The sequence below is a fragment of the Callorhinus ursinus genome, unplaced genomic scaffold, assembly GCF_003265705.2.
Source record: "Callorhinus ursinus isolate GAN/ISIS: 27379988/994484 unplaced genomic scaffold, GSC_fseal_2.0 scaffold11, whole genome shotgun sequence".
NCBI lineage: Eukaryota > Metazoa > Chordata > Mammalia > Carnivora > Otariidae > Callorhinus > Callorhinus ursinus.
In genome coordinates, this window is record NW_027397073.1 from 43,043,854 (window position 1) to 43,108,565 (window position 64,712).

General features: G+C 36.3%; 1 pseudogene; it reads left to right on the forward strand.

Annotated features, from left to right (window-relative positions):
* The first annotated feature begins 40,181 nt into the window (after positions 1-40,181).
* Positions 40,182-40,640, forward strand: LOC112835227 (small ribosomal subunit protein eS25 pseudogene; annotated as a pseudogene).
* The last annotated feature ends 24,072 nt before the right edge of the window (positions 40,641-64,712 follow it).

Below are 64,712 nucleotides of genomic sequence, written 5' to 3' on the forward strand. Positions count from 1 at the left end.
GCTGATAACAGTGAACTTTACAGAACGCTACTTTACAAGAGACACACTTTAAATATAACACAGAAAGACTGCAGTAGAAGAGTGGAAGAAAACATACCATACAGTACTTCACAACAATGACAGAAAGTTGATTTAGCTGGCTTAGATATACTAATATTGGACAAAGTAGGCCTTCAAAGCAAAAAAACATTGTTAGAGATTAAAACTAAGAAAGATATTATAAAATGATTAAAAGTCAGTTCAACAAGAAGATATCAGAATCTTCGATCTATATTCTCCCAATAACATAGCTTCAAAATATGAAAGCACACACTGACAGAACTAAAGAAGAAATGGATAGAGGTGCCTGGGTGGCTCAGGTCATGATCTCAGAGTCCTGAGATCCAGCCCTGCATCTGGCTCTTCACTGAATAGGGAGCATGCTTGAGATTCTCTCTCTCCCTCTCCCTCTCCCTATGCCCCTACCTCTGTCTGCATTCTCTCTCTTTCTCTCTCAAAAATAATTAGTTAATTAATTTTTTAAAAAAGAAAAAAAATTAGAAATGTTAAAAATGCAAACTCAATACATTTTTTAAAGCATGTAATATAAAAAATAATCAACAAAACCAAACGTTTGTGTGTTTTTTTGAAAACCCTACAAGGCTAATTAAGAAGAGAGAAAATACAAATTACCAATAGCAAGAGTGATCAAAGAAAAATCATTACAAGTCCTGGAGATACTACAAATTATGCTGTAAATAATTTTATGCCAACAAAGAGCAATTTGGATGAAGTGGATAAATTGTTTTGAAATTATTTTATTTTTAAAGCCTTTCCCTTAAAGAAAATCCTACACCCGGAGGACGTATTTTGTGAATTCTTCCAAATATTTAATAAAGAATAACAATGATTTTACACAAGCATTTCCAGGGAGTAAAAAGACAGAAAACACTTCCCAACTACTTTAATGAGGGAAACACAATTTTACACCAAACTCTGGAAAGGGTATTAGAAGTAAAAGAAGATATAGATTAATTTTTCTATAAATATAGATGCAAAAATCCTAACCAAAGTATCAGCAAATGGAACAATATATTTTTAAAAATATCATGATTAAGTGAAGTTTATTTTAGGAAAATAAGAGTAAGAAAACATTTTAAAATTAAATATTGTAATATATCACATCAACAGAATAAAAAAGAGTAAAATATACTACAAATCTGTATATGCAGAAAATTCATTTAATTGAATTTAACACCCCCTTCATGATCAAAACTCTAAGCAAAATAGAAATCAAGAAACATACTTTCATCTGATAAGTAGCTACCAAAAATCCTACAAGAACATCATATTTAATAGTGAAATATTGAATCCTTCATGAGACTGGAATTGAGTTAACTTAAGGATACCACATAAATTCAACAATCTACTGAAAGTACTTGCTAGTGAAATAAAATAAGAAAAAATAATCATTAAAAGAGATTTGAACTGGAAGGGAAGAAAGAGAACCTTTATTATTTGCATAATATATGATTATATACCTAGAAAATCCAAAAGAATACACAGGTACTCAAGTAGAATTAATAACCGATAATACAAGGTCACTGAACTTTGAATCCATAAAAAAATTGTGTTTCTATAAACCAGCAATAAAGAAATTAAAAATGGCATTTTAAAAACTGATATTATTACAATAACATCAAAAATATCAAATACTGAAGTATAAATAAAATGAAAGACTTCTACACAAAAAACTACAAAATATTATTTATTTATTTATTTATTTATTTATTTTTTGATATAGGTTCCAGCACGGAGCTCAACATAGGGCTTGAACTCATGACCCTGAGCTCAAGACCTGAGCTGAGATCAAGAGTCAGACACTTAGCCAACTGAACAACCTAGGTGTCCCAAATTACAAGACATTACTAAGTGAAATTAAAGACCTAAATATCTAGCGAGCTGGCCACACTGACAGATTGAAATACTCAATTTTTAGAAATAAAAGTACTCTCCAAAATGCTCTATAGATTCATGCAATCTCAATCAAAATCCCAGAAAGTTTTGCTTTTGTTTTTTTTAAATTTATATGGAAATGCAGAGGGTCAGGAATATCCAAGGAAAATGTTTGAAAAAGATAAAAACCAAAAGATATATGATACCAAATAGAATACCAATTAATAAAATGTGGCAATGGCGCAAAGAGAGATAAATGGAAAATTGGAAGAGATGGGTCAAAAAACACAAATACACATACATAAATGATTGCTTTATGACACAGATGGTATTGCGGTACAGTGGGGGAAAGACAGGTATTTCAATAAATGAGTCAGTTGGATATGCATATTGTTTAAGTGCCTTGACTTTTTCTTAACATTGTATCAGTTCCAGATGGATTACAGATTATAACGTGAAAAGTCAAATGTTAAAGTTTTTAGAAGGAAATACAGAAAAACAGTTCATAACATTAGTATGAACAAAGATTTCTTAAATAAGACAAAAAGATAAATGTCATTTAACAAAGATGTTAAAAGGTACTATATTAAGATTCAGAACTTGTGAAGACACCATTAATGGAGAAATAAGACAAACTATACGGTGGAAGATGTTTCTAACTGATACACTAAATGGAGGACTTCCATCCAAAACATGTAACAACTCCTAAAAGCATTAAGAAAAGGACAGTAAAGGGTTTCTGGGTGGCTCAGTCCTTAAGCGTCTGCCTTCGGCTCGGGTCATGATCCCAGGGTCCTGGGATCGAGCCCCGCGTTGGGCTTCCTCTCCACAGGAGGCCTCCTCCTCCCACTCCCCCTGCTTGCATTCCCTCTCTCTCTGTGTCTCTCTCTGTCAAATAAATAAATACAATCTTTAAAAAGAGAAAAGGAAAAGGGCAGTAAACTGGATAGGAAAAAAATGGACAAAAGAATTGAAAAGAATCTTTATAAAAGAGGATATAAATAACCAATAAGTATGTTAAAATTGCTTAACTTATTAGTCTACAGGGAATACAAATTAAAACCACAGTATGTCACCAGTTCTCCCCCACCAGAGTAGCTAAGATTAAACAAACCAAAAGGTACTCTCCAGTATTAGCAAGAATGCAGAACACCCAGAACTCTCATACACGGCATGTGGGAGTGAAAATTGATGCAATGACTTTGGAAAACTGTGCGGTGATATCCACTAAACTTATGCGCAACTTTGATTTACCAATTTCACTTCTAGAAAATATCCAAGAGACATGTATACATTCATTCTCCAGAAAAGATAAGTACGATAATATTCATAACTTGAAATAGCCCCAAATGCTCATGAGCACTAGAAGGCACAAAGACACTGTGGAACATTCACAGTGGAATACTATACGGTAATGAAGAGGGCATGAACTGCATTATGTAAAAGAATACATATTGTTTGACTCCTTTCTTACATAAGTCAAAAATGGGAGAATTAACCCTTGGTGTTTACTTTGCTAAGCCAGTTCACTTGTTAGATTCTGATTGCAGGGGTGGGCATGTTTACCTTATAAAATTCATTTTTGGATGTATGCACTTTTCTGTTATGTATGTTATACATTATTAAAAAGTTCAAAAAATCGATGACAGCACATACGTAGGCTAATATTGCATGAAGAGGACGTGCATAATTACAGTGATTATACTCTGTCCAGTATTTGTGTGTAAGACACTCATAGAACTTTATCTATTTATATAATTGAATTACACAAAAGGCAAGGGAGTTGAAATTGTTACCCCCAAGGTTTCCAGGGAGACAATTAAGGACTACAGAGCTTAAGAACTTTGTCAAAGAGCTGTAACTCAGAGTACATGATCTCCCTACCATGTAATTCTCCCTCCTAAAAGTTATGAAATTCTAGAGCTAATCCAGGGGGCAATAAGGTATAAAAACGTTAATTCGATATTGTCACAGAGTGGGTACTCCGGAAGATCAAAACCTGTGAAAGAAACGGGAGGAAGCACTGGACAGAGGAGAAAGATAAACTTCAATGCAAACCCAATAAAGCCTCAGCCAACCCGGCAGGGAGGCCATCACTGTGTTCCTCGCCCATCCGTCCCTCGCTCTCCCATCATTATCCCTCACTGATAGATGTGAATACCTCTCAGTTCCCAGATGCAGGCTGCCCTGAGAAGGATGTGATGTTGGGGGCTTGCTGTGCAAGAAGCGACTCTGTAGCTGAAGCCCCTCCCAAAGCACAGACAGCTGGAGTCCACCTGCTGACCACTCTCTCCACACTGGGGAGCAAGCCCTTCCATGAAGGAAGAACTAGGCAGCTCATCTCCAGGCCTACCAAAAGTGTTCCAATGACCTGTTCTCTTCACCCTTACAACCATGCATGTGCTCAGTTCAAGGTCTTTGCCAGGAACACTCTTCCTTCAGTGACTCATCTGGGTCTTACCTTCTTTAAGTATTCCTTCAACTATCACCACTCAATGAGGCCCAACCTGAACATTATATGCGAAATTGCAACCAACTCCCATCCCCTGCTCCACAACCTCTCTACCTTTTTCTGCTTGCTTCATTCCTTGGCATGTATGTGCATATATGCACATATACCATCTCTTAGCATATTCCATCATTTACTTATGTTTTACTTTATACTGCTTATTATTGGCACCTCTTCCTCCTAAAACACAAGCTCCACAAAGACAGGAAGCTTTGCTTTGTTTACTGATGGGTTCCTAGAGTAGTACTCAACACATAGTAGGTCTTAATAAATGTTTGTCAAATTAAATTGAGTAAAAGTGTATCCTTACCCCTGAACATGCATCCACTAGTAAAACATGATTAAAATCAACATCAAAAGAAAAGGAAATTACAGCTTCCAGTGTGAGGACTGAGGAGGACGCCTGCCTGTTAGAAAGAGGAGGTGAAGTGTTAAATAATTGTATCATTAATTAGATTAATTAATTAATTTTCCCTAAGAGATTCTTTACCCTGCGTGTCACTGACTAGGAAAGTAGGAAGGACATAAAGGACTGTCACAGCAGCAGGCATAATGTACAAGCCTCTAAAAATCTCTTCCTGGACATTTTTCTTTTCAGTTTAAGATAGAGCAATTCCTATCTACAGTCAGAGTTAAGTAAGAGATAATAAAAACACAGAAATATTGGCATTGTAGGAAAAGGTTAAAAATACAATTATCTGTTCTAAGGAAAATATAATAGAGTAAGTTTATTATATATCAGTTATAGTATTAAGTCCTTTTCCTAAATTATCTCATTTAATATTCACATTTCTATGAACTAGGTACTATCATTATCCCATTGCTATTTAATTTATATTATCCTAACATTATAATGTAAAATTATTATTTTCACAGGTTAGAAAATCAAAGAGTAGAAAGATTAATCAAGGTCACAGAATTAGTCCCCAGTGAGCCAGAATTTGAACCCAGGCACTCTGACTGCAGAGTCCATAACCACCCTGCTTTGATTCCCCAAGCCTCTCCATGGTCCACACCACTTCCAACTGGACTTCACATGAATGCAAATCAACTTCTCTTACGATAAACCAGTAACATATTGGAGTGTATCTGGTTAGCATGCAGTGTTGCCCTGACTAATACAGAGGGAAGTTAGCATTTTGAATATTTCTATATTGTGATTTGCCCACACAGGAATGAACCCTGCCTGATGCTCTGTCCTTCCAAACCCTTCCCAGACCTCCCTCAAAGGTGAAGCTAACTAGAACCATTGACGTCCAACTTCTTAATTACTGTGGATTTCATTCGCATATATATTTTCTCTTTACATACCATTATAGTTGGGGGTTATGTGGCTCTAAATGAAGAATTCTCAGTGCAGGATTGTCCCAGATATAACTCAGCTTAGTGAGATTCCTTACTATGATGTAGATTTTTCTCATTCTCAATGTCAAAGGAAAGCAAACCAGTAGACAATTGTAGCTTTTTCTCACCTCTCTCTCTTCCTGTGAGATCTAACTCTTTCCTTCAAGGTCTAGCTGATAAATTCTCTTATTTAATATTAAAAATCAGTATCTTTCTTTTGCTCTATTCCTCTTCTGATCAAGATTCCCCATGCTCACTTTCACATGTATCCAATTAGCCTGCACTTAGTCTCAGGGTCACAACTACTGTAACACGGCCTGGGAAATGTCACCTTTGGCTGGGCACCCATGGGCCCAGCCATCACTCAGGGTGATGAGTGTTCTTCTTTTAGAAGTTCTTCTTTTAGAAGAACACCCTGAGTGATGGCTGGGCCCATGGGTGCCCAGCCAACAATGTTCTCTGATATGAAGTAGAAAGGGGAGAAGCAGTTTTGGAGTCAACCCCCAGTCTCCATCATCCTTGCATTTACCTTTTGGAAAATGTTTGTTCGTATAAAAAGATGAGCATTCCTTCCTCCCCTCACCTTCTCCACCACCATTGACTGAGAATTCTCTTGTGGAGCAGTAGATGGTCTAGTTTATTTTGCTTAGTTTTATTTTTCCTAAGGCTGTTGAGCTCCCATGATTTGAAACATTGTTGAGAGGGTGGGGAGGGATGGTTGGAATAAGCTTGACTAGAGAAGATGAAGAATTTGGAAGATGGGGGAGAAAAAGAAAAGAGAATGAGACAGCTATCCTAGGTAGAGGAAAGCTAGAGAAACAGAAATGGTTAAAGGCCTATTGTCTCGTTTCATTTGTTTTTGAAACTGTACTGTGCAAGCTGCTATATGATTGTTTTCTTCATCTTCCCCTGAAAATAAAAGTAAAATATCCATAGTCCTTTTGGATTTTTTTTTCAACTGGAAAAGGTTGTTTTTATTTATTTTTTTAATTTAAATTCAATTAATTAATATATAGTGTATTATTAGTTTCAGAGGTAGAGTTCAGTGATTCATCAGTCTTACATAATACCCAGTGAGTCCTTTTGGATTTTTAAATATTCCTTTGTGTTTAGGGAGAATTTTACAAATGCGAAATTGACTTTAGGGAAGGTGTGGAGCAAAAGAGTTAAGTCAGACTAGCTATGTAGGAATAATATGCAAACATATTTAGGTAAAAAAAAAAATCTCTTATACAGGCCTTTTGAGGATTTTTACACCATTTTCTTAAACTATAATTAACCAAAGGACAGGTACTGTTCTGTTTTATGTACATTATTATAATATACTTATATTCCAGAGACCCTATGGGGCTGATTTTATTTTATCCTATTTTATGGATGAGAAAACTAAAACTTCAAGATGAAGTAATTAGCCCAATATTTCACAGCCACTAAGTAGCAAAGCAAGAATTTTAACCTGGAAGCTGTATAATGCCTGTAACTTTCTCTTCCTACATTTTCCACATATGCAAGTCAACAACCTAATTAACTGACATCATTTTGATGGGCTTTATTTCCATTCACACTAAATTAATGAAAAGCTGATATATATGTCCATATATTGCTGATACATTTCAGCAAAAATTGTTAAGCAGCTTCTGTGTGCCAGGGACAATGCTAAGGTCAGGGTAAAGATAAAGAAGACATTGTCTAAGACCTTGAGAAGCTCACAATTTTGCAGAAATAAACTGAATCATATTTTGCATTTTGTCATTTGCTATAACATGTTATTTTTCAAAAAGTCCACTTGGAAATGTAAATAATGATAGTAATAACTGATCACAAAACACAAAGTGAAATGCAATATAAAACATCACTTGACCTGACCATTTTTATAATTCTTAGATAGGTTTCCAACATAATATGTCAGGTATGAGACTGTGACTAGCAAAGTTAATTTTGTTCTATTACCTCTAAAAGATGATGGCCTTAACAAATATACATACTTCCGAGTACATACATATTGCCTTCATCAATAATCTTCTGGAAACTATTCAATCAGCAGTTAACTCATCTATGAACTAAACTATGAAAGTGATACATTAGCTGGAATGCTAAGTAGCCCTGACTAGTATGAGCTCACATGTCACATAGACGAAAATTCAAAATGTCCCAAAGTCCCGGAGAAAGGATAAGCGAGAAGTACTTAGCTGGCTCTATTAGACTGTCTTTTTTGATTAGCTATGTCAAAGTACTTCAGGCAGGTTTAATCATATGCTTCTCTTTGACTCTACTTCTCCTAGCTTGCAGCGCTTCACCTGGACGTAATATCCCCTCTCAAATCACTTTGACAGAGTCACTTTTGTAATGTTTTCCAAATACATCGCTACTGATATCAGTGGTAGCTATTATCCTTACTAAAAAAGAAAACATTGTCTGTAGCACAAGCAATAATGCCCACAGTTAGTCTCCTTGCAGTTTAGCAATGTTTGTTCTTTGTTCTCAATTCTGATTCATCTTAAGGATTTCATTTGGTGCTGTTTGTTGAAAGTGAACTTTGAAAATAATACAACTTCTATTCAAGAAGGTTTCTTCCCTGTTTAATCCAACATTTCCTGGAATGTCAGTTTTTTCTTCACCAAGATCATCCAGTAGTTTTCAAATTATGTGTAATGGAATTCATTTTTTTTTCCTTCAAAAACAATTCTTCAAAAGCACCCACAAACCATATATGAAAAGATGAACTGTTTGTTCAAGAAGTTAAACTGTTTATTGTTTGTTGGAGGATTCAATCACTGTAACCATAGGATTCTATACAGCAGTTTGATAATCACTTTTGTAGATATTTCTTGTGTAATTTGTGAAAAGTATCACACTATATTTGTATATAGTGTGACTTCCCCTTTAGATGCCAATACTCTTCAATTTATGGATCTTTTACAACTTTGTAAACTTGGGATAGGTGGAGTCAGATGGAACTAGACTCAAACTCTGATTCCACTGCATGCTTATTGTGTGACCTTGAGCAGTTTATTTATTTTTTTTTAAGATTTTATTTATTTATTCATGAGAGACGGGGAGAAAGAGAGAGAGAGAGAGAAGCAGAGGGAGAAGCAGGCTCCCAAGGAGCAGGGAGCCCGATGCGGGACTCGATCCCAGGACCCTGGGATCATGACCTGAGCTGAAGGCAGACACTTAACCATCTGAGCCACCCAGGCGCCCAACCTTGAGCAGTTTATGCAAACTCTGTGTTTTTTACCACTTTTTTACCACTATTGTGGAATGAACAACCTTTCTGATATATGGCAGTTTTGAGGAGTAATGAGGTCAACCTCAGCAGATCTCTGACACTCACCAAAGCTATCTGGAAAGACCTTGTTTCCACTACACTATTGTGTATACACAACACATACTAAAGGATCGTTCAGACCACAAAATGTAAAGAAAAAAAAATGTAGCTGCACTAGTGTCTTCGCTAATCTATTGGTTCTCAGAAATTGGTTGAAAGCCACTGGCTTTCTTTAAAGCACATTTCCATTGAAAGTTACAATTTTTGCCACAACTTAACTGCCTCTTCAACTTTCACAAAAGCTTTATCTCACTTGACAAGAAATGTCTGAACTTTGTTGGCGGGAGTTGGTACAACCACTATGGAAAAAAGTATGAAGGTTCCTCAAAATATTAAAAATAGAACATACCATATGATCTAGCAATCCTACTTCTGAATATATATCCAAAAGAAATGAAAACAGGATATCAAAGAGATATCTGGACTCCCATGTTTATGCAGCATTATTCACAATAACCAAGATATAAAAACAACATAAGTTTCCATCAATAGGTGAATAAATAAAGATGTGGATAAAGAATGGATATAATGGAATATTAATCAGCCATGACAAAGAAGGAAGTCTTGCTATTTGCAACAATATGGATGAAACTTGACAGCATTATGCTGAGTGAAATAAAGTCAGACCAAGAAAGACAAATATTGTGTAATATGTGGAATCTAAAAATTTCAACTCATAGAAACAGAGTAGAATGGCAGTTACCAGGGGGCAAGGCAGGAGGTAGGTAGGTGGAGGAAATGGAGAAATGTTGGTCAAAGAGCATAAATTTCAGTTGGAAGATGAATAAGTTCTGGGGATCTAATTCACGCACTGTGATTAGAGTAAACAATATTGTATTATACACTTGAAAGTTGCCAAGAGAGTAGACCATAAATGTTCTCCCACTGATAATTATGTGACATGATGGAGGTGTGCATTCATGCTTCACAGATAATCATATTGCATTACATAAGTGTATCAAATGAACATGTTGTACACCTTAAACTTACACAATGTTATATGTCAGTTATATCTAAATGAAACTGGGGGGAAAAGACCCAATGGGAAAGTTTAAAAAGAAATATTTGAATTGTTTGAACCATTTATTTTTTTTAAAGATTTTATTTATTTATTTGAGAGAGCAAGAATGAGAGAGAGAGAGAGAGAGCACATGAGAGGGGGGAGGGTCAGAGGGAGAAGCAGACTCCCTGCTGAGCAGGAAGCCTGATGTGGGACTCGATCCCGGGACTCCAGGATCATGACCTGAGCCGAAGGCAGTCGCTTAACCAACTGAGCCACCCAGGTGCTTGAACCATTTAATGAAACAGTTTCAAAGTAACTTTCAATTCATACAAAGGAATTGGTATATTTTTATGTCACATATATATTTTCCTCTCTAGCCTTTAAATATAATACAATTTCTATATTATAACAGCACATATTTTATTGTAGGTTCTACTTTTCTCTATGCTTTTATCATCTATCTACTGTGGCTTTTCCTGTAATCATGGCAATTTGTAAGTATCCTATAGTAGTTTGGGTATGTCTGTGATGAAGGTATTTATGTCATACCTGCCATTTTTGAAGTCAAGTACACACTGGTTTAATAATTTTATAAAATAGATGCCAAATCTTTGTCTAATCTCAGTTGAGTTCACATGTTAAAATGCTTAAATGACAACATAACTTTCAAAGAAAGAAGATAAAATATAGACGAATATGCAATGTCTTTCTTTTGTTGTTGTTTTCTAAACCGTTTTTATTGCAGCATATCTCTTGGAGAGTATTTCATCCTAATGTTTTCAGAAATATCATACTCTTGTTTTGTTTTATTTCTAATAAGTTTATATTTAGAACAGTTTTAGGCTCACAGCAAAAATGAGTGGATGGTGGAATTCCCATACAACCCCTGTCTCCCCTCATATTCCCACGACTTCCCCCACTATCAACACCCCTCACCAGAGTGGTAAATTTGTCATAGCCAATGAGCCCACACTGACATGCAGTTAGCACTCATATCACTCTATAGTTTACATTAGGGGTCACTCTTGCTATTGGACATCCTATGGGTTTTGAAAAATGTATAATGACATGTATCCACCATTGTAGTATTATACATAATGGTTTCCCTCATTTAAAAATACTCTGTCTATTCATCTTTCTTCATCTCCCAGCCCTTGGCAACCACTGGTCTTTGTACAGTCTCTATAACTTTCCTTTTTCCAGAATGCCATATATTTGAACCACACAGCAAATAGCCTTTTCAGATTGGCTTCTTTCACTTAGTAGTATGCATTTAAGGTTCATCCATGTCTTCCATGGCTTGATAGCTCTTTTTCTTCTTTCTTTCTTTTTATTTTTTTAATTTTTTTTTTTTAGTGCGGAAAGCTATTCCATTGGCAGTGATATTCCATCCACAGTTTATGTATCCATTCACCTACTGAATGACATTTTGGTTGCTACCAAGTTTGGGTAATTATGAATAAAACTGTTATGAGCATCTGTGTGCAGGTTTTTGTTTGGATATAAGTTTTCAATTTATTTGGGTAAAAAGAAAGAAGAGTGATTGTTGGATTAGATTGGATTGTAAAAAAAAGTTCAGTTTTGTTAAAAAAAAAAAACTTGCCAAACTGTTTTTCAAAGTAGTTGCACCATTTTGCTTTCTAACCGACAATAAAGAAGAGTAACTGTTCCTCCACATCTTTGCCAGCATTTGATGTTGCCAGTGTTTTGGCTTTCCATCATTCTTATGTGTGTAGCAGTATCTCATTATTTCAATTTGCAATTCTCTAATGGCAATGTGATACTGAACATCTTTTCATATTATTATTTATTATTATTTCATCTGTTTCATATTATTTGTCATATCTATATCTTTTATGAAGTGTCCAGGTCTTAGGACCATTTTTTAATGTTTGTTTTTTTTATTGTTTAGTTGTTTCCTTATTGTTGAATTTTAAGACTTCTTAAAGAGTTTTTGTGTATATTGGATAAGAGTTCTTTATCAGATCTGTTTTTTGCAAAGAGTTTCACCTTGCCTGTGGGTTTTCTGCTAATTCTCCTAACGTTGTCCTTCACAGAGCAGAAGTTTTTAATTTTAATGATGTCTAACTTATCAGTTATTTCTTTTATGCTCCCTGCCTTTGGTGTTGTATCTAAAAAGGCATCACTAAACCCAAGGTTGTCTAGATTTTCTCCTATGCTTTCCTCCAGGAATTTTGGGTTTGTCTTTTACATTTAGGTCTATGATCCATCTTGAGTTAACTTTTGTCAAACATGTAAGGACTCTACCTAGATTTAGTAGTAGTAGTGGTAGTGGTAGTGGTAGTAGTATTTTGCATATGGACGTCCAATTATTCCAACACCATTTATTGAAATGACAACTGTCCCACCATTGTATTGTCTTGACCCTTTATCAAAGATCAGTTGGCTATTCTTATGTAGGTCTATTTCTGGGCTATTTTGTTCCATTGATCTATTCTTTTGCTAATACAACAATGTCTTGATTATAATGTCTTTATAGTAAGTCTTGAAGTTGGGTAATGTCAATCCTCTGACTTTGTTCTTCTTGCCCAATATGGAGTTGACTATTCTGGGTCTTTTGCCTCTCCATATAAACTTAAGAATCATTTTTGTCAACATTCATAAATTAACTTGCTGAAATTTTGATTGAGATTACACTAAATCTACAAATCAAGTTGGGAGGAACTAACATCTTGACAACTTTTGAGTCTACCTATCCATGTAAAGAAATATCTCTCCATTTATTTGGTTCTTTGATTTCTTTTATCATAATTGTGTGGTTTTCCTCATGTAGATCTTACACATATTTTGTTAGATTTGGTTTTGTTTCTATAGACTAAAATAATCTCAACTTCTTAAATTTGTAAGGAACAAGATGGGGATAGTCAGGAAGTCCAGATCAAGGCTATAGAATCCCCCAAAGAACATATGTATACCCCAACCATAATGAAGGTGTACTAGATGGGGCACAGAATATAATACCAAAATGATAAGTTTAAATTCTAACAATATCTTTTATTAGCCACATGACCTTGCCTAAACTACTCAATAAATCAGAGTCTCAATAATATGGGAATAGCACTGCACCTTATATTTGATGTATGATACTTTATATTTTTTAAAGAAATGCATTTTTTCCATAAACATCACATATTTTTTTTATTATGTTATGTCAATCACCATACATTACATCATTAGTTTTGATGTAGTATTCCATGATTCATTGTTTGTGCATAACACTCAGTGCTCCATGCAGTACGTGCCCTCTTTAATACCCATCACCGGGCTAACCCATCCCCCCACCTGCCCCCCCTCTAGAGCCCTCAGTTTGTTTCTCAGAGTCCATAGTCTCTCATGGTTCATCTCCCCCTCTGATTTTCCCCCCTTCTAAAGAAATGCATTTTATAAAAACAGGATTGAAACATATGGTTTTGAATGAATGAATGAGGCCTAAGTTCAAATGATCATGTAATTGCGTCTAGGAAGAAAGGACTAGAGAATAGAGAACATAGAAAAAGATTTAAATAAAAAGCCCATATATCAATTCAAAGAGTCTGGGCAATAAGTGATCAAAACCTAGACCACAATCTATTAAACAGTTTTAGAGCTACTGCAAGAAAAATTGATTTTGAGCTACAGAGTGAGATACAGTGCCATAAACACTTTTTAATTGAAACCTAAACTATTGGGCAAATTGGTTGTATTTGGGAACATTAGAATCCAGGCTATATTAGTGCAGTGTGTTTTTCTATTTTATTTACTATTATATATTCAGCATATAGAAAATTACCTAAAACATATTATGCACTCAAAAAATTTTATTGAATGAACACATAAATTAAAGAACAAGATAACATGGCCAAGTTACTTTTAGAAGCTGGATATACTCACACTCTATTTTGGGTAAAATAAATCCAACATTTAGCACAGCCTAAATAGGATGATACTTCATCAGACTGGGAATCTTGACAGTCTTTATTATCAATATACTGGTTGATTGATGGCTCATAATGTATCTATCTATGTATCTATGTGCCATAATTGAGAAGTACAATAGTTTGAATTTGTCAAGTAAAAGTAAAAAGCAACTAGTAAAGAATAATCCTATTCTCTTCCCCTTGTTCTTCTTTCAGGCCCTAATGCATTACCTGCCTTTGGCTTTTGTTTCCTTCCATTATAAATAAATCGGTTTCCTTGGCTGCAAGCTAACATCTGATTACTTCCTAACTTTGAATAGCAAGGATAGTATTGACTCAGGATAATGACTTTCCTTGTGTTTTTTTTTCCTTTAATTTTCTTTATTAAGTTAAAAAACAGGCCACAATTTTAGAATTAAAAAAAGGAGCAAGATATAAAATACAAAAGATATTGCAAATCTTTCACAGAACAGCAAGCTGAATAGTGGTATTTCTTAAAAATAATGTGACAGAAAATCAGGGTTTTGTTAAGGACAGTAGATTAAAATGGGTTATTATCAGCATTTTAAAATTTCTCCCTGAACAATAAATCTAACATTTTTTAATAAAACTAATATCTTAAAATTATAAACACTCATTGAATGCTGTATAACAATTTGTTAGGTTTGTGCTATATATCTATTTTCATAACCAATCCTTATTTCTTTAAAGAGAGATAATAAATAGGTTTAAAGTATTCCTAGGGTCTGGGGGAAAGACAAGATACCCTATACTGAACACTATATGAACTTATGTTATAGTACTATAAAGGAATGGAATGGTTTTCATTAAGGATTTCCCTAAGAAATCATCAAGTAATTGTATTACCTACATGAATTACTAAATTGCTTCTCCATTCTGCCTTCCTTCACAGGTGCTTCTCACCACATGTGGATTGCTATGCTGATTATAAACCACTAATCTATTAAATAAACTGACTTTATGAACAAAAACTCGCACTTGAGAACTAAAAACTCAGAACTAAAAAGTCTGCATGCAAAGACTGGGCCAGGTGTTTACACTGTGTGGTGGGCTAGGTAAAAGCCTATCTACCTCATGGTTGAATCAGTTTCCAACGGCCAGTACTGCCAACTTCCACGTCAGTAATTTCTGGGAAATTTCTTCTTGAAAATTAAGTTTGGCTTTAAGAAAGAGAGATTTCCAAGGAAGTTAATTTAGATCTTTATAATAGATTCTAAAAACATTCATTCTCTTATAAGCTTCAAGTTCCTGGCTCTTTCTTTCTTTCTTTCTTTCTTATTTATTTATTTGAGATAAAGAGAGAGCATGCACACATGTGCAAGCTGGGGGGAGGGGCAGAGAGATAGGGAGGGAGAGAAACTCAAGCAGACTCACTGCTGAAGCATAGAGACTTATGCAGGGCTCGAACTCAGGACCCTGAGATCATAACCTGAGCCAAAACCAAGAGTCAGATGCTCAAACAACTGAGCCTCCCAGGCACTCCTATCACTGGCTCTTTGTCAACACATCCAGTCACATGTTGCTTCTCTTTTTCAGTCACTATGGAAAAGTCATTGTCTCTGCTAGAATCTACTGTTAATCCTCCCACCCCAGTTTGGAGTCATTCATCTATATTTGAACATGATTAATGCCAATATTCAAGACTAAGAAAGAAAAAATTGCATAAAGAAAATGAAAAATAGTTATGTCTCCCAGAAGTACCACAATAGTATTAGAATAGGGGAAGATATATCTATCAAGTGTTGCAATCCCAATCTGGTATATGGTCCACCTATGTCTTGAGGGCCTATTGTTCAAAATTTGAGGATAGTGAGGATATTGCCTGAGCTTTCTACAATTACTTAACGTAAGACTTCTCTTTACTCAGAAAAGGGAGTTGCATGTTGGCTCCAGTTATAATTACTCTGTTCCCAACTATATTTTGCTGGGCAGAAGTTTTCAGATTATGAAATGTGATTAGTATAGCATACTTTATCTTTTATTTTTATCAACTTTCTCACGCATATACACACACACACACACAGCTTGTTTATTCTTTTATTTTAACTTACAATTTTCATTGGCCTTTTGTTTATTTTTATTTGATTTTAAACTACTCCTAATTTTTACACCACTAAAGCATAGTTCACACTAGCTTAAACAAATAAAATGCATTTGTTGGATTTACAGATGCAAACACAGAAGAATTACAGCCAGATTGTGGGGTTTAACTATTTTATCACTGATCAACTCTATCTCACAGCTCGGCTTTGATTGTGTTGTCTTAATTTAGGGACAGGCTTTCTCCAATGTGCCAGGTCCTAGGATTTCAAGCTCAATCTTACCTTGCGATTAAGGCAAGAGTATCTCTTTCTCATGGTTGCTCAATCTGCTCAGAGGTCATTGATTAATTGTAGAATTTGTTTGCCATCTTGAGTAGCTAAAATTTTTTAAACCATCTAGTCCTGTTTCCTTTGTGCTTAACAATTCTTCTTTTCAAATTATCTTTCTCTTTTCCACATTCCACTTAAGCAGCAAGAACAGTCAGTAACTTCAATGCCTTGCTTGGATATCTGCTTATTTAAATAACCAAGTTCATGACTTATGTGTTTTCTTTCCATATAACCACAGGTAAAATTTTACTAAGCTTTCTGCAACCATATAACATGGATTGCCCCTTCCACAAGTTTCTAATAACATGTTCCTCATTTCCTTTAAGCCCTCACTGGTCCTCAAAGTCCAAGTTTCTACTAAGTGTTCAAGGTAACTTAGGCTTTCTTTAGCATAGGCCTCAAAATCCTTCCAGTCTTCCCATTGGCTGGGTCCAAAGCCACTTCCACATTTTTAGACATTGATACAGAATTAACCAGCATTAACCACTGTTCTGAGTTGAATGATGTCTCCACCCCCCCCCCGGAAAAATGAAATCTTGACCTCCAACCTCTGAATGTGACCTTATTTAGAAAGAAGATCTTTACATATGATCAAGTTAAGATGAGGTCATTAGGAAGGGCCATAATCTAATATGACTGTGCCCCTATTTTTTTCCAATTTTATTTATTTATTTATTTAGAGAGGGAGAACGAGCAGGAGGAGGAGCACAGGGAGAGGGAGAGAGAGAAAATCCCTAGCAGACTCTGCACTGAATGCAAAGCCCAACACAGGGCTCAATCTCACAACTCTGAGATCATGACCTGAGCTAAAATCAAGAACTGGATGTTTAACCAACTGAGCCACCCAAGCACCGCATGACTGTGTCCCTATAAAAAAACAAAAATTTGGACATAGAGACAGACATACACACAAAGAGAACATCATGTGAAGATGAAAGCAGAGAACAGGGTAATGCATCTACAACCCAAGGAATGCCAAAGATGGCCAACAAACCAATAGAAGTGAGGAAAGAGACAAGGAACAAATTCTCATTCACAGCTGTCAGGTGAAACCACCCTGCTAACACCTTGATCTTGGACTTCTAACTTCCAGAACTATGAGATGACAAATTTCTGTGATTTAAGCCATTCAGTTTGCTGTACCTCATTTCTGCAGCCCCAGCAAACTAATATACCCATTTTCAGGTATCAAAAACTGGATTTGTTATCTATTATTGTGTAACATTACAATCCCAAATTTATCAGCTTAAAATAATATACATTTAGCACCTCACACTTTCTATGAACTGGGAGTCCAGGCATAGCTTAGCTGGATCCTCTGCAAATCTGTCATTAAGGTGTCAGTAAGGGCTGAGTTTGCATGATAAACTCCACTGGGAAAGGACTGATTCCAAGCTCATGTGACTGTGGGCATAATTCAATTCTTTTCAGGCTGTAAGACTAAGGGTCTCAGTTTCTTGATGACTGTTGGCCAGAGGTTGCCATAAATTCTGAATTATATTACACTTTCCCTAGAGCTGCACAGGTATCTTCAAAACCAGCAAGGAGAGAGAGTCTCCTAACGAGATAGACATTATAATCTTATTTAGAGTGATAGTGTACATGGAATAACATTCATCTAGTTACCCTTATATACCATTTTATACTGATTAGAACCAAGTTATAGGTCTTCCCATACCCAAGAGTAGAAGATTACACAAGGGCATAAAAATACAAACACCTTAGTAAGGGCAAGAATATAGTGAAATTCAGAATACCCCAATACTGCAATAGAGTGGTGTATTAATCACTTAATGCTAGTATAAAAGTTAAGTGAGAGAAGTATTAAAAATAGCTATAGCTTTAATAATTTAAAGAGATACACAAGATAAAAAGAGGTAAATTGTGACATCAAAAACATAAAACAAAAAAACAAAAACAACACAAAAACATAAAACATACATAAGCTGAAAATGAAGGGACAGAAAAAGATATTCTATGGAAATGGAAACCAAGACAGCAGGAGTGGCTTTACTTATATCAGACAAAATATACGGTAAGTCAAAAACTGCAACAAGAGACAAAAAGGTCATTATATAATCATAAAAGGGTCTATTCATCAAGATTATATAATAATTGTAAATATATATGCATCCAATATTGGACCATTTAAATAAATTAAATAAATATTAACAGGCCTAAAAGGAGAAATAGATAGCAATACAATGATAGTAAGGGACTTCCACTTTTATAATACCCCATTTCACCAATAATAGATCATCATCAAAAAAATCAGTACGGGGCACCTGGGTGGCTCAGATGGTTGAGCGTCTGCCTTCGGCTCAGGTCATGATCCCAGGGTCCTGGGATCAAGTCCTGCATCGGGCTCCCTGCTCCTTGGGAGTCTGCTTCTCCCTCTGCCTCTCTCTCTCTGTCTCTGTCTCTCATGAATAAATAAATAAAATTTAAAAAAAAATCAGTATGTCAGTCAACCCAACACTGAACTCAAACTATACTCTAGACCAAATGGACCTAATAGATATATGCAGAACATTCTATCCAATAACAGCAGAATACACATTCTTCTCAAGTTTAAAATCAAAATGGAATTAAACTAGAAATCAGTAGGAGAAGGAAAACTCACAAACATATGGAAATTAAACAACACAGTCTTGAATAACCATTGGGTCAAAGAGGGAATTAGAAAAAAACACCTGAAGACAAATGAAAATAAAGAAACAACATACCAAAATTTATGGGATACAGCAAAAGCAGTACTAAGAATGAAGTTTATAGCAATAAAACACCTACATTAAAATAGAAGAAACACCTCAAATAAACAACATAATTTTACACTACAAGGAACCAGAAAACAAAAACTAAAACTAAACCTAATGTTAGCAAAAATAAAGAAATAGTAAAGGTTGAAGCAGAAATAAATGAAATAGACAACAGGAAAATAAAAGAAATAAGAGTTGGTTTTTTAAAAAGATAAACAAAATCAACAAACGCTTTGCTGGACTATTCATGAAAAAGAAGAAGACTCTACTAAAATCAGGAAATAAAGAGAAGACATTACAACCAGTGCTAGAATAGATCAAAAAGACTATTATGGACAATTTTTGACAATAAATTGGGACAATCTAGAAGAAATGGGTAAGTTTCTAGAAATATATAACCTACCAAGACTGAATGAAGAAGAAATAGCCTGAACAGACCAATAACAAACAAGGAGATTGAATCAGTGATCAAAAACTTTCCAATAAAGAAAAGCCTAGTGCTAGAAGATTTCACTGGTACATTCTTCCAAACATTTAAAGAAGAATTAACACCAACCAATTGTAAACTCTTCCAAAAAATAGAAGAGGGAACATTTCCACTCAATTTGTGAGGGCATCATTACCCCGATAAGCAAGACAGACAAAGATACAAGAAAACTATAGACTATAAATGTACAAAAATGTACAAAATGTATAAAACTACATTCCCCAATGAATATAAATGCAAAAATCTTCAACAAAATATTAGCAAACCAAATTCAACAGCACATTAAAGAGAATCATATACCATGACCAAGTGGGATTTATCCCAGGGATGCAAATCAGTTAATGTAATTAATAAACTGCATTAATAGAATGAAGGATAAAAATCACAATTCTCTCAACAGATGAAGAAGAACCTGACAAAATTCACCACCCTTTCATGATAAAATTTCCCAACAAATTAGCTCTAGAATGAACGTACCATAAAATAATAAAAGCCTTTCATGAAAAGCCAACAGTCAACATTACACTCAATGGTAGAAAACTGAAAGCTTTTCCTCTAAGGATACCCACTCTTGCCATTTCTATTCAAATAGTACTGGGAATGCTAGCCAGAGCAATTAGTCAAGGAAAATAAATAAAAGGCATCCAAACCAGAAAGGGACAAGTAAAATTATCTGTTTACAGATAACATGATCTTATACAGATGGTCCCCAAAATTTAATGGTTAGATTTACGATTTTTTCAACTTTATGGTGTGAAAGTGATATGCATTCAGTAGAAACCATACTTCAACCATAATTCAAATTTTGAATTTTGAGCTTTCCCTGGGCTAGAGGTATGCCTACAATCCTCTTTCATAATGCTGGATGGCAGCAGCAAGCTGCAGTCCTCAGTCAGCCACACAAATCACAAGGGTAATTAACTGATATACTTACTACCATTCTGTACCCATACAACCATTTTGTTTTTACTTTCAGTACAGTATTCAATAAATTCCATGAGATATTCTATACTTTATTATAAAATAGTCTTGTGTTAGATGATTTTGCTCCGCTGTAGGCTAATGTGCGTGTTCTGAGCACATTTAAGGTAAGCTAGGCTAAGCTATGATGTTCAGTAGGTTAGATGTATTAAATGCATTTTTTTTTACTTTTTTATTGTTATGTTAATCACCATACATTACATCATTAGTTTTTGATGTAGTGTTCCATGATTCATTGTTTGTGCATAACACCCAGTGCTCCATGCAGAATGTGCTCTCTTTAATACCCATCACCAGGCTAACTCATCCCCCCCACCCCCCTCCCCTCTAGAACCCTCAGTTTGTTTTTCAGAGTCCATCGTCTCTCATGGTTCATCTCCCCCTCCGATTTACTCCCCTTCATTCTTCCCCTCCTGCTATCTTCTTCTTCTTTTATTTTTTTCTTAACATATATAGCCTTATTTGTTTCAGAGGTACAGATCTGTGATTCAACAGTCTTGCACAATTCACAGCGCTCACCATAGCACATACCCTCCCCAATGTCTATCACCCAGCCACCCCATCCCTCCCACCCCCACCACTCCAGCAACCCTCAGTTTGTTTCCTGAGATTAAGAATTCCTCATATCAGTGAGGTCAGTGGGTTTATCAGGTCATAACCCCATCATAAATTAAGGAAGATTTGTATAAAGAAAAAACATAAAGAATGTAAACACACAAAAAGAAAAATCTCTTAGAACTAATAAATTCAGTTAAGTTGCAGGATATGAAATCAATATACAAATTTAGTTGAATTTCTATACACCAACAATAATATATCCAAAAAGGATAGATCTTATGTTGTGTTCCTTTCACACAAATAATAATGATAATAATAAAAGAGGACAGGAATAAACTTTTAGAGCTTATAGATATGTTTATAGCATAGGCTGGTGATGGTTTCACAGATGCATACTTGTCTCCAAAATTATCAAATTTTATATATTAAATGTGTACTTTTTATATGTCAATCATACCTTAATAAAGTGATTAAAAGATAGTTGTCCTCAAATAACATATTGAAAAATAGTTGTCCTAGGGCACCTGGTGCCTCAGTGGGTTAATTGTCCATTTCTTGGTTTCACCTCAGGTCATGGTCTCAGGGTCCTGAGATACAGGTCAGTGTGGAGCCTACTTGGGATACTTTCCCCTTCTTCTCCCTCCCCCTCTGGCCCTCCCCCTGCTTGCCCTCTCTCCCTTTGTCCCTCTCTCTCTCAAAATAAACAACTAACTAAATAAAATCTTAAAAAAAAAAAAGAATACTTGTCCTGAAAGGTCATATGTATGTATATGTATGCATGTATATATACAAAAATTTATTTTTTATATTTTATTATTTTATTTTATTTTATTTTATTTTATTTTATTTTATTCATTCATTTATTTATTTAGAGAGAGGGAGAGAGAGAGAGAGGAGGGGCAGAAGGAGAGGGAGAAAGAGAATCTTACTCAGGCTCCATGCCCAGGGTGGAGCCCAACACAGGGCTTGATCTCACGAACCTGAGATCATGACCTGAGTAGAAATCAAGAGTCAGAAGCTTAACCAACTGAGCCACCCTGGTGTCCCATACTCTTCTTTTTAAAAACTGCAATAAAAATGCATGGTGACAGAGGTGTTCGACTTGAAATGAACTATCCTTCAGGGAAATATCCTTATACTGAGTTATTATTTTATCAACTGTACCACGCTTTACTTAGGCAATGAGGAACAGTGAAAAGTGCCATAGTTTGTTGACTTGTCCAAGCAGTAAATGCTATAGTCAGTATTTTATATGCTAGTGCTCTTAAACATTTCAAAATGAATTTTGTCCAAAACCTGTGCATGAGACCAGGATAAACTAAATAAAAATAACTGTCAGGAGGACTGTCTTCAATCACTTTCTCTCTCCTCCTTCTAAGAGTATTAAGCTGCTAAAATACTATGTTATCTTAGATATAATTTTCTGAATCTTTATCTTTTATATAATTTTGTGGATTATGAGGCTTTTTTTGCCTTACCGTCAATGTAAACCCTGTTTATGTATAGGGAGGTTCAGAAAAGACATGTCAGGCAGTTTCCTGTAGGTACATTTTAGCTAGTAGGCCCCAGGGATACATCAACTTTTCCATTTGCTTCTCTTTAGTGAGTTAATTGCAGTGAATCCAATGCTTGTCCTTGCTTTCAACATTCTAACCAGAACAGAGATCTTAATGGGATGCATGCATTAACTGATTTGAGAGACTTCCTTAGATGCTGTTACTTCATTTTTATATCTAATCTATCTAGCTACTTTTTTGATTAAGCCTCATAAATGCAGTATCTATTATATTGGTTAAGAATAGCATATTTGTGAGGTCATACCAATTTTACTTACACATCAGGCTGCCAGCTATTATGGATATAACTTCAAACATTTCAAATTATGCTTGGGAGCACAACTGTGATCTGAAATTAACTTTTTAAGAATGTGCAAGGAAATAAAATACTTCCAGAGCATGAAAATTTAGTCTGGGTCATGTTCCTTTCTGCCTGAACTGTATATATAATGTAAATACTTTAATAATTTAATATAAATACTTTAATTTAATTTCCTTAGCACATTGCTAACCTTTCCAGACCAACATTTTTTCAGCTTGATTATGAACTGAAGAGTCAGGGACAAAGACTTAGCACATTTAATTCAAGTTCTGTGAAAAGCATCATGAGCAAAAAATGATGGCTGCGTGAAGTCATGAGCCATAGTAAGGAATAGATGGCCAGAAAAGTAAATACCTGAAGAGACAGCCAGTAGGATGAGCCTACATGTTGACAGTACCAGAAGCCAAAACAAACAAAAGTTTAAGAATCAAACAGGCTGATCCAGAGGCCAAGTGTTAACCTCTGCTGGCTAGGCGCTAGGATTCGCATGCAGATCTGTCCAATTTCAACACTCTACTGCCATTTCCATTCCACTGCCCTGACTGATAGAGTTAGCAGATGGCAAGGGCAAGCACACGTTCCAACAGTCTTCACTGGAAACAAAAATGTATTCTTCCACATGATATTGCAATAAAACACTAACTCTAAACTATGAAGAGAAATGCTTAGAGCCTATGTCAATAGTAAGAAATACATCCTAAGTTAATTTAAATGACTAATAGAAGTTGTGGAAATTTGACTATTAGGTATAGCTTTTTCAAATTTCTAAGCAAGAAAAACAAAATTTCACAGTGGATAATACTTATGCCAGTCACTTTTTTTAATACATGAACTACGGCAAGTGGCATAACAATGAGTTATCGCCTAGAAAAACACATTAAAACTACAAGTTAAATGAAACAATTCCATAACTTTATTATTTATAGAGAAACAAGATGCTGAAGAACTGTAATTGGCATTTAACTAAAATTAGTTGACTAGATATTTTTACGTTGTACTAGCACAGCAGTACAATTTTTATTTCTAGAAAATAAGATTACCGATTTTATAAATCACTTATAAAATTCAGCTAACAAAATGAACTAAAACTTAGAGCAATGAATCATGAAACACTACATCAAAAACTAATGCTGCAGGTAGCAACCTCTTCGACCTCAGCCAGAGCAACTTCTTCCTAGAAACATCGCCAAAGGCCAGGGAAGCAAGGGCAAAAAAGAACTCTTGGGATTTCATCAAGATAAAAAGCTTTTGCACAGCAAAAGAAACAGTCCACAAAACCAAAAGACAACAGACAGAATGGGAGAAAATACTTGCAAATGACATATCAGATAAAGGGCTAGTATCCAAAATCTATAAAGAACTTATCAAACTCAACACCCAAAGAACAAATAATCCAATCAAGAAATGGGCAGAAGACATGAACAGACATTTTTCCAAAGAAGACATCCAAATGGCCAACAGACACATGAAAAAGTGCTCAACATCACTCGGCATCAGGGAAATCCAAATCAAAACCTCAATGAGATACCACCCCACACCAGTCAGAATGGCTAAAATTAACAAGTCAGGAAACAACAGATGTTGGTGGGGATGTGGAGAAAGGGGAACTCTCCTACACTGTTGGTGGGAATGCAAGCTGGTGCAACCACTCTGGAAACAGTATGGAGGTTCCTCAAACAGTTGAAAATAGAGCTACCATATGATCCAGCAATTGCACTACTGGGTATTTACCACAAAGATACAAAGGTAGGGATCCAAAGGGGTATGTGCACCCCAATGTTTATAGCAGCAATGTCCACAATAGCCAAACTGTGGAAAGAGCCAAGATGTCCATCGACAGATGAATGGATAAAGAAGAAGTGGTATATATACACAATGGAATATTATGCAGCCATCAAAAGGAATGAGATCTTGCCATTTGCAATGACGTGGATGGAACTGGAGGGTGTTATGCTGAGTGAAATAAGTCAATCAGAGAAAGACATGTATCACATGACCTCACTGATATGAGGAATTCTTAATCTCAGGAAACAAACTGAGGGTTGCTGGAGTGGTGGGGGTGGGAGGGACGGGGTGGCTGGGTGATAGACATTGGGGAGGGTATGTGCTATGGTGAGCGCTGTGAATTGTGCAAGACTGTTGAATCACAGATCTGTACTTCTGAAACAAATAATGCAACATATGTTAAGAAAAAAGAAAAAGAAGAAGATAGCAGGAGGGGAAGAATGAAGGGGAGTAAGTCAGAGGGGGAGACGAACCATGAGAGACGTTGGACTCTGAAAAACAAACTGAGGGTTCTAGGGGGGAGGGGGTGGGGGGGATGGGTTAGCCTGGTGATGGGTATTAAAGAGGGCACGTTCTGCGTGGAGCACTGGGTGTTATGCACAAACAATGAATCATGGAACATTACATCAAGAACTAATGATGTAATGTATGGTGATTAACATAACAATAAAAAATTTAAAAAATAAATAATAATAGTAAAATAACTAATGGTGTAATGTATGGTGATTAACATACCATAATAAAATAAATAAATAAATAAATCCTTTTAAAAAAAAATTTAGAGTACCTTCTGTTGGCCCTAATATTTCCAAAGATCACGAAACATTAAAGTATTCTCAGAACCCAAGATTTTCTCTTCAGTGAAATAGGGGAAACTGACAGATATTTATCTCCCTTCTACTGTTATATATTCATAAAATTTATTTAAAAGTATTAGAAATCAATATAGAGTAAGAATCTGCTATGTGCTCAGTGTTCTGTTAGGTGCTAGCAGAAGTAAAGAATAGCCTCCATATTCTCCATATTCTGCAACTTACCTGTTACCTGAATTAACAATTCATGAATAATACAGGAAAATTTAGTACTAATCTAGCTGATTCTTGACTGTGAGGATTCAATGAAAGTGAGACCCATATACACTTCAAAGATATGACATGACTATAGAAAAGATACACATTAACAAGGCTTCAATTATGACTATGGGTTTAATTAGGTGAAACAAAGGAATGGGTATTTTTCAGGCAATAAAAGTAACAGATAAAAAAAAAAAAAACAGGGCGCCTGGGTGGCTCAGTCATTAAGCGTCTGCCTTCGGCTCAGGTCATGATCCCAGGGTCCTGGGATCGAGCCCCACATCGGGCTCCCTGCTCAGCAGGAAGCCTGCTTCTCCCTCTGCCACTCCCCCTGCTTGTGTTCCTGCTCTCTCTGTCTCTCTCTCTCTCTGTCAAATAAATAAATAGAATCTTAAGGGAAAAAAACATAAAAAATAATGAACTTACAGTGCCCCTGGGTGGCTCAGTCAGTTAAATGTCCAGCTTTTGATTTTGGTTCAGGTTATGATCTCAGGGTTATGGGATTGAGCCCCACATAGGGCTCCAAGCTCAGCCCAGAGTCTGCTTGAGGTTTTCTCTCCCTCTTCCTCTGCCCCTTCCCTGCTCATGTGCACACTCTCTAAATAAATAAATAAACAAATAAAATGTATTTTTTAAAAATCACTCAGCCTGCTGCCATCCATTATGTTATCACTCTCATTCTGATTCTTTCTTAATTATAACTTTCCTAAAGGATGAAAAAGGAACCCCAATAATAGTAAGTAAAAATCTATATCTAACTGGAAAAAACAGTAACATTAATTAAAAGATAGTATATGCCACTTTTTAGGCAAGAACACAAAATATACTATATAATTTTGATATAGTGTTTAGCATTTAGCACTGAAAATTTTAAAAATCAGCATGCTTTTTATCTACAGCTTCCCAAATATAATTGGATTACATGAGGAAAAGAATAACATAAAGCTTTTTTATTTTTATTACATTTTTTTACAAAGAAAGTTATGATATTATTTTGGTCAGTTTCTGGCACCTACCATGATAGTCACTTTCAATAGACGATCGAGTTCTTCTACGGTGAATCTTAATGACAAATGGAAAAAAAAAATAGTCAAAGGATGATAGGAAATGGTGCCAAAAGGAATATGTAGTAGGGCTTGCAGACTTACAGCCATCTCACTGGCCAATCCATGCTTTAGATAGCTAAGAAAACACTTTATTCCAGAATATCATATATTTATATGATTAAGCATGTAAATTAGAAAACAATAATATGATAATATGAAAGGACAATGTATCTGAAATCCAAGATAATAGAAAACAATACAGCAGTTATTGGGCAAAGGATAAACTGCAATTATATTAAATAATCATCATTATCATCATCATCATCATTATCATCATCTACCATACCATATATAGACAAATTCTGAAGTTCTTTTAGGCAAACTTAAGTCATATTAGAAATAAGTAGCAATATATGCTATGTTTATATAGCATATATATGGGTAATCCCATCCCTAAATGACTGAGCAATAATCTCTATAAAGGGATACACCCACAGTTATGAATGTGTAGATATGCTAGGATATGATGTGATAGGGGTGCTAAGAAACACAGGAAAAATAGAACAATATTAATTCAAACCTGATAAATGTAAAAAGAAATAAAACCAATATTCAAAATATAGTGAAAAATTCCAGGGATGGCAGGTCACAAACACCCCTCCTCCCTTCCTCCTGAAAGACAAAACTTCCGATTATGTAGGACACCCTGTACAGAAAATGAATTCCGTACTGACTTGATGGAAAGAATGACATTTACTAAAGCAACACTAGCTTCTCCTTCCTAAAGATCGCAGATGTTCCTTGGAGATATATACTCAAATAAAATCAAAGATAAACTTTGACTTTAAAGATTATTACCTGGTCATTTTTTTTTAGTCATTAGACTTTGACAAAAAGTATTATGTTAAATGCCTATAGTAGAAAAATCTTAATCTTTACCATGGATTAAGATGACCACAAATGAAAAGCACTTTTATTCCTTTGATAGGATTGTACAATATAAACATGTGCATACATATTTGACAATACATCTTAAAATAATTTTAAATTATTGAAAAATAGATTAATGCTTTCCAAAAACAATATAAACCATAACGTATAAGGTAAGAAATGTGAGATCAGCATCCTTACTTAGCAACAAAGGTAAAACAACAATAATGGGATATGTCATCCTAAATTCAATGATACATCTGGGTTCCTTTATGTTTGTAACATATACGGCTTGAAACACGTATTTCCAAGACTCTTCAAGTGTTCAGGACAGAAATCAAACCTAACTGTCTTAATCAAAGGGAGAAATATTAGTTCAAATAACTGAACATTCTAGTTGTCGATCTCTCTTAGCCGGGGAAAGATCCAAAGCTCAAGCTAGGTATTTAGGATTTAGTCCTCCTTTTTCTCTTGGCTGTATTTAAACTATGTGACCTCACTTTCAGGCAGTATTTCTCTTCTCAGGCACCCTTCTCTGCCTACACTCCTTAGCCTAACTTCTGTATGAGATTTTTGGATGAAGAAATTGATATACATATAGCAACATGATAAGATCTAGAAAACAGTATTGAGTGAAAAGAAAAAAATAAGATCTATAGCACAATACAATCAAGTAAATTAATAACTTATACACAAAAATCATAGTTTACAAGAATGTATATATACATATACAATCAAATATATTAGAGTGAGTATCTTTGGAAAATGAAGGTAGGAAAATGGAAGTAGGCTACGAAATGAACGGGGAAAAAATAAAATATCATAAAGCAAGAGAAACCTTTGCAAAAACAAACCAATGATTTGGCTGTACAATGAGCTGAAGTCAAGGAAAGAAGGAAGGAATAAAAGAGGGAAAGAGGGAAGAAAAGAAGGAAGGGAAGGGAAGAGAAAGAAAGGAAAAACCAAGGGAAGATTACTGAAGTTTGTATATGGGAATATAGCACAAGTAGTCACCCTCATCAACCTCCAACTTCTGCCCAACATCATGCAAAGCACAGGCATCAGTCCCTTAAGTCCAAGCCATAAAAATCAAAGATAATCTCTAACAAAACTGAACGGTTTGGGAAAATCTGGTGTGAACTTAGATGTTCCAGAGTAAAAGCCCTTCTCATTCAACCAACATTAGTATCAATAACAAGAGAGTTGGCTCACAGCACCCTCACTCTACAAGCAGAGCAAAACCATCAACAGTGTGCCCCACACACATGGGATTCCCTTTCAGAATCTCACTCAAGAGAGAGACCTTGAGGAGACCTTCAAGAAGTCCTAGAAAAGACACTTCTATAGCAAAAGAAACCCTCAAGAGCAACCCACTCCTTTTGAAACCATGAAACCAAACATTGCCAGACATATTTGGAGACCTAACCACATGAAAGAGAAACATCAAACTGACCCTGAGAAGGAGAGATAATTAGGGGCACTGGGAGAACTTGAAACAACTCCAGTATGCTCAGAGTGATTAAAGATGACATAAAACAAAGAAAGGACACTGTGAAAAAGGAAAAAACACAGAAGAGGAGCTTCCGTTCCATGGCCAAGATTTCAAAAAACAAACAAACAAAAAAACAGTTTCTTAAAAAAAAATAAACTACAGGGAGACGAGAAAATAGTATCTAATAAAACTCCCAGAATAAAAAAAACAAAACTACAAAGTGTATTAATTTCCCATTGTTTTGTAACAAATTACCACAGACTTATGGCTTAAAACAGTACCCATTTGTGATCTCACAGTTTTGTAGATTGGAAGTGCTGGCATTGTATATCTGTTTTCTCTGCTTAGGATCTCAAAGGTCAGAAATCAAGGTTACAGCCAGACTGTGATCTCACCTGAACTCCAGATCATCCAAGCTCATCCAGGTTGTTGGCAGAATAACTTCCTTGTAGTTGTAGGGCTGAGATCTCAATTTTCTTACTGGTTTTTGGACCAGGGTCACTATCACCTTCTGGAGGCCTCCCTCAGGTTCTACCCACGTGGCCTTCTCAGAACAAGGCAGCTCACATCTTCAAAGCCAGAATGTCTCCCCAGTCTGGTAGGAAGAATTCTTATATAATGTAAATGTAATCACAAAGGTGACTATCCTAGCCCTCTGCCATGTTAGGAAACCTAATCGAGGAAGTGATTGTCTCATCTATTCATAGGTCCTACCCACACTTAAGGGGGAAGAATTATCTAAGACATTTACACAAGGTGGCTGGAATCTTGGCAGCCATCTTAGAATTCTGCCTACCTCACATGGGTAAAGAACTTATAAGACACAGAGAAGACCAAGCCAAGAGGTCTAATATTACTCTAACGGGAATTTCAGAGAGAAAGAAGAGTAAATGGAGGGAAAGAAAATATCAAAATTTTCTGAGAACTGAACAACACAAGCCTTCAGAATGAAAAACTTACTAAATATCACGTGCAAAGAAAATAACAGATCTATGTCTACACATGTTATGCCATCAAGGAGAAAAAGAAAATCCTAAAAGCTTCCAAAGAGGAGTTAAACAAGCCAACTGAGTAGCATCTAACTTTGTAGTGGCAACACCAGTGGTTGAAAAACAAGGAAATAATGCTCTCAAGGGGGAAATTTTTCTCAATCTAGAATTCTGTAACAAGTCCAGATACCCATTATCTATAAAAACAAAATAAGATGATGATATGTTCAACAAGGATGTATTTTACATACAATATTTTAGAGAACTACTTGAGATTCTACTATAATAAATAAGGGAATAAATCGGGAGAGAGAGAGAGAGAGAGAGAGAACAAGGGATTCACCCAAGAAAACCAAGGGAAGTTCCAAGATGATAGCTGAGGTATGAGATTCAAAGTGGAGGACAGAAGGATGGATATACTCTACAAGAGTCATCTTTGGTTGGGGAAACCCACTTGAAAGAATAAAGTACATAAGAAGGAATCTAAAAATATTGAGCTTGTAATAAAGGTAAATGGTGTAAGACTAGCAGAAATGCAAGGAGAAGCAACAGCAAAGGCACAGACAAAATTAATGGTACAGTTATGAAGCTAACTAAAATGTAGCATGATTTTAAGCAATTGGTAGAATATAAGAAAAGAGTCTCTATTTGATACCATTAGTGAGAACGTTTTCCTTCCAATGGCTCTACCCTTAGGGAGAAGAGAATGTCATCTTAGCAATCACCTTAATCCACACCCAGCAATGTTTTCATGGTCATTATATGCTGATAATAAGTATTTAAACTCAGGACCTGTTTGTGGTTCAGTATACTATATAATGTAAATATTAATGACCCTGACAAAATAAAAGCCTAACGGACAGAAGGAGGTGTAAAAGGATGGGAGAGGGAAGAAACAAGAAAGATAGAGGAAAAGATTGAGACACAATATTTTCACATAACAAGTGGAGACCTAAGAGATACCATCAAAATTGACCAATCAGGAACTAGATACATATGTATAGGATTTAAATTTACCCAATAGAACTAAAAATAATAGTCAATAATAAGATTTGGGAGTAGAGAGGAGATGGAGAGAGTGGGAAAAAATACTCATCTTTCATGACACAGGGTCAATAAACATTCTCTAAATTTCATTCAAGAAATAGACAAAGAAGTATGTTAGAGTTATAGAGGAAACAAAAACAAAACAATGTACAGTAAAAGAGTTTGCCTTTAGACAACAGCACTTAGGGTTTGGAAGGAAAGGAAGAAGGCAGTGGCGTTCATAATGCACAGATTTTTCTACTCTATTTGACTGTGTTATGAAATGTATGTATTTTTTTTAGGTTTTTCTTTAAAAGAGAGAGAGACAGTGAAAGCAGTGGGGTTGAGGGGGCAGAAGGAGAGAAGGATTTTATTTTTTTTTAGAAAAAAAATGGTTCTTTTTTTTCAAGATTTTATTTATTCCTTTGAGACAGAGAGATGCAGAAAGAGAGAGCATGAGCAGGGGGAGAGGCAGAGGGAGAAGCACGCTCCTGAGCAAGGAGCCCGATGTGGGACTTGATCCCAGGACCCCGGGATCACAACCTGAGCCGAAGGCAAACGCCCAGCCATCTGAGCCACCCAGGCGCCCCTAGAGAGAGAGAATCTTAAGCAGGCTCCACACTCAGCACAGAGCCCAACTCGGTGTTCAATCTCGTGACCCGAGACAATGACCCGAGCTGAAATCAAGAGTCAGATGCTTAACCAACCGAGCCACCCAGGCGCCCCTCAAATGTATGTATCAATTTGCTTAAAATGTAACATTTAAAATTTATTTAGGGAAATATTGTTCCTGTTCAGGAGATAACAGCACTGAAAAACATTATTTGTATTTGTTCTGAAATTCTGTGAGCAATTTTGATGGATTGAAACAAGAGAGAGCTAACTTTTTTTATTCATCATTTAATAATTTTGCAAAGCAGTAAGAAATAAACATTATAGTTAAGATTTACTGAGTCTTTACTTAGTCACATCATCAAATTAACATGGCATTTGTCACCATCTGTCCAAAAGAGAAAGACTGGGCTTTGTTGAAACTCTATGATATAATTTGCACAAGCACAGAGCTCAGGAAGTCTTGCCTAGAGCCAGTCTGTTCCCTGGCCATGCCCACTTTGCTGCCCAAAAAGAAAATACAGCTTAGCTTGAAAAGGCTTGCTGATTTAAAGCCTAGAAGAGAACAAAGATAAGGAATTTAACCTAATTTAAACGTTATTTTTTCTTCCAAACATAATGTATGCATTGCCACAATGTATTAGCACCCTGCCATCTTTCTAACAGGAGTCTAATTGGGATTTTTTTTTTTTTCTCAAAGGACACATGGTTATGAGGAATCAGAAATCCCCATCAAATGTGGCTAACAGCTGAGGAAGGACTATTGGGGGAGTTCTGATTTCAATTCTGGAGTAAGAAAAGCACTGGATCAATTGTATATGTCAATCCACATGGAATCTTATTGATTATAAATGGAAGTTAGTTATCATAAAACAAAAAAAAAGATAAGTGACACTTCTATCAACAAATATAATATCCCCACTTAAAAACACACTCATGTACCCACTCACCTCCAAGTCTGATGTCTTGTCTTTTAGAGCCATACTTTTCAAATTTTGAAGTCGAACACCAACCACTTGGGGGAATCTGTGATGGGGTTGAGATTCTGCTTTTCTAACAAGTTCTCAGGTGATAGCTAAGCTGCTGGTCCTTGAATCACATTTTGTATAGTCAGGAGAGCTTCCAAATCTGTGTTTTAGTCAACGACAAGTAGACTGAAAACTTCATCTAACGTGTAAAATGCAGCATTATTCACAACAACCGAGAGATGGAAACAATCCAAGTGTCTGATGGACGAATGGGATGAAGAAAATGTAAAATGTACATAGACCGTGGAGCATTATTCAGCCTTGAAAAAGAAGAATATCCTGCTATTTGTGACAACTTAGGTGGATCTGGAGGATAGTATGCTCACTGAAATGAGCCAATCACAGAGGAACAAATCCTGCACGATTCCACTTATGTGAAGTGTCTAAAATAGTTAAATTCATAGTAGCAGAGAATGGAATGTTGTTTGCTGGGGCTGGGGGATAGGAGAAATAAGAAGTTGTTCAATAGGTATAAACTTTCAATTATACAAGATGAAAAGGTGTAGAAACCTGCTGTACAACATACTCCCTATAGTTAACAATACAATATTGCGCATTTTAAAATATGTCCAAAGGGTAAATCCCATGTTAAATGTTCCTAACAGACACACATGCACTCAAAAAAGGAGACACAGGAAAGCTTGGGAAGTATTGTTTAAGTGCATTACTTTGATTGTGGCAATGGTATTACAGGTGTTTGCATATGTCCAAACTCATCAAATTGTACCCATTAAATATATGCAGTTCTGGGACGCCTGGGTGGCTCAGTCATTAAGCGTCTACCTTCGGCTCAGGTCATGGTCCCAGGGTCCTGGGATCGAGCCTCTCATCGGGCTCCCTGCTCGGTGGGAAGCCTGCTTCTCCCTCTCCCACTCCCCCTGCTTGTGTTCTCTCTCTTGCTGTGTCTCTCTCTGTCAAATAAATAAATAAAATCTTTAAAATATATATACATATGCAGTTCTTTGTGTATCAATTACACCTCAATAAAGCATTAAATAAAAAAAATAGTTTGGGAAGTAGATTAGCAATAGAAGGTATGAGACTAATACCTAGGGGGAAAAAAGAGAATAAAACGACTAACAAAGAACAATAGAACTTTGAAACCAGAAAAAACTCTTTAAGAAACCTGTTTCATATTTACCTATCTACATTTTTCTGTTGTAGTATCAGAATACCTCATTAAACTGCTTTTTTTAAAAGCTTTTATTTATTTATTTGAGAGAGAGAGAGCACGAGTGAGGGGAGGGGCAGAAGGAGAAGGGGAAGCAGACTCCCCGCTGAGCAGGGCGCCTGAAGCTGGACTCCATCCCAGGACCCTGAGATCATGACCTGAGCTGAAGGCAGATGCTTATCCGACTGAGCCACCCAGGCACCACCACCCCCCTTAAACTGCTTTAAAATGTATGAATTATATCATCTAAATAATCACAATAAAATTATTAAGAGTTTATTAAAATCAAAAGACGGATTTTTATTCTTAAAGCATATCTATTTTCTGCCTGCACATTTCCTTAGGTTGTGCTATGTTCCAATAAAGTAAAAAGTGGGTTGGAATTTTTTCAGTCAGTTCTAAATGTCACGGATTACTGATCAGTCATAGTAAAGAGAAATCTGTAAGACTAAATATTATGAGAGATAAAAGAGGGGAAGGAGGATGTGGTCCTGTAATTATATTCTGGAAAACAAAGCCTTTATTTACCTCCTAAGGAATACAATTCGCAGGAAATGACAAATCACTGAGGAATAATGAAGAATTAGCAGATTCTTCTATTGAATCAAAGTATAGCTAGAAGGTCAGATATGTTTAAAATAATGGTCACTACTAAATTAATTCCTTTAATTTGAGATGTAATGCCAACTATGAATCTCTTTTTCAGATCTTGTCTTTTTTTCCTGAAAAGTTATATATTTGAACACCATGCTAATACCTGTAGAATTAAGAAAAAATAGGCATCCAAAACATGTGTATCTTCTCTTCTATTTATTTTAAAAAATCTTACATTTACGACTACAGAAAGAATACCATCTTACTGATCCAAAAGAAAAACATGTTCTCAATGACTGAGAGTCTACTGCCAATAAGTAGCACACATGTAAATAAACCTTAAATGGAATTTAACCTTGCAAAGCAAAAGAAATATCAAGATGTCAAACACATTTCTACTTGGTTTAAAATATTTAAATTAGTAAAAATATTGCTTTTGTTTCCAGAAAAAACTATTGAACCAAGAAACTTCCTGGCTTTAAGATTATTAAAAAGATTGTCCTATATGTGACTGTTATGAGCTCACAAAAATTCAGTTTTTATTTGCCAAGTTAAATCTTCTAGCAAATTGTTGGCAGTGTGAGGTTGGATACTCATATCACAATAATCCTGCCCAAATAGTCATGTTTGATTACTACTTGTTCTGGGCTGAGAGGGAAAAGTCCAATAAATTCTCACTACTACTTTTCAAACCAAACAGTAGCCACTGTAAACATAAGAGAATAAGACAAAATGACTGCCAGCATGAGCACACCTTTTTTCCTAAATGTTGGACTCTGAGAGAAGTATAACAATACATGGGAAGGAAAAGCCAAAAATATAAATTTTGGAGAGCCTATGGAGTAGGAACATTTCAGTAAGACCCCTCACTATTCCCCTTCATATGAACAGACACAAAAATAAATATTTATCTCAATCAATACGAAAATTAAAAAAAAATACTTCTTAAGTCAGTTCATTTCAACTATTGGGAGCTCCCAGGACCCAGGATATTAACCACTGTAGAAAAAGGAGCCTCTATCTGCAAGGCGTCATAGCAAATAATTGATTCATTAAAAATGCCTCTTCTGTTGAGTAATCATTTCAATAAGGACATGGGCTTAGCTGCGGTAAATGAGACACAAAATGATAATGTGTGAAATATGAAAGTCTATTTCTCTTACACATAAAATCTGAGCTGATGAGATGCTCCATGAGGTCACATGCGGCAAAATGTTCTTCCATCTTCTTGCACTGGCATCCCTAGGATCGGACCTTACCTATAGCCTAAGATGACAACTTCACATTCCAGCTATCAAAAACAAGGAGAGAGAAAGAGAAGGAGGCATCCTTTATTTATGAAGGTAAAATTAAAGAGTTGAAACCTTCGTGTCTTTCCATTGGCCAGAACTTTAATCACATAACTATATTTAGCTGTAAGGAAATCTGGAATATGTAGCCACTAACTGCACAACCACATACCAAAATAACAGTAATTCTATTTGTAGAAGAAGGAGGACAATTAACAGCCTCTGCCAGTGTCACTTTTGGGTATCTCAAGACACTAATACCTGCCTCATTCCCTTAATGGTAAGGACTAAATGAAATAATAAGCACGAAAGTATTATGTAAACCATAAAGCAATGTATGCATGGAAGACATTATTTATACTTTATACCGATATTTTAGTGACCAAATGGGAAAACACAAAACAGAAAGATAAAGCACAGCAGATAGGGAATTATTTAGTGACACTGTTCTCAAGGAAGGAGCATAAAGAAAAATCTGTTTTAGTGACTGAAGTTCATGCTAGTTATCTGTGATGTGTTAGACTCAGGATGCGTTTAGAGTGTGAAGGTTATTGCCATCATTTGAAATGACACCTATTTGCATCAAAATATTACAGATGACTTTCCAGTTCATGCTTCTTTCCACAGAAACTGCTACCACATCAACGTTTAGGAAATCAACCCCAGGTGCCAGGAAGCATGCTCGGCCCTAGAGATGAAGATGAATGTTGTTCGGGTAAGAAAGGCATCTACCTGCAGGTTTGTTTGTTTGTTTGTTTGTTTTCCTTGCAGGTTTAAGTCAGAAAAATCACAAAACAATGTCATAACCAAAATCATGCTAATATTTCTTAAAGTCCTGTGGGAGGAGCCTACAAAAGAAATTTATGCTAAAAGCACGGCATTTTGGTAATGCCAACAATGCTTTAAAATGCCCATATATCACTAGCATGTTTCTCTAAAGTTAAAATATTGAGTAAAAATTCATTGCAATTTTGGGAAATAATGGGTATTACTCAAAATACCTCCTATGCTACTAAAGTTCCTGAAATTTTAAAATGAGCAAACTATATATATATATATATTAGCTTATTACTTATTATATTATTTTATGTATATGCAATATAAATACAGGGCTGTTTCTTATATTTCTATCTTTACTGAATTTGTTTCTTGGAAGAAAGTAGAATATATATGGAATAAAAGAGACTTTTTGTAATATTGACATTTTTCTTTGAATAAAATTGTCTTTTGACAACAAAACAGAGCAAAGCAACCCATCAAAACATAAAATTATTTTCAGTGTGAGAAATTGGGAGCATTATTTTAAAAGGATTTATAACCATCTCCCTATATGTTTGCCTAGATGGATGTTTTAGGCGAGTGATAAAATGGTAATATTGTTAGACACTAAATATTCTGGCACTACTGACTCTGTTATTACATTTCATGTCATCATTAAGTCAAAGTACATCCAGGATGTAATTTTGTTTGGGATCTCTTGCTAGCTAGACAGTAAAATTAGAACTCTGAGGCCAACTCAAAAGTCATATTGAGGTATTGGTTTATAGCTTAAAGGATGTCTTAGTATAAAATATTTGCATACTCATGTTAATTCTGTTTGACAATTGTATACGCAATCTGAATACAAGTAAACTTTCCAATTTATATTTGATCCTAACATTTAAGATATTTTCTGAAATTAAATATTTTAGCAGAATATTTTATTATGCATTTTGTATTCCTTAGGAACTCATTTGTTTTCTGGATCATTTCTTTACAATTAGATGCTCGTAGCTATTTCACTACTTGATGAAATTTGGATTTTTAAAGTTTTTTAATTACAGTCCCAGTGTGTTCTAAACTTATAAAATTAAACAGTAAAAAAAAATAGAGTTCTGTTATTCTTCAGACCATGAATTTTTATGGTTAATTGAGAGATCTCAAGATCTCAATGACCAAAAATATCTCCCACCCTTCAGAAGTCTCTGAAATCCTAGCCTAAGGACACATTTGTTCCTACTGGAGAGAATAAACATTGATGTCATTGGCTCCTCTCTGTCAAAGTGTACTTTTAAGTTAATTATCAATCATAAACACATGACAGTAGAATAGGTTACTTGACACTTGGCAGCCAACTTTGGCCTGGACTGCACTGAAACACAGAAGAAGCATACTGTGATGATGGAGAGGGTGGGCATCTACATCTTGCATGCTGTACCTCAGTTGAAAGACACACCAGGAAAAGGTGTCAGTATTCTAAAGCAAGAATCAGAACATGCGATGTCAAGAGACGAGCTTGTGGAAAGCAAAGAAACTTAATGATGATACAGAAAAGCATTAAAAAGAATGATGAGAACATACCAAAGGCAAAAATGCCAATTTCACAATTTCGCCAAGGCCCTGGACCTCATGTATCCTCAGAGAGAAGAAACATTTTGGACAATAAAATACTCTTTTAATGTCTTCCAAGCAGCTAAAGTGTGCAGGTGTCAGCCAGCACTCTGGCAGGTAAGCCTTAAATACTAGAAGTTGTCTGGGTAGATGCTTAATCCAGCACTCTCCAAAGTGTATTCACATTGGTGGTCTGATAAGATGTTCTATTAAAAAGGATTTCTATAGTCAAATAGGTCCGGAGAACTCAGCATCTTCTAATTCCCTCCTAGAGACCCAAAACTTGTATTAGCATATTAAAGGCTTTAGAAAGTTTTAGAGTTGAAAAATCTTTATAAAAGCCAGCAGTTCCCAGAGTCTTTTTTTTTTTTTTTATCTCATAACCATGTTTTTAGTAACACCTATGAATATTTTGCTGGAAATGTTGAAATGATTATAATCGCTTTCCATCTGTGATGAGGCAAATTTGTTCCTAGTTATAAACCATGATAAAGGAAAGACAACTGCAATACATTGTACCCAGTAATGACAGCCACAAAATTATGATTAAAATATATATCTTTGCCAGAAATATCTCTTTTAATGAAAATTTCACATGAAAGAGTGTCAAATGGCCATTACTAAAAATTCAAATCCTCCTTACACCTTAAATATAGATATTCTGTAAGCAGTAATCAACCAAACATTCCCTTCCCAACAGTGAGTGGATTGACTGATTTAAAAACGGAATGTGGATTTGACCGATTTAATCAACACTGCTCCCCAGGACCTCCGGAAGGGTTGTTAATTGTGACATGACCAACAGTTGACATGAGGCACAGAACCAATCATTAAAGTCATCTTATAATTACTAATCTGAGTCAAATTTAACAAATTGTCTAAGAGAAAAATCTAGACCCTATATCTAATCTCTTCCAGCTTCCCCCTATCCATTTCCAAAATTAGGCAAATGCATTCAAATACATATATACAGTATAGAACAAGAAAATGCCAAGATCTATCCTGGGACTACCTCTGCGGCCAAAGTCATTCTCAACACTGCCTCAAACTCTGAACTTCTCTGTTAGCACAGGTTTCTAGCTGAAGCAGAGGCAAGTAAGATCTCTTCCTAAATAGCAGAATTTAAGGGTAATTTGAAGGTCTGTGTCACAAACCCTCATATTTTCTTAATCTATAGCCATACTACTCTCCCCTCCATCTGAACGCTTAAAATGATTGCTTTGGGGTTACACATTAAAATGTCATCTGGTTGCCCCACTAACACATTCCTTGCATAGTTGGAATATATGTCTTAAAATGATTTTTTAAAATGCAGTTTTGCTTTAGTAAGCAAGTTGAATAGCTTGTTGCGTAAATACATTTCTAATTTTTGTATAGATCATAGCTGGAACAATGAAACACCTGGACAATGAACTGGTTAAGCAAACAGGAGGAAGGAAGAAAACTGAGGAGTTACCAAAAGCAGATCCATGTTTCCTCTTTCAAAATTTTGTTTCTGGTTTGCTGCTAATTTTTTTAGAAAAGAGGTTTCCAGAAAGCTTTCAGAGTACTTTAATGTCTATGGTGCTGAATTCCTCCCTTAAATATCTATCATTTCATATGTAAGTGCAATGTGCTATAGTGAAAGAATGTGGACTTAGAAAGATAGGTCTGTTTCCTTTTTGTCTGACATCTTAGTGAGGCTGCAGGGGTAGACGTTGCTCTCCCAGCTTCGCTATGCCGCCCAAGGATGACAAGAAGAAGAAAGATGCCAGAAGGTCAGCCAAGAAGGACAAAGACCCGGTGAACAAATCTGGGGACAAGGCCAAAAAGAAGAAGTGGTCCAAAGGCAAAGCTCGGGACAAGCTCAATGATCTGGTCTTGTTTGACAAAACGACATATGACAAACTCTCTAAGGAAGTTCCCAACTATAAGTTTATAACTCCAGCTGTTGTCTCTGAAAGACTGAAGATTCGAGGTTCCCTGGCCAGGGCAGCCCTTCAGGAGCTCCGTAGTAAAGGACTTGTTAAACTGGTTTCAAAGCTCAGACCTCAAGTAATTTACACCAGAAACACCAAGGGTGGAGATGCCCCAGCTGCTGGTGAAGATGCATGAACAAGATCCCACCAACTGCACATTTTGGAAAATAAAATTTTATTAAATCAAAAAAAGAAAAGAAAAGAAAAAGATGGGTCTGGGTTCAAATTCTAGCTCACTAATATTCTGGCACCAAGGCCCTAGGTGCCCCTCCCATGGCCTTACTCATCACACCCATTATCCACCTCTGCAACATGAAACTCAGTGTGTTCTTTAGCTACAACAACCTCTCCTGCCTCAGACTCACCCAGCTATTCCAAATACACTTTTTCTATAAGTTCTTCACGATCCAAAACACTATTTTGTATTTGTTTTGCTTTGTTTTGTTTCTTTTCTCCATTTTTTCCTAATATTTTGAACTTCTTTGTACATTGCTATACCTACCTGGAAAATAGCGATTTTTTTTTTCTCTGCTCATGTTATTTTCCCTGGGAAGTCAGGAATTATACTTGTCTTGCTGACCATGCTAATATAATAGACCTTTAATAAATAATCTTTATGTGCTTTTGAAGAATATTACTTAACATCTCAGCTCCTCTTTTTTGTCTCCCCTGTAAAATATGGATACTAAAAGTAATAGAATTTTTGCAAAAGTTAAAAATGAGATGACTTATACATATAGCTCTCTTGTGCAGAAAACGTAATCAAGAAATGTTAACTCTCTTATCCATGCCCTTTTTTCTAAGATATAGAGCCATGGAAAAGACAAGAAGATAGCAGGGGGCTGGGGAGTGGGAATCTCTTTATCCTTTATGGCCATTATTATACAGATTTTATCTAAAGATTGTGTAGAAAAATTTGTCATGTCCGCAGCATACTTGATTAGAATTTTTTTTCAAAAACCTAAATTCATTTCATTTTTTAAAAATAGATTGTGCCTATTCATGGATTGTTGCTCCCATATATCCATATGGGTTATTCATATGTGTAAATGATCAGGCAAGGATTGTGCTGGTGTAATTAACATCACACTACTGAAATTAAACAGTGATATTTACAACTTGCTAGGTAGGGAATGGGGAGAGAGAAGGGAGAGTAAAAGAAGCTAAATAGGATATAGCAAGAAGTCCTTATTTCTGACCATGAGGAAACTGTTTTCAGCTCAGACTCCTCTCGGAATATTAATCTTCCTGCAAAAACATGTGTAAGATAAAACCCTTTCTCCCGTGAGCAATCAAGGACCCAGGAACAAAACCCAAAGTGCTAGAAAATCATGTCAGCAGAAAAAGAAACCATTTCAAGATAATAAGTAATTAGGGTTACATTTACAGAGCATAATTGAGAGATGATACCTCCTTAAAAGCCCCCATTGATTAAAATTCAGTATTTAAAGTGAACTTAGTGAACCCTTATAAGCAAAGACTAAGAATTTTCTGTAAATAGTGGAAATGGTCCTAAATCAAGAAAGGGAGAACCTACCATACACCCATGAAAAAAAATGAACATTGAGGAGCAGAGGAAAGGATAAGCAGAATTTGCCAGAGGAGGACAAAGTGTGGAGGAAAAAAGTATTCCTTTACTTATACTGTTCAAGTGTTATCCTTTGTTCCTTAGTGACAGGGAATTTGAAATTTACATCAGAAGCCTATAGTTTATCATTTATGTTACATTATAAATAAGTATGTTTAGGTTTATTATATGGTAAAGTATCTATGGTTCTCAACTCTTGAGTCAATTCATGCTCAACTAATTTTTTATCAACTTAATAAAATTCTGAGATAAAATTCATGTAATGCTATATTTTCTCAAATAGATGGACTATACCTAATTATTGCAGTCAAGACTTAAGAACCAGTGGTGTAAAACCTAGTAAATAATAACACCAGCACTTGATTTAATAAAGTTTATTTTTTCTGGGTATACTTCTGATTAGACTTGCACATGAAAGATACAGAGAAGGATATAAAACAATTACACTGTCTGATAATCCTATATCCAGTTATGGGACACATATGTACCAGGCAGTGTACTGGGCACTGTGATGTAATAATGAATGACAGTTCCTGTCCTCAAATTTATAGAATTCACCGGGGAAACAAAGAAACAGAAAACTATCTTGCAAGTGATAAACACACACAATGACAGGAGAAGGCTAAGACACGAAGAGAGACACCTAACCAGACTATTGGTTGGGGTAGCGATGTAGAGCATGATTTTAGCAGAGGTGATTTTCAAGATGCACAGTAGTAAACAGCAAACAGTGGTTGGCCAGGTGAATGTGGTAAAACATATTCCCTAGAGGGTCGCTGAAGATTGGAGAGACAAGCTAAGAGAAATAAGATGGGAAAGGTTGTAAAAGACCTTGTAAACCATTTTAGGAGCAGAGAGAAGCCATCACTCTACTTAAGATTAAAATCAAACGTTCAAAGTTAAACATATTTTCAGTGAACTACTTGATATTCATTTTCCCTACTGATGCTGGGATCCCCTATCCTATGAAGGGACCCTTGAACCAGAAAATGGATTGGAGAAGGGAAGATTCTGGTAAAACTAGAAGCAGGAAGACTATCATTGTTATTGCAGTAATCAAGAGAGGGGTGATGTTGGACTGAACTAAGTTACCAGCAATGAAGGGGGGGGGGGGGTGGACAAAATAGAGAGATGGTTAGGAAATAAAAACAGAACCTAGTGATCCATTACATCAGGTTTTAGTGAAGAAGACTGAGGAGTCAAATATAATGCAAACAGATTTATAGCTTGAGCAACTCAGTGCATGGCACTGCCATTCGCTTAGTTACGAGGAGCTGGGTTGTGAAAAGGGAAGAAGATCAAGAATTAATGTTTTCCATCTTGAATTTTACATATTTTTGTGATAGTCAAGTATAAATGTCCCATAGACAGTTGGATATGCAGGCTTAGATCTCAGGGGAGAGATATGTGGAAGAGATCTAAATTTGGGAGGTCACAAATCTTTACACGATCTCCACATTTGTAAGAGTTTATACGACCCTATGTCTTTGTTCTTCCCACTCCTATTTATATGTCCACCTTTGTACTAGATCCCAATGCCTCCCACCTGCTCAGGGACCTAACCATCACCCCATGTCTACATCCTCCTCTCCCCTGCTGCTCCTTTCCATCATCATTTATATATGCTAAAGCTTCTCTCATGTTTATCAGAAAGGAAGCAAACAAGCAAAACTCTGTCTCCTAGCCAACATCATATATCCCTCCTTCTTAGCAGAATTGCTTATTTTTCTCTTTTTCATTTCCTTCTAAAGTCTGGTTCTGTCCTTTGCCCCAATCTCCATCACCATTAGTCCACCAAAATTACTCCGTCCATTTTTCCACCAAAATTGTACTGCTTGTTATACAGTGAATTCAGTAACTATTCTCAGTCTTTATCTTCAGGGACTCTGAGCATCACTTGACTCTATTGACTACTCTCTCCTTCTGGAAGCCCTCTCTAGACTTTGTGACTGTTTATTCTCCTTGTTACTTCTCTTACATCTCCTTAAGAAGGTCCTCTCCTGTCCCTCAAGGGCTAGTACTCTTTTCTTACTCTACACATATCCCCATATGATGTCATCTATTCTTGTTATTATTTCATATAAATGATTCCCAAATATATACCTCTTGTACAGAACTTTCTCTGAGGAGAGCATATAGCTACAAGGTAAAATTCCATCTCCTTAGCTAGGCATCCTCTAGTCTAGCAATACTTTGTAATGCCGCTAGTCTAACTTGTTCACTCACTACTCCATGACACACCACAAGTGAGGTTTTTGTTCCCATCTGTTCTCTAATCCAGAATGCCCTACTCCTTTATTCTATTAATTTATATTTTATCACTCTTAAGTACAAGCTCAAAACTGACTTCTCCAGTAGATGTTTCTCTAACCACTCCCTCCTCTGAATTCCTATCATATCGTTGTACCATCCCCAGAGTACAGGAATAGCAAGAGATTCCATCTTGAATGAAAATGGTGATTTACAGAAAACACCAACCTAGTGCTCAGTACCAGGGAAGATTCGCTTTTCTCCATGTCCATACACAGCATGAAAGTCTCATGATTAATTATCAATGCCTACCACCAGCCCAAGAGAGAAGGGGCAGCCTCAAGTCACATAGTTACCATCCATGTTATGGTTCTTGAAATTCACTTCCTTGACCTCACTGATTTGAGGAATTCTTTATCTTAGGAAACAAACTGAGGGTTGCTGGAGTGGTGGGGGGTGGGAGGGATGGGGTGGCTGGGTGATAGACATTGGGGAGGGTATGCGCTATGGTGAGCGCTGTGAATTGTGGAAGACTGTTGAATCACAGATCTGTACCTCTGAAACAAATAATACATTATATGTTTAAAAGAAGAAGAAGAAGAAGAAGGAGAAGGAGAAGGAGAAGAAGATAGCAGGAGGGGAAGAATGAAGGGGGCGGAATCGGAGAGGGAGATGAACCATGAGAGACGATGGACTCTGAAAAACAAACTGAGGGTTCTAGAGGGGAGGGGGGTGGGAGGATGGGTTAGCCTGGTGATGGGTATTAAAGAGGGCACGTTCAGCATGGAGCACTGGGTGTTGTGTGCAAGTAATGAATCATGGAACACTACATCAAAAACTAATGATGTAATGTATGGTGATTAACATAACATAATAATAAAAAAAAGAATAATTCATATTTATTTTGATTGCAAGTGCCCTGTCCTTACAACCAGATTTGAAATCACAAATTAAAGACTGGATTTTATTCTTCATCATATTGTCACGCAAAAAATTTAATGATCAGTAAATGTTTGAAAAGGAGATGCCAGTAAATTTTAGAAGTGGAAACAAATGTGGTATACCGAAAAAGTAAGCTTTCTAAAAAAAGAAATTGATGTCTTACTACCTATTCTCTAGAAATGCATTCCAAAATTAAGTCACCTTACTCCCTATAGATCCAGATGGGATAATAATATTTTTAGAAAACATTTTCTTTTTGAATCTCATGCAATCTCTTCTTAAAAATCTATCAGTTTTAAAGTATATCCTCTGGTTTAAATGACTCCTACACAATTATGCGCACAGCCTCTATTAAATCCAAAGTCAAGCTTTATTGTTAAATATTCCTATTCATTTTCCATTTTAGTAAAACAATATCTTGAGACGTAGAGTACATTCAGACTTTTAAACGTATTTTAGAAGAAATGTAATATGTAGAGGGTGTTATACTAAAACAATGCTACAAAAATGAAAAATGATAGGGGTAAAAAATACCTGAAAAGGAATACTCTCTCCTTCCTCCCTTTTCCCGTCACCTCGCAGGATTCATTCCATTGCACATATTCTTTGGGAAATGCTTTCACAACTACAACATATAAAATATATGCTTCATATCATGATCAAGAAGAGCTCTAGACATATAGGAAACTAAATCCATGAATCAACCATTTAAATATCTAATATTTGAATTTAGTTTCACAGTTTAAATCCACTGGTGTCTTTAACACCTTTTGTATGGTTTTGTCATATTAATGGTTGATGGGCTAAAATTTATTTCAAGCAACAAATCAGAATATCCAGTTCCCAAATTTAGCTTTTTAAATTATTCCTCCTTCATTAGATGCTGCATTACTTCTCTTGTAACACTGGAGAAAGAAGTGTTGTCTTATAGAGACACAGTTCTGAAATAATGCTAAGATAAATGTCTATCGAAGTACTATGCCTCTGATTAAATAGTAGAGAGAACACAGTCTTTGGAATCACAAAGGCCAGATTTGAATCACTCTCTAATACTTACTCTATTATCTCAGATAAGCTGTTTACCCTCCATATGACTTTGGACAAGTGCCTCATTTGTGAAGTAGAAATAATACCTATCCCACAGAAGCTGCAGTCAAATGAAATTATGCGTATTCTTTAAAAAGCACAATGCCTAGAGATGTTCTGATTTGTTAGCTCTGATTATTTTCTTTCAAATGTTCCAAAATAAAATTATAAGCTGAAAATATGAATTTAAACAGCTACTATTATTTTTTAACATATTCATTAAAGCATGTGCTTGGTTAAAATAGGAAATGACAGTACTAAATTTTAAGTATAAAAGAATTTATAGTAGAAATGGTAATATCGACATATATGATTTACCATGCTGGCTGGGTTGGTATAGATTTTTTTTCTACCCCTTTCTTGCTGCTTTATAGTTAACAAATAAACAAGCTAATATAAAAGTTACCCTAAAGTTATTTACAACAGACTTCTGTAAGTCTGTGTTAAAAAACTTTTATAGCCCAATAGATACTATATGGAAAGAAACACTTATAAAAGGAACTGTGCTATTTATTCTCAAAAGATGTTCATTAAAAAAAAACAATGTTTCAAATGTTATTCAATTTTCACAACTTTTGATAAATTACAAAAGTATCTCTTTTTTCTCTCTCTTTCTCAAAAATTAGTAATGAAGTAGGAAGACCAGGATTGGTATTGAGTAGATCCACCTTTCTTTTTTTTTTTTTAATGGAACTACTTTTATACTTCTATAGGCTACCCTTCGTCACTTCTAAAACACGAGAGAGATTTTACAGAGATTTTTTTTCAAATACTGTGATACAAATTTTGACAATATTCATTATATAATATAGTGATCTCTGGAGAAGGTATGAGGACTCCCATGATATCATGAAGCTTTAAAAGTAATAAAGCAGGAGAGAGAAGATATCACTTCATGAATTTCAAGAAAATGGAATACAAGACAATAACGATATTATTATAATAGTTCATATGAAATAATTAATTATAGGCAAATAATGTTTTGTATTTTATTGTCTTCCAGAGTAGGTATACAACACTATCTTGGAAATTATTTAACTTTACTGTTATCTAGCCTATCTAAGAAAAGCTACCATGTTCTAGTTGGTAGAAAATAAAATGGGAGAATGCAGGTGTTGACAATAAATAACTGATCATCACACCCCATAGGATTTGGTTGTTTACTGAGCATTAGTATTCAAGGAAATCACAAGCATTTTGTTCTTTCCATTAAGTAATATTAGTGATAGTGATCTCAAAATACTATTATAAGAATTAATGTGGCAACACATTGCAAGCCCCTAAAAAATGATAGGTTTCATGTAAGACCCAAAATAGTAATACCATGTTAAAAACCTGAAGACTGCTCTTGAAGGTAAAAAACAGGACTCTCTGTATAAAAATAACACTGCATTATGCTCTTTGAAGCTGCAAACAATTTGAGAGGGTGAAATTTTATTTTCTCAGATGTTCCAGTAACACATAATTCTATGAAAAAAAATTAGATCTAGATATGAAAGAGAGGACACCTGGAGACAGATGAATTGAAAAGCTAAATTTGAAATGAATCATTGAACTAATGCATAAAAGCTATGGGTTTAAAAGTTTTACCCATGCTTCCTTTGCTAATTGCATTTGTTTCCTGCTGTGGCCCTTATTGTCATGATGCTGGTGATACTAAATTTGTGTGTGTGGAGAATGAGGCCTGTTCCCTTTCATGTCAGAGTTCCTGAAGAACAGAGGCCTGTATTTATTTCAATAGTGAAAAGGACATGTGAATGCTGGACAGTGCTGAGAGACCACCTCTCACCTGCCACCATTTCTTATCAAACTGAGGAAATACTGATTGACAATCTTGATCTGAGAATCTACATGTCCGTTCCTCTTCCCTCTCTAATCTGCCCCAAAGTAGGGCAGACATGTGAGGATCTGTAATATTTTGGTCATTAAGGTTCATGTGTCCATCAACTCTCTGTTTCAACACCATTGTATCTTTTAATTCTATGAAGGAAATAAATTCTAATTCTAATTACATGAAGGAAATAAAAATCTCACTACACCCTTAATAGATATTTGCAAAACCTATGACTTCACTCCATTATATTTTGTACTATCCCAAAGTAGAGCTAAATCCTGGGAACAAAATAATCAGGACACTGAAAGTCTGGGGTAAATTAACTTAATGCCTAACTTGAAACTAATCATGAAGTTATTTTTCTTTCTGTCCGTATAGATGACAGTCAGACAACTAATATAGTCAGTGTAACCAATGTCCATTGAAGCCAGTGATCCACACTGTTTATATAAAAGATTGAACTGGGTTTGTACTGATGTCAGAGATCTATTGGAAATTTTTAAAAATAGATACCTGGGTTAATCTTCATTTTTACCTCTTTTTCCTCAGAAGTTTTCAAAGAGAGAAGAAAAAAAAATGTCATTTGGAGTAAAAGTTTGAAAATGTTGGATTCTAGTTTGCATATTTCTGCAATAAGAAATTAATAAACAAAGTGTTTATATTTGTCACTTTCAATTATAAGAAATATGATGATGATCAAGTGTGCAAGGAGTTTAATATACATCCAAATAATTCCTGCAATTTAACTCACTGAAGCTATCATTAACATGCTCTTCGAATGCCTGGGCAGGTTAAATCTACCCACACAAAAGGACCCAAACTTCTCTCAAATGTTTGAACAAGGGAAAGCTGATCCCCTGAGCAATCTATAATTTCATAGATCTTTTTTATTATTTTTATCTTTGTGTTTGTCTCCTTTTGTGTACTAGTCTAGACTATATAATCAGTATTTCTTTCTGCAAGTAACACTACACAACCATATAGATTGTGAATCCCACATTTTATGAAGTATAATAAACATAAAATGATCTAAAACTATGAACCAGAAGTTTAGTATACTTTTCTTTCAGACATGAAAAAAAATTTGAAATGACGCTTTTAGGAACCATTAACCCAATACTCTGCACATAGTAGATGTTCTATATGTACCTTTTGCTAATGAAAACATCCAAAGTATTAATTGATATCTGTCTTAAAACAATACAATATTAATATGTTATATTAAGCATATTAATAATATAAATATACTAATCATATTCATATTGACAATAACATGAATTTGACATATTCTCAATATGACATATTCTCAATATGCCAACCTCACATTATTAATGTTAATATAAGTATGATTAGCATATTTATTATTAATATTGATTGATTAGTATATTACATTAATATTTATTATTAATAATACGATATTAACATAAATACTAAGGAATCTTAAACTCTTTTTTTAATCTTTTAATCTTTGTGCTTACTTTTTTTTATTATGTTAGTCACCATACAGTACATCATAAGTTTTTGATGTGGCGTTCCACGATTCATTGTTTGCGTATAACACCCAGTGCTCCATGCAGTACGTGCCTTCCTTAATAACCCATCACTGGCTAGCCCATCCCCCCACCCCCCTCCCCTCTAGAACCCTCAGTTTGTTTCCTGGAGTCCATAGTCTCTCATGGTTCGTCTCTCCCTCCGATTTCCCTCCCTTCATTTTTCCCTTCCTTCTCCTAATGTCCTCCATGTTATTCCTTACGTTCCACAAATAAGTGAAACCATATAATTGACTTTCTCTGCTTGACTTAGTTCACTTAGCATCATCTCCTCCAGTCCTACCCATGTTGATGTAAAAGTTGGGTATTCATGCATTCTGAAGGCTCAGTAATATCCCATTGTATATATGGACCACATCTTCTTTATCCATTCGTCTGTTGAAGGGCATCTCGGCTCTTTCCACAGTTCAGCTATTGTGGATATTGCTGCTATGAACATTGGGGTGGGGTGCATATGGCCCTTCTTTTCACTTCCTAAAAGCATCTTTTCACATCTGTGTCTTTAGGGTAACTACCCAGTGTGCAATTGCTGAGTCATAGGGTAGCTCTATTTTTAATTTTCTGAGGCACCTCCACACTGTTTTCTGAAGTGGCTGTACCGACTTGCATTCCCACCAACAGTGTAAGAGGGTTCCCCTTTCTCCACAACCTCTCCGACATTTGTTGTTTCTTGCCTTGTCAGTTTTTGCCATTCTAACTGATATAAGGTGGAATCTCAATGTGGTTTTGATTTGAATTTCCCTGATTCTGCTATTCCTGGCCCAGGACCCTGGATTAAAATAGCAGAAAGCCATTACTCCCAGGCCTGAAGACAAAAAGCAGGCGATCCCTCCTGGAACCCAGAGATGGGAAGGACATGCCAAGAGAAGCTGTGAACTTCAGTGTAGAGACACAGTTAATGTGGGGCCATGAGAGAGCTGGGAATAAACTTCTTGCTGAACACAGCCTGCTGCACCTTTCAGAGTTCCTCTTGGTACCTCCTATTGGCTAAACTTACCAGAAGCCAGAAAGCAGGAGCACCTGCTGCTTCAGGCCATAAAAGCCAGCCTCCATTGGCACAGAGCTGGATGCAGGTCCCTAGCAGATATATCAGAGAAGCAGAGAGAAAACATCCAGTACAGTTAGAATGAAATTCACTTTGACTCCCCATAAAAAGAAGAAGATTTGCTTAGCCAATTAACAGTAAAGCAAGATGTACACATGATAATTAAAAACACTTAAAAGGAATTGATCAATTAAAGCACCTTTTCCTTAGAAAAGCACTATTCAGGTAAAAAAGAATTCTAACTATAAATGACTCTTTGAAAGTATAGTAATTGTCTCAGGAAGCTTAACAAGATTCATCGTGCAGTTATTGTTACAATAAATACAGAAAAGAAACAAAACTGATTTTTTATAAATGTTTCACAATCCATAAATCTAATTATACAGACTCCAGTCTCCCTCAATTTATCTGAATTACTGAGGTTTTAACATATATCAAAAATATCTAAAAATAATCAATGATATTCCTTTTAAAACTGATAGAATTTACCAAAAGATCATAAAGTTTAGTGGCTTATTAGAATAACGTGAATATATGTCAAAATTCTTCAAAATTTCTTATCTGACTTCACTATGCATTATTTTGAAATATTTGTTATCACTCCTCAGTATGAATCCTTAGAAAACTTTACCTTTTTTTTTTTTTTCTCTGCTACCCTCCTCCTATACCACACACTTGTTAAGTCACCAGCCTGGATTGGTACCTCTGGAAACTCATCTCATTTCCTCTTTTAAAACTCATCATTCTCATTTTTCCTCTTTTTCATTTTTTCTATTCCAAACCACATGAATTCTTTTCTCACATGTTCAGTTATAATATTCACATTTGCTTATATTCACTGTTACATCGTTTTCCCACTGTTGTTTTTGGGGGGGTTACCTATATTATTAAATCTTCAGTCAGACTAGATGTTGCTTTAAGTGAAAAGAATGACGCCTACATTTTTCTTATACATTCTACAACATCTTCAGCTAATGTTCAACTCATGGATCTCTCATTTGTATGTTGCATTCACGAGGAAATCATGTCTATTTCTTTTATTCCTATACATAATGATGTGTTTATATCTTTTTTTGTTTTTATATCTTAATAAAAGCATTTCTTAATCATTTAAAAGAACACTAAACATTTTAGATTCATCAAATTAATGATTTAAATAATAAAGATCTCCAAAAGTACTGTGGTACCATGTGGGAGAGTTATAGGATTGCTTGCAAAATGGGATTTTTATTTTTAATCCTGATGCGTTTTAGGGATTCATTTTAGGGCCTAAGTCCCCAAATCAAATACCACTTTCCCACTTTTTTGGTCATCGAGCTGTTTTCTAAATTACCTGAGGCATTCAGGCCTTACGTATTAAGTAAACAATGCAACTTATCTATGTGTTAGAGCAATTGGAATTTAGGCACAAAGGTTATGTTTGAAATGTAGGAGCATGATGTCTTTTAACAGCATGTTTTATAAAGTCTGCGGTGTTGTTTCTGCCTTGCCACTGTGGACAGAATCACAGCTGCACCCAGATGACCCCATACATAGAAAAGTTCAAAGGGCCAGTTCCCTGCCACTGTTGTGCTCCAGATCTACTAAGAGGAAGCTGATCCTCTCAGCGCAGATGAAAGAGGTCTTTGGAAACCAGATGACTGATAGAACAATTCCACCCTGCCCCATTTTCTGCAATTAGATTGCCCTATCATTTCTTTACTAGAAATTTCACAAGCCTTCCTTTAAATCAGGTTTTATTTTTTTTTAAGATAAATTTATTTATTTGAGAGAGAGAGAGTGCATGAGTTGGGGGAGGGCAGGGTGGGGGGGAAGCAGACTCCCCACTGAATGCAGAGCCCTTCCCAGGGCTCCATCCCAGGACCCTGAGATCATAACTTGAACCAAAACCAAGAGTCGGACACTTAACCAACTGAGTCACCTAGATGCCCCTAAATCAGGTTTTAATAAGTCAGTTTGTTTAAATATGTATCTTGAGAAATGTCAGTGTCAATAGATAGGAAGGGAAGGCTATACAGCCTTACAAGTTTGAGATATGGGGTACACTATCTCTCTTGGATGTTTACAACATATTTAATTTAGTGAAGACTCTGAGAAGATCTGTAGTAAAGGAATCTGTTTAACTTAAATTTATCTAGTCCTTTTATAAATTAATTTGAAGTTGAGATTCTTTCATTTTTTTTCTAGAATATCTATAAACATTTCTTAATATATCCATGTTTCACAGGACACATTTAGGAAACATTGCTTAATGCACTTGAAGTTTTAAATAATGTTTTATTGGATTGGAAATATGGTCTGCGTCCAATAATATTTATCAAAGCATGTACCTACATTCCTCCTTTAATTAAATATTTTAGTACTTTCTTTTTTTATATCCATATTACTTATAATTTTTCTTCATCAAATTGAAAGGTGATAGATAAGAATTATTCTTCATTTTGTTAAAGGATAATTTAAGACAAAGTCATAACTTTCAGGCAAATATAAAATGAACACATGTTCAAGATCTTCTTTAGCTAATGAATGAGGGAACCAGTAAGATGTTGCAGTCAGTTCAAAGAATTCAGAAGATACACATATAAAGGCAATTATGAATGCTAAAGTGAATTTACCAGTAGAATGCATCTTCTTTGGGCATAATTCATTGGCATTTTTATGAACAAGAATCATTTTGTACTACTAATTTTTCTATAATTTACACAGCTATAAAATAACTCAATGACAACTGAAAAGGGTGCGGGGTACTCAGGAGCATGAGTGTCTGTGTGTGTGTTGTTGCCCACTTCAAAGTCTTGCACAGTATTTCCTGCCATTTTTCAACGCAAAACAAACCCATTTATTTTAACCACCATTTTTAAGTGTGTTCCTTGCTCTTTTTAAGACCTACTTTCACCTTAGTATACTGATATCTTCTTTATTGAGTGATTACTATATACCTAAAATAATGCTTGTATGCATTATTCCATTTAAACTTCACAAATACGATAATATTTTATCATCAGATGATGATATGGAGACTCAGATGGATTAAGTTTTGAAGATCACACAGGAAATGAGAAGCAAAACCTCAAGACCTCAAAAACAGTCTGACTCTAAGGTTCATGCTCCAAACCAAAGTACCAACCTGAACACAGTGCTTAACCTTTGTCCTTCAAATAGTAAAATAAACTCACCTTAAGTTTAGCATGGACATTAGTCTTAGTAAAAGTGTCTCAACAAGAACCTGATTACCTATCCATTTCCAGACCTCACCTCTCCCTTGAGGCCAAGACATACATTCAACTACTTCCTTAACATTTCCCTTGGATAGCTAATGAACATCTCAAAATTAATTTTTCCTCGGCCCATATCTTATCCATTAGCAAATGTCAACATCTCTTCTCCCAACATTTATTCTAACCTTGTCTGCTCTTCTCCATTTTCCTTGCTGCCACTCTGCTTCACTCAATTATCATTTCTTACCTGAACTGCTTCAATAACTTCTCTTTGTTAGCAGTCAGACCATATCTGAACAGTGGAAAAAGAATGGGCCAAAACAAAACTCTTTCATTGTTTTCAACTGTCTTAGATTATCTGTTCATATTGCCAAGGCAACCAGTTAAAATAATGAAATAATACATCAAATAATTATTCTTTTGGAGTTACACGAATCTAAATAATGGCTATTCCCACTGAAGAGCATAATTGCTTCTCCAAATGGGTCAAGTGAACTAGTTATTATCTGGAATGTGAGTTCCCCAAATTTAAGAACGACATCTTATTCTTAGTGTCTTTTTATTCCCAATTCCAAGTTCAATGCAGAGCATAGATGGGATAGTCATTAAATAGCAATGAATAAATGAAATGTCATATTAGATGCAGGCCCAACTGATGGTTTACATTGCCGCATGATACATCCAATCAACTGTAATGTGTATAATAATCAAACACTAGTGCCAGTGACAAGAAAACTCAGAGGCTGATTTCGTTGTTTCTCGGGCAGCCACAGATGTTAAGAACTAAATGGTAGGTAATTTTAGATCATTAAGAACATTAATTCACTATTCCCAAGAATTGCCAGATCTAACTTCTAACCCCTATGATGGAATATTTAAGTATACTGTTTTTATTAAATGATGGATGAACTTCGGGAAGAATAGGGGTTGACACACTTTTAACAAGACCACTGACTTAAAAATCTGCTTGGATTTTTGCAAGAAATTAAATTTCTAGTTTCACAAAATAATCAACTCCATCATGGACATTTAAATAGCTATTTTGAGCAATGTTATATACCTTCTAGTATGATTCTATGAAGGTTTGTAAGGTTTTTCCAGGATATTTTGGTGCATTTTTCAAATCTTCATAGTTGAAAAAGCAAAAACTATTCACACAACAGGTATGAACTTGCTAATATTGAAATGATACATAAACTCCAAAAAGCCAACTGAAGGAGAAACTGAGATAGGAAATCAAGTCAAGATTCAAGGCAAAGAGTATCAGGGTTAAGCCCCTGAATCCAGGAACAGGTCATAATGTGAAGCAATGAAGAAGCCACAAAAACTGAATAGTATCAACACGTTGATTGTTCAAAACCAGAAAGCATAATGCAGTATAACAAATTCGAGTGTGCTTCAGGGGACACAATGGGACCAAGCACTGGAAATTAAGATTAGTTCTAAATATATGGCTATCCTCTGTATAAAATCAACATGTTAAATAACAGAAGCGAAGTTAATTCGTCAAGAGTCTGCAGTCTGTCCCAGAGGAGCTGACAGAGCAGTCTCAGGTTCCAAATGAGACCTTCTAGAAAGCAAGAAATCTAGAAAGATTATACAATCCTTATCATTCATTATGTTTCTAAAAGATCAGCCTTGTCAGTTAATCAATCACTGAAAATGATTTGTAATAATGAAGGCTGGTAAGTGGTAAAGACACTAAACAGTTGTTCTAAAAGGAATATATGACCCTAACAACTAAAATTAAATTTGCATGAATTACTTATTACTGGGGGTGCCTGTGTGGTGCAGTTGGTTAAGCAGCTGACTCTTGATTTCAGCTCAGGTCATGGTCTCAGGGTCCTGGAGTCAAGGCCCGGGTCAGGCTCCACACTCGGTGGGGAGTCTGCTTCAGGATCTTCTCTTTCCCTCTGACCCTCCCCCTGTTCACATACACTCTCTCTCTGTGTCAAATAAATAAATAAATCTTTTTAAAAAATTGTTTATTTACTATATAAAAGCAGGTTCAATTGTACCCAATGGTAACCACCTGACTCAAAGTAATTAATGATAGTAGGAGCAACATTTTCATCTGGCCTTTGGTATGGACCAGGCATTATGGTACATCCATTATCTGATTTACTTCTCAGAGCAGCCCTACATATATGAGGAAACTAAGGCTCAGAGAGGTTAAATAATTTTTCCAAGGTGACATGATATTTAATGATTACTGAAAGAAATGAATGTAGGTCAAACTAGGACAGTCCAACAGAAACCAGAACATGTGGTTACTCTAGGAAAAAGGCCTTTGCAAACCTAATTTTCATTCTAATGGATATTATGAGAAATCAAATTATGACTTTTTACAACCAACAAGATTTTAGGAAGATAGGAAACTACTAAAATTGTTACTTTTTTAATTCAATAAAATCATTGTACATGACTACAGTAAATATAACACTGTTTGGCCTGGAATGATGAACTACATTCTGCATTAAAGAACCATAAAACCAGGGTGCCTGGTTGGCTCAGTCAGTTAAGCATCTGCGTTTCACTTGGGTCGTAATCCCAGGGTCTTGGGATTGAGCCCCATGTGGGGCTCCCTCCTCAGCAGAGAGCCTGCTTCTCCCTCTGCCCCTCCCCCCACTCATTTTCTCTCTCTCTCGCAAAAATAAATAAAATCTTTAAAATAAATAAATAAATAAAAACCATAAGACCTTCCATGACTGTTGTAGTGTCTGGGTCCACTCTCTGCTCCAGCATCTGCAGGAACCCACAACCCATGCCATCCATCCTCCTTCCATCCTCCATTCATCCTCCATTCTCCTCCACTAACTTCCACCTGAAGGTATGTGTCATCACCTTTCTCACTAACAAGAAAATAAATATCTAAAAATAAGGCTAGAGCTAACAACTCCTTAGAGTTCTCCCTCAGAACACAGAATCATAAGTGCTTAATAAATAAGTTTTTGTTTTTATTTTTTTAAAGATTTGTCTATTTTAGGGGCACGTGGGTGGCTCAGTTGGTTGAGCACCCAACTCTTGGTTTCAGCTCAGGTTGGACACTCAACCGACTGAGCCACCCAGGCGTCTCAATAAATACATTTTTATAGAAAAAGAAACAGAGAAAGAGAGGGAGGGAAGGAGGGAGGGAGGGAGGGAGGGAGGGGTATAGCAAAGAGCAAGAAGTGAGCAGGGAGGTAGGGGAAAAAGGAAGGGGGAAAGGAAGGAGAGAAGGAAGGGCTATAGTTTACATTACTAAAAATGTATCTTGAATTGTTATACCTGTTCTTTAAAAAGCAAGTTTTCAACAAATATATCTAAGGAGCAAGAACCAGTAAAAGTAACTCATATGTAGTTAATTAGCAATATCAAAATAGTTAAATCTGTGCCAGATAACCTTGTTAAGTATTATAAAGATTTAATCTAAAATGTAAAGAAATGTAAGGATTTAATGTAAAATGGCATCAAATCTAATGCAAGAATATTATTTGTTATATTTGTATATCCAACAACATTTGTAAAAAGAGAACAAAATTAGGTTTTGTTTTTTTTAAAACTGACCTTGGCAGTTTTGAATAAATATACTTTCACTTGAGCAGGCAATTATCTTATAGTGATTAAACATAGCCTTTTTGTAGTTTTAAATGACTTTTTACTTTTTTATTTTATTATATTTTTTTTAAGATTTTTATTTATTTGAGAGAGAGAGCATGGGGGAGAGGGAGGACGGGCAGAGGGAGAGAGATAAGCAGAAGCCCCTCTGAGCAGCGAGTCTGTCTAGTCTGTCTGTGGCCGGGCTCAATCCCAGGAACCTGGGATCATGACATGAGCCAAAGGCACATGCTTAACAGACTGAGCCGCCCACATGCCTCTTAAATGACTTTTTTAAAAGTAAGTCCTTGCAGACATATTTTTAGGCAAAATATGCTGTAAGAAATGGTCAATTTATACCAAGGAATTACAAATGGGAAACTATTCATTATAATTTCATTAAAATTTAATATTTAAATTGGCAGACAGAGGTCCTCTGCTTACATTATAAACCAAAAGAACTCAAATTTTACGTTTTTATTTCTAATTTTTAAATTTTACTGAAACTTTTCTCTCTGTGTACATCCATGAAACTATCATCATAATCAAAATAATCTGTATATCCATCATACCCAGATGTTGTCCCTTACCCCCTTGGAGTCCTGCTTTCCCATCCATTCCACTCCTCCTCTCATTCCCTTATTGCTGATTTTCTTTCTGTCACCACAAATTTGTTTGCATCTTCTATAACTTTACATTAATGAAATAATACAATAGTCACTCCTTTTTATTATGGCTTCTTTCACTTACCATAATCAATTTGAGATTTATCCACATTTTCCCACATATATCGATAGTTCATTTTCCTCTTCACTGATTTTTTTATTGAAGTATAATTAACATACAGCATTATATTAGTTTCAGGTGTATAAGATAATGATTCAACAGTTCTTTACATTACTTGGTGCTCACCACGATAAGTGTAGTCACCATGTGTCACCAAACATTATTACAAATATTTTGACTGTATTTGCTGTGTTGTACTTTTCATCTCCGTGACTTATTTATTCGTTGATTTTATTGCTGAATCATGTTCCATTGTATGGATATACCTAAATTTGTTTATCCATTCATTTATTGATGGACGTTTGTATTGCTTCCTACTTGGGGCTATTAAAAAATAAAGCTGCTGTGACCATTCATGCACGAGTGTTTGTGTGGACACATATTTTCATTGATGTCAGGTAAATACCGAAGAGTAGAATGGTAGAGTAGAAGGGCTCAATTATATAATAGGTATATAATTAACTTCATAAGAAAATGCAAACTGTTTTCCAAAATAATTTAACACTTTATATTCCCACTAATAGTGTATGAGAGTTCCAACTGCTCTAACACCCTCACTAACATTTGGTATGGTCAGTCTTCTTAACTTTAGCAATTCTATCTAATAGGTATGTGATGATATCTCATTGTAGTTTTCACTTGCGATTCCCTAATGGCTAATGATGTTGACCATCTCTTTATGTGCTCATCTGCCATCTGTGTATCTTCTTTGGTGGTACCAAATGCCTGTAAAATCTTTTACTTATCTTTTCATTGGGTTGTTGTTTTCTTATTACTGAGTTTAGGGAGTAATTTATATATTCTGGATAGAAATTCTTATCATATACGTGTTTTGCAAATATTTTGTCCCAATCTGTGGCTTGTCTTTTTATTCTAACAGTGTCTTTCAATAAGCATATGCCTTTGGTTTTAATGAAGTCCAATTTATCATTTTCTTTTATAATTCGTGTTTTTGGTGTTGTATCTAAGAAATCTATGCCAAACTCAAGATCACAAAGATTTTTCTTCTGTTTACTTTTAAAGATTTATACTTTTAGTTCTTACATTTAGATTCATGATCCATTTTTAGTTAATTTGTGTTCATAATGCAAAAATATTCATGTTTTTTCATATATGTGTATGTGTGTGTTCCAGTATCATTTGCTGATAGTCTTAATTTTTTTGATCTTTTAAATCATTATGAGGGATATAGTATATATCCTACATATATACTATATATAATAATGAAAACTTTTAGAAGTTTTTATATATAAAGCTAAAGAATAAAAATTTACCTTATATTTCTTTCCTTATCATTCCATCGAAACTGACTTGAAAATAGCAATGAAGTGAAATTTTTATTTCTTATTTAAATACATCCTTAGACACTCAAGTAATCACAGAGCTCACTATCTTAGGGTCCATTTTGATTATTAACAGAGGTGCATGAAATTCAGAACATAAAAATTGGAAAAATCAAGAATCAAGTCAATTTTTTATAGTCTTTATAAAATGATTAGCCATCTGTTACTTCTTCCCCCACATCCACTCTCCCCACTCTTCCTTTCAGATATGGACCTCCTGCCCCACAGAAGCAGTCATAGCTATTCAGCTAAGGACTACAATTCCCTTGCAGCAGTGACGGGGTTTGGACGATACAAATCAACGTGGGCAACTCTCAGATCACACTTCTACCACAAAGCTGCTCTTTCCTTTCCCCCTTCTGACTGATGGAGAAATGGAGACCACATGCAGGGACGGATTCTGGGGTGATGTTCAGGAGCAGAGCTGCCTACCTGCCTTTACACCCTCCTGTCCCTGAACTGTTTAGATGAGATAACATTGCATCTCATTTGAGAGACTTGGTTGGAGCATCGTAGTCTGTACTCTAACTGGCGCTGGTGCACAACCCTGGGATTTTTTGCTGGAACTTGGCAGCTATATCAATAATCTCAGTGGGAGTATATTCTCTCCTCATGAATGATTCCTGAATTGGGGCTGCTCCACTGGCCGGGGTCATGGTTGCTTTCCTTTGTATTAAGGATCAGACAACACGAGGTGCTTCGTCCACCTCACTGTCAATCACCACAATATCCTTTCCGTCATTCTCCTCACATTTCCAGGGATTCCACCTCTTAGCATCGCAATCAGGTTTTGTCACAATCGGGTCTTGTCATAAGCACTTGCACCTCGATCGGTGGCATAAACAGCATGCTAAAGGCACCAGACTGTTATCCCGCTCTTCCACCTTGTCTGCCAGCCTGGAAGCTTGCAGAGTAGTGAACACCCACATATCCTCTTCTCCCCCACTTTCTGAGTCACGCTTGGTCTCCAGCTGCGCCCGAGTGGCCAGCCCAAGCGCCCACAGGAGAGGCCAGCCCAGCGGGCCACCGGCGCGTCCCCGCTCCGCCTCCGCGCGCTCTGCGCACTTCCTCCAACAAGCGCCCGGAAGCAGCCCGCCTTTCCACGGCGCCCCAACTCTCGCGGGATCCACAAGCATCTGACCCACAAGCCTCGCCACACACACAAGGTCTGGTGGCCGAGCTGGGATTTCCCCCGGATGCCTCCTTCCCAAAGGCCATTTCTTCTGTCTCCTGGCTGCCTCACCAGTTGTTCCACAACCTCCCAAGTTGCCCGCGTGAAAGTCAAAGCCGCCCTGCACGCAGGGCAAGGAGAGAAGGAAGAAAGAGGCAGCCACGCCGGAAGGTGGTGTGGCAAGTTTAGAAAAGCAAGGGAACTTACCGGGGCTTGCATAGGGCTGCCGAGAGGCGTGGAGTTGCTCCCACACCTGCCAGAATTGTGAGCTTTTCTAGAGAGTCCCTGATGCGGCTCAGTCACATGCATAGTGCAGACAATCTCAGTAATACGTTCTTCTCTGGAGGCTGCACCCTTGAAGCATTCTGGCCATGGAAACGGTGGCCTGAAGGAACATTCCGACGGCAGGGGAGGGAGGCAGGAGCCTCTCCTTGTCCGTGTCCAGCTCGCAGGTCACCGAGAGGTCACGTTCCCTGGATGACCTCCTCCAACAACTGGACATTTGGTGCTGCCCTAACGGAAACTGAAACTATGTGGCAATGCTGTATTGGTAAGATCAGAAAGATGGTGCCTTTCCTCATGCCACAACAAAAATTAGGCAAAACTGTTACCCACGATACTTGGAATACAGACCCTTTACGTACGAAGACTATGGCTCTAGGAGACGTAGTTAGGCAATGTCAACATGCTGGTGGTGTTCACTCCCTATGCCATGTGACAAGGTACTAAAAGGAGAGGATTCAAGCAAAAATTAACCACTTCACATTTCACAAGCAGAGAAGGAAAGAAAGAAAGTTCTGCTAAGGGAAGTTCTCTGTCAATTTGCTGGGAGTCCAGGACTTTGCGGCAGGGCAGGATTGGAAAAAAGCAACTGCTCTGTTCCCCAACAGATCAGATGGCTCTACAGAGCCTTTCTCCAGAGGCTTGGCTTATGTATTCTCAAATGTGTATCAGTCAGTGGCAAAAGCAGATTAAGGGTTGCCTCCTCGCTGATGCGTATTGTTTCAAATGGCCTCAAGGTGGCCAACAGTAAATTGAGGGAAACGGGTGGTCAAGAGCGGCAACCAATAAACAGATGAGCGTCTGTGCATCAACAAGACAGGAAGAGATCTTTAACCATGGTGATTCTCAAATGAAACTGACCGGAAGCATTTAACTAAAGGTCGACCTATTAGAGACAAGTTGGCATTAAAAGTATTCTTCCTGGAAATACACACCTTCCACACACACACACACATATGCAAAATGATGAACTTTTTTTGCATTATGAACACAAATTAACTAAAAAGGAATCGTGAACCTAAATGTAAGAACTAAAACTATAAATCTTTAAAAGTAAACAGAGAAGAAAATCTTTGTGATTTGAGTTTGGCATAGATTTCTTAGATACAACACCAAGAAAGAAAAAGCTTTCACAGCCTGCTCCCTTAGAGATCTAGCTAGGAGACCTAGGGACTGTTTTAGGGACCACTACATTAACCCTTAAAGCCTTTGCCACTCAGGCTTCTGACATCCTTGTTTATCAAAGCAACTTCCCCAAAATCTTAGTCAGAAATAAAAAGGCAAATATGGGAACCATAGAAACAATGACCTATAGAATTTCACTATTGCTATGAATCAGTGGTGTCTGTATCTTTCTCCAATTTCAATTTTCAAAAAAAAATTGTATGAGACTCTTCTGATCCTAATCTACCATTCTTTATTGGGTGTGACATAAGAAATAGAAAAGTGATCTTTTCATACATCATTGGATATCCAGGAGCCACTTCTGAGCCTGTCAGAATGCACAACATATCACTCAGAGATTCTGGACGTTTAGTTGGTTGCAGTTTACTGGATGGGACATTGGTTTTTCTTACTTGGTACAAGAATGACATGGTCTCTGTGGGAAGAAGGGTGCACAAGACAGATTGGGTGGCCATAGCAGTGGATTTGGGTACACAGCAGGTGTCTCTAAGTATTATTCTCCTGTTTCAAGAAACTTCCCTGTATTTTAGTTAGGTATGTGGCTGCTCAACTTCACACTACATTTTCCAGCTTAATTTACATCCATTTCCTTTATTCCTATAAATGTCAAGCCTATTTATCGAGCTTAAATACACATTAAGATACCATTCTCAAAAGACTATCAAAGCAGACTGATTAATATATGAAGCTCTCTGCAAGGAATGGTAGAATGAAGAGTTTAAAAATTATTTAGATAACACAGGCTGAAGTAGTATCAACATGCAAAAAAAAGACAATTGTTTGAGAATATTCTAAAAGTTTTTTAGGTAATCCTTCATTTAATTTCTCTGTGACGCAATCACTTTAGTAATAGTGCATTGGCCTTGATAAATGTGAGAACTGGTCATATTTTATAAACGATGGTCACTTAGAGATCTAAAAATATGTGATTTTCTCAGCATATCTAAGCTTTTGTTAGATTTGGCTTACTGTGCATGTGTGCATATATGTATTTATAGATGTTAGAGTTATACTTGAATATTTTATGTTTATTAGATATATATAAATGCAAGAGTTGTAAATTTTTTTTGAAAGCCAGAAAAATTTTAGCTAGAAATGTAAATATAAGATAAGACAGTTGATACCTCAATTAAAATAAGCAGTTATTAGAAAAGAGGTAAAGGTTATTTTAGATGGATTCATAAGAAAGGTCCCAGCAATTACTATCATATGCTTTCGTCATAGCTTTCCTTTTTGGAAAACAATGAATGAATAAAATGTCAAGTCACAATTAAGTATAAAAAATCATGAAACTGGGGGCGGAGCAAGATGGCGGAGGAGTAGGAGACCTGGATTTCGTCTGGTCTCAGGAATTCAGCTGAATAGGGATCAAACCATTCTGAACACCTATGAACTCAAGGGGAGATCGAAGAAGAGAGTAGCAACAACTCTGAACAGAGAAGCGACCACTTACTGGAAGTTGGGACGTGCGGAGAAGTGAATCCGAGGCGATATTCAGGAGGATAGATGGCGGGGGAGGGGGCCTCCGTCGGCCACTACCGGCAAGTGATAGAGCCGCGGAGCACAAAATCGGAACTTTTAGAAGTCGGCTCCGCTGAGGGGCGTTGCTCCAGTGGCTAAGCGGGGGATGGAACCCTTGCGGGACAGTGTGGTCTCAGGACCCTCGGGGTCACAGAAAGACCAGGGGTGCCTGAGTGCGGCAAGCTCCCAGGTATCGGAGTGGGGAAGCCGGCTGCAGAGACAGAGCCGAGGCGCGGGCTCTCGGCTCGGGTGGCCATAAACTGTGATCCGAGGCCCAGTCGGGCCACTGCGCCTCCAGCAGGGACCCAACAAGCAGCAGAGCTGGGGAGACTCCCCTTCCTCCCCGGGAGGAGTGGCGCGGGAGCGCACCGCAGGATCGGCTGGGTTTGGAGACTCCACACGGGGTGGGGTGCCAGAGACAGAAACTCTCGGTCACAGGCCGGGTGAGCACGGAGTGCGGCTGGAGACCGGGGAGATGGGAGTGACTGCTTTTCTCTGGGCGCGCACTAAGGAGCGGGGCCCTGAGTTCTCAGCTCCTCCGGGTGGAGATTGGGAGGCCACCATTTTCACCCTGGTCCTCCAAAGCTGTGCTGAGAGCTTGCAGGGAACAAAAGCTCCTGAGAACAAACGCGTGCAGCTTGCTTAGCCCGGACCGACAAGGGCGGGGCAGTTCCGCCTCCGGCAAAGACATTTGGGAACCACGGCAACAGACCCTTGCCCCAGAAGATCTGCACGGACAGCCAGCAAGCCAAGACCAAGTTTACCGATCAAGGAGAACGGGAGAACTCCAGCACTAGGGGAATACTGCACATAGAATTCATGGCTTTTTTACCATGATTCATTAGTTTTTCAAAGTTAATTTTCTTAACTTTTTTTTTTT